A 60,948-nucleotide genomic window follows, 5' to 3' on the forward strand; every position below is an offset into this window, starting at 1 on the left:
GTTTGGACCGGGTCATCTTCTTAATACATGTTATGTTTTCATTTTTTTTTGACACATATAATTTTCTAAGATTTTTTGATTTATTTTTTTCCACTTGTCATTTTATGATTTTTTTTCTATTTTATTAAATTTCACATAATATTCAAATGTAATAATTATAATAAATGTATATCAATTTCATTAATGCAACTTTCCTTTTAATTTTTCTAAAGTATCTAAACTGAATCTAATTATTTTATTTGTTTATTTATTTTAACTATTTATTTAAATTTAAAAGAGAAATACTAAAGTTAAAATAGCAAATTAAACATTACATCTCAATAATTCAATATTTTTTTTTCTTTATAAACTCAAACTTCCTAAATTTTTAGATCATCATATTTAAATTTATTTTGTCACATGTCATTTTGTGGTTATTTTAAATTTATTTTTATTTTACATGTCATTTTATTGTTTATCCATTTATTAAATTCCATATATTATTTAAATATAATAATAAATGCATTTCAATTTTATTAATAGACTTTCCTTCTAATTTCAAAATTAATAAATTAAAGTCTTATTAGTTTCCTTTGTTTATTTATCTAAATTATTTGTTTAAATTTAAAAGAGAAAAAACATTTTAAATTTAATAATTCAATATTTTTCTCACTTTTCTTATAAATTAAAACTTCTCAAATACTTTGAATTTCATATTTAATTTTTCTTCTAAATAAACTCATGTAATACATGACTCTCACACCTAATACAGAAACAAACAAACATCGATTTCTTTCTAGTTTGAAATCTATTAATTTTTTTTCTTATTATTTTGATAATTATCTTGATCTTGTAATAGAAAGATGAATAATAAAAAAATTGATTTTTCATTAATCAATTTTAACTGACAAATGGTCCAACATAATTACATGCTATTAATAAAATATAAATCAAAGAAAAAGATTATATATTACGAAATAAAGTAAAGTTTAATAAAGATAAAAATCAAGGAACCAAGCAACTATTTTTATCCACACAATTATACTATTTACATTGGCCGTATAAGTATCTGATTACAAAAAAAATGTTTTTTTTTTTAAAAAAAATTACTGCTTATTTTTATCTTAAAAGTGAATGTATCAAAGTTCATAAATGTTTACTCTCTAGAAATAGATATTTATATCGATATGGAAAAAATATTTTTTTCATCCAAAGTTTCAATTGAAGTTCACATGAAAATCTAAACTGTAATATCCATCAAATTTTTAGTCTACATGATTGTTATTCAAATATAAATGATATATATAAATGATAAATATCTAGGTGAATTATCATTAATTTATACGTATCGAATTTACATGTAAATTTTGAATAAATATTCTTATTCGCATGAGAATCTGACTAAATCCGCACGTTAATCTAAGTAATTCGTTTGATTTCTTTTTCACTATTTCTAAGATTTTAACAATCTCTCTTTTCTAATAAATGAATAGGTTTATTCTCCTGTTGACAATTGTCATTATATTAGAACTCGTCATTAATATTATATGTCTCTTATCATGCCACTTGTCAACATATTAATTATCCATTTTAAATTTCAAATTTTAAATTTTAAAATTTTCATCCTAATTACATTAAATTTTAAATTTCAAAATTTTAAAATTTTCATTTTAATTATATTAAATTAATAACATTTGATTAAAAAATAAAATTAAATTAATACATATTATAAGACGTTATAACTTCACGTATTTATTTAAACCAACGATTGTAATTTTATATAATTAAAAAAAATATCTCTTAAATAGTAATTTATTTAAAATAATTGATTAATAATTTTGATTTTTTAATATGAAAGTTTAATTAATTTTACAACCATGGTTCTCACGGGTTATAAACTAGTACATACATAAATTTACTTAAATTTATAAGTAAATTCATTCAAACTAATATGTGAATGATACAGAATTATTGTAAGATCGGGTACAATGATTAATTTAGAATGAATTAATATATGTAAACTATATATAATTTTGATTCACAAAGTTCTTATTTACGTGTTAATCTGAATAAATAGATTTTTTTTAAAAAAATAAAATAAAAAGGTATAACAATATATCTTTACTATCTTATAAAAGAAATCTTACTATTTCTAAAAATAGATTCATTATAATAATATTATTTTTTTAAGACGTCCAAACTATAAAGCTAATAGTACAACAACCTACAAATATAATAATATTATAATTTCAATCAATCCATATCTTTGACTCGGCTCTTGTATCTTTCCCTATTTTCTCTGTTGTTTCTTATCTTGACCAGTGCTCTTCAAAACCAAATTGTCATTTAAGTTCCCAGTCAATTCGCCTAATTTAAAATTTAAAAAGCACACATCTTCAAATACAATCAAACTACATGGTCTCTCAAACCCTAAATTCAACTCTCTCAAACCTGACAACGAACTTCACCACCGCCTCACAGCCGTCAGGAACCATCTCCCATTCTCCACTCTCAGTGTTGTTGCATCTTTGATACAGAGAAATAGTAGTCAGTACTGTGGAGCTGAAAAAGCACGCTTCCACCATTTCCCACGTTAACTTGTATCCTACCATGTTTCCCTTTTCTGGCATTCCACCACACTTCCATAGTTCTACTATCGATGTCACCAATATTGCCTTACTCTTTCTCTTTCTACTAGAAACGCATAGTCTACCTCCTTCAATATCGTTGATGGTTCTCTAGCTCCGATACCGGAAGACGTCGAATCGCCTCCAGCAACGACGACTGCCTATGGTGGTGGTCCCCTCTTCCTTTTCATTCCCATTGGACCTCTGGTTCCATTCTCTTGATTTCTTCTCCATATATATCACTTCCCACTATAACTCTTATTTGATTTCAAAATCCAAACCCTATGAAATAGAAAACTCTACTACGATGATAACAGTAAGTTCAAGCTTTATTTTATTTTGATATTTGTGGGTTTCAAATTATGGTTCTTGCTCCGCTTCTAAGAACGCATGGCTTTACACTGATTTCTCCAATGTCGATCACCTACTTCACTTCTTTGCTTTTATTTTTTTTCTGAATTTGTGTTATTCACAAACAAGCTATAGACGATCAATCAAGATGAACAAGCAAGACTTCATGAAGTTAGAGGTACTAATTTTAACCTCCTCGCACAACTCCTTCATTTTCTGTTGATTACTCGCTGGTTTAACGGTTTTCCCCCTTTCACAGCTGATGCGAAAGCTATTTTGAAGGGCTGAGTCAAGGATGATTACGTGGATGATGGTTCACTCCCTGTGGATGAATTGTACATATAGATCTACCCATTTGTGCTTCTTTGAGGTTTGTGATTTTTCTTTTCGTATGTAGTGATGAGCGGTGTAACCTCGATTGGAGGAAAAAGGATGGGGCTGAGGGACTTGGCTGGACTTCAAAGCTTCTTCCCTATAAAGATCGTAGATCTGACGCTTCTTGGGGTCGCTTAACACATCATACGCTTTAGAAATCTGCTTGAATTTGGCTTCCGCTTCTCCTTTGTTACTGCTAGGGTTTCTGTCCGGGTGCCAAATCATGGTGAGACGACGGTAGGCTTTTTTTAGGTCTTCATCACTAGCATTTCTGTAATCCATTGTATGATTTTCACTCTAAGGATTTTGATTTCAAAAAGATTACATCTTCACCACCTCCGACGTTAAAATTTTTGAGAGATGCAGAGGAGAAATCATTGAGAAGATTGATGGAATTAGAATCTGAGAAAAGGTCGAGTTTAATCAAGATACCAAAGAGAACGAGACAGAGAAAGATGGTAAATATGTAATATTGGATGGTAATAAGGGCAAAAATGCAGAAGGGATTCATCGCCAAATGTCTAGGCGTTCACATGTACTTCCATTGACTTCTTCTCCTTCAAAAAGAGGATCTGATATTTGATATTATTTTATTTCTTCTTCTGTAATAGTTGAATTTACAGAAGATGTTCATATCCGGTTCAACAATTAGGGTTTACTTTTCAAATATATTTTTGTTATGATTTTTTCCAAATTTGAAATTGGAAATCTGATAATCAGAGTACCTGTAGGTAATTGGAACATTCTATCCGCTTGATTTTTCTTTCAATTCCACTTTCATGATCATTGATGAATCAATTACTTGCATACATAAAGTAGCTCCCTAGGTTCGCTTTCTATTTGTTGATTTCTTTGCTTGCTTTATAACGTTCTCTTCCTTTCTGGTCTCCATTTCTCTGTTTTGTTGGATTACAGAAAACCTCAAAAGGGGTGAAGGAGAAAGCTCCATCTTTACAAGAAAACAAGATTAGAGAATCTACAGAATGTTCTAAAATGGGAAACCGGTTACATGTTAGCAAACATCATGAAAGAAAAACAAGTGCCATAGCTTACAAGAACCAGAGGTCAGAAAATATGGCACATAAAGTTGGTGATATCGTTAAACACAATAGCAATCTGCCTGACTATCTCCAGTGTGGGGGCAAAACTGGAAATATCAATTTTAAAGAGACAACTTCATTAAATTGAAACTCAATTGAAGCTTCTTATGATATCGACATTTAAGCATCGTCCTTCCGGCGGCACATACAATACCGGAATCGACAATCGATGCTCCAAATTCGAATCGACCTTCTACTTCTTCTCTTATGTTTTCTACAGTTATTGTGTTGTTTAGAAGTCCACGTTCACGATTCCTTCTCAGGACTATCGTTGTGTTAAAGGTGATAATCAGTTCCTTGATTTTTCGTATCCTCTGTATTTGTATGATTCCTTTTTTTTGGTAAATTTAGGGCTTAATTCATTTTTTTTCTTTGTTATTTTCCCCTCCTTTAGATGTTGCCACCAATTTCTACTTAAACACAGAATAAAAGTGAGTCAATCCTTCGCTTACCTTAAAAACAACCAAACATAAATGAAACCTCAAAATCTAAATAATAGAAAATATATGGTCAAATCTAGCAAGAAACACTAACCAATAGCATTTATGATTGTTTTCAAATGTTATTTTTACCTTTTAAAAGAAAAAAGCTTCCTCCCATTTAAAATTTGTTACAAAGAAAAATATTCGAAATAAATGGATTTGTATCTTTACTTGTAAGCATGACTTAAGCCCTCAATCTATAGTTGTACAACACATTTCTACTATCGTCTATACAATTAGGCAAGAGACCATTTGGTGAAGAAAAGTGTTGGATCCATAATTATTAAATATGTGAACTTTATGTATATGTTGATAGATCAAGTTCCTTGAAAGTAAGATGTTTCCAAATAAAATCAATTGCCGTAAAAAACTATTTATCGCCGCCGCTTTGCGTGGGTACATAGCTAGTGTGTATATATATATATATATATATATATATATATATATATATATAGAGAGAGAGAGAGAGAGAGGAAAAAATTATAAATTTTGATATATTTAATTTATATTTTTGATGTAAAAATAAGTCCTAAAAACAAAATAAAAAATAATTTTATTGATGTAATCCGATATATAAACGTCCAACTAAGGGAGGAAGGAGTCCTTCCCTCCCAACCCACCGAACCCACTGTCACATCAATTTTTGTCTCTTCTTTTTCTTCATCTTTCTCAACCTACAACACACGAAAATCCTATCTTTTTGAACCCACTCAATTAAAAAAAATACAAAACAACTAAGGTATAAGTTTTAAAACACATGGTACAAGAGAAAATAAGAAAGAGAAAGTAGATAGAGATGATGAAGTGGGTTAGTGAAACCACTCAACTCACTCGTTGAAGCGGGAGTAGTACCGCCGATAACTCTATTGCTAATTAAGATTTTACATTTGATTGTTTTGTATTTTTTTTTAATTGAGTGGGTTGAGTGAGCTCAAAAAGATAGGATTTCCATGTATTGTGGGTTCGGAAAGATGAAGAAAAATAAAAGAGAAAAAATGATGTGACAGTGGGTTCAGTGGGTTGGGAGAGAATGACTCCCTCCTAACAGATATACAACCGCCCATTAATATTTTACGAGTGGACATTCACAAATTGTTATTTGATAGTATTTCTTTGAGGTGGCCTTGCCTATGTAATGGTCCCAAGACCATTAAGTCTGCCGGTCCAATGTGGTCGACTTTCAACAAATCATTTTGGACTGCTTTCTTAGTTATCCTTAAAACTTAACACACAATGCATATTATTACGTCCCAATAGTCCGACGTGATTAAATTGTCATCAATTGTATTTTAGTGATATTTTTTATTTGGTGATATTTTGTATTTAGATAAATTAGGAAGAACTCATCGTTGAACTTGAATATTTATAACGATTACAATAATATAATTAATTAATTAATTTCGAAATTACATGATATTTAGAGCATTAAGTTTAATAGAAAATGACATACCATTTATCAATAGTAAGTGGATTCGAATGTTTCTAGAACTTCATATTTCATCATTATGATTACGATGATGTACGAAGAACATACCTTATAACTATAGAATAACTACTTTATAATCATATAAAAAACAGTTTTTGAGTCCGAAAAATGTCATGTTTGATATACGTCGAATTAAGAAAATTTATATACAATTATCTACCGGATAGAAATGAGATGGTGTCAATGATATATTTAAATTTATATCAAGTATTGCATATTATGAACAATGTACTTTATAACAATATGAAGAAAAACATATTTTACAATTATATAAAATGTTACATCCGTTTTCAGGTATTATTCTTCTTGAAGTTATTTATCTTAAGTCTAGAATTTTAGGATTTTGACAGACCACGCCGCGATGACGCGGTGGTGGATATCCATCGCGGTGCGACCACGCCATTTAAATGACTACGATTTGGTTGCGACGCGGTGACAACGAGGCTCAAAACCTAGATCTTGGGTCGTGTGCCCTCTTTAAGCAACATTAGGGCTAGGGTTTTGTCTAATAATTAGCCTCCACCTTCCAGGGAGAAAACCTAATTGTATGTGTGTATGTGTTCTTGGTGCCTTAGTATGTGTTTCCTTTGTGTTTCAAGATCTTGAGTGTTTTTAGAAGAAGGAGGTGGTGGTCATTCTTTGTTGTTGGAGTTGGTTGTAATTGAGAGCTGATCTTCTAAGCATTTCCAGGCTTTTGAATGTATAAAGTTCTTACCTTTCTCCTTATTTGGTTGTTGAGCATGCTTAGATATCCCTTTTTGGCCTTTGGAGGAAGATTCTTAGAGTTTTGAGCAACTCCAAGACCTTGGTTTGAATTGATGATGGTTTTTGGACCTTATAGTCACATAAAGTCGAGTGATTGCACTCAACTCAAGCCATGCAAAGGTTTTAGGTCATTTTTGGTCAATTTTGATGTTAGGGTTCAAGATCTAGGTCATTATAGGTTAAGGGATGTATAAAGTTGGAAACTTTATCCATACATGGCTTGAGTCTATCCAGATCTAAACTTTGGAGCTTTAAATTTAAGGGTTAAGAGCTTAATAGATTAAGCTACTTTATACGTGATCTGTGGTGCGTTCAAGGACTGACCACGACGTGGTGGTCGAGGAGGTCCCAGACTACTTTCTCGTGACTAGGCCACAATACAACCAATGGTTTGCCATTACACGGTGGTGTCAGATTAAGGTATCTAAGATCATAACTAAATTGGTATATACTTGAAATGAAAGCAAAATCATTTTTGGGTTGCCCTCATAACTAGTAATTGTGTAGAATGGCATTTGGAGAGAGAGGTTGATTTATTGATTTATTATATGATTAATAAATTCTAATAAATGATTTTGTAACAACCTAAAAATAATGATAATTTTTTTTAAATCATCAAAACATACATCCTGTGTCTCAAATCATCATAACAATGTATCAAAAACATCAGAGAAGAATAATCATCAATGCGGAAATCAAAAGGGAATGTTGTGCAATCATGTCAGGCCCTTCCCAAAATACCACATATCATACAAATCAGTGGGTCCAACCCTGAGGTATATTCAAATCCAAACATACAATAGTGGGCCCAGCCCTAGGGTATATTTCAACCCAAACATATAATAATGGGCCCAGACCTGGGGTACACTTTTTATCCAAACATACGATAATGGGACCAACCCTGGGGTATATTTCAACCCAAACATATAATAGTGGGCCCAACCCTACGGTGTATTTCAACCCAAACATACATGCAAGAGTCACAAAGACAGCTAGCATCCTACATAACACAATCCAGTAGGCCGACATTGGTGCCTTCGACCCATAAGTACAATGAGAAGACTCACCTCTTAGATGATAATCACTGCTACTGCTCTCACTGTCGGAAATACACAAGTTATACATCACATATAAAGTCACACAAGGTAAACCCTTAGCCATCCTTCCAAAACTATGAGTTTAACCAAAAGTCAACTCAAGTCAAAGTCAACGGTCCAGGTCAACGGTCAAAATTGTCAATCAACAACCCTCAACATCGTGGTCTTCCTTAGTCACGTCATGGGAACTAAATTTCAAAACAGTCGATGATTCCCCATTCGCCACGTCATGGCAGCCTAAGGCCACATCGTAGGGACTGATCTAAACAACTCCAACGAGCTCTTCCTTTTCGAACCAGAAGTACCTGAAACATAAACTGAAAACCGTAATACAAAGCTTAGTGAGTTCCTCAAAATACCACATACCATACATATCAAACACATAATGGACCCCGCCCGACATCGGGCCCCACCAAGCATCGATCCCGGCCCGGTATACAGATCTGCCAATCAACGGGCCCTGCCCCAAGAGTGTAATGGGCATCGCCCTAACTCGTATAACGGGCCCCGCCCACTGAGTATAACGGGCCTTGCTCTAACTCTCACAATGGGCCCCGCCCAACATACAAACATGCAAGTATAACAAGTAATAGCATACAGAATGACCTTTAGGCCCTGCCCACTAAGCATACTGACACTGACACATGCAAGAGTCACGCGGACATCTAGCACCCTAAAATAATAACCCTGGGTCGGCATTGGTGCCTTCGGCCTGCTAAACATGGTGAGGAAGACTCACCTCGACTGCTGAACCGCTTAGATAAATCCTTGCCTGCTGGTCCAACAAATCCCCACACTATCAACATCAAATAATACCAAATAAATGATTGGTCCTCAACCCATAACTGAAAACTCATTTCGACTGTCCAATACTCGGGGTAAAAGTCCATTTTACCCTTTTCTCACTTGGCCCAAAATCCAAAGCCCAAACCAAAAGCAACAAAAGCCCAATATGGCCTAATATCCAAATTGGGCCCAAAACTCGTCATAGGCCTAATCCCAGAGGCCCAATATCCTAAAAGGCCCAAAATATCCATCGGTCAACCCTGGTCAAACTTTTGGTCAATGGTCAAATGTCCAAGAGTCAACAATTCAAGGAAGCATAATCTGACTGAGTACGCCCAGCGTACACCCGGTTGACTCAGTATGCGCTGTGTACCAAGATGTACGCCCCGCGTACGCTGCATGTTCCTAACCCATCGAGAAAAGGCCTTAAACCTTTAATCCAAAACGTCTAATGCTCAGAACTAGTTCCAAATCGTGTCTCAACCCATAAAGTCGTTAACTTTGAGCTTTTGCAAGGCTCAATGGGTCCCAAACCCAAGCCCTAGCTACATAATTTCACCAAAAGAGCTAAATACACATTCATGGGTAGATATCAACCATCAAGATTGCATTTTTATGCATTTGGGACCCCTAAAACGTCCAAATCTAGTTACCAAACTCACGGAGCAAACTCATTCTCATAAAGGCAATCCAAAGAGACCAAAATGTGCCATAAACCACCTTAAACTAGATCTACCCAAAGAGATGTCAAGATAAGAGCTTTTTACATTCAATAGGTTGCAAAAGATGAGTAGCTTATGGATCTCCAAGCTCCACTCCAAGTGATGATTCCTCCAACAACCTTCAATATCTTCAAAATGCTCAAGCACACACCAAGATTCCTCAAAAGAGCTTAAGAACTCAAAGATGGTGGATAGGGGTCTAGATTAGGGTTTAGGAGATATAGAGGCTGATAAGAGGCAAAACCCCTAGAATATAATGAACTTAAATAAGGGGTAGACCTTAAAAATTAGGGTTTCAAGCTGAAGGTAGTACGCCTGACGTACTTAGATGCCATCCGCGATCATTTCATCCTCTATGTGTTGCGTACTCAATGAGTACGTCCAGTGTACTCGACCAAGCTCCAAAACGCTTCAACTTCATTCGGACATAACTCCTTCGTTCTAAGTCCATTTTCGTCGTTCTTTATATCCACAAAAGGGAAAGAGAAGCTTCACCTTTCTATCAACTCTCCTTTGCATGAAAACTTCCCGAACTTAACCCAAAACTCATAAAGCCCCGAACTGCCAAATTACGGTTATACCCTTGGGCTCCGAAACACAATCGAACACTTGAATCACGTAATCTATGATACCCTCATCCAAAAAGGGCTAATTCTCTCTTCCCCCAGGGCCCGAAGCCTTATGATACTCGATCTTCGGTCACCATCCTGCATTAGGAAGCGATTTGGAATAGGGCGTTACAACTCTCCCCCACTTAAATTAGATTTCTTCCTCAAAATCATTCCTTACCATCCTTCTGAAAACCAAAGCTCCGATCAAAACCTTCTAGTGTTGAACAACACACTGATACCATAATTTGTCTGACCTACACACAGGTAGAACCAATCCAAAGCACAATCACAATGCCTTTTCTACCATCAGAACTGAGGACATCCTTTTGACCCTGAACCCTTCATCTGACGCCCTTGGCATACAGATTCCTTAATTACTAACTTGTTGAAATAAAGATCTAGCACACAAACACTAACGATTCCCCACGTAAAACTCGACAAAAAAGCCAACTCGGTACCTAACTCATAACCTGATATCCAAGGACTTATACTTTCAATTCCCCTTAATATCCTCCGATTCACGGTAACCGATCACTAAGTCGGGATATGAAAATCCCTAACCCACCGCTGAGACTGCCAGTCTCGCACCTGGTCCAGCCACCAGGTTTCTGAGAGCCCAACTGATAAGGCTACCCTATCCTATGTGTTAGGACGTGTCAAACCCAACAAATAAAGGGGTACGATATACTCAAAAATAATCCCACTATATTGCACTAAAAGGTAGTACAAGGCAAGTAGGGTCGATCCACAGAGACATGGGATAATCAGTCTATACCTCTTTACACAAGGTACTATGGTCACCAACAGTAAAAAGGGGGTTTAGAATGCAATGATTAAAACAAACAATTAAAAACACAAGTAATCAGCTAAATGAGTGAATTAAATTCAGAATTTGTAAGGACTCCAACTATATGTTCCGGACTACGGTCCGATGCAGTTTCCGGACTACGGTCTGATGCAGAGGCAAGGCCCTGGTTAGTTCCGGACTTCGGTCCGATGCAGTGGGCAAGGCCCAGTAGTTGCTTTATATGTTATTGTATGGTATGTGGTAGTTTGGGGGATCTCACTAAGCTTTGTGCTTACAGTTTCAGTTTTTGGTTTCAGGTACTTCCGCTAGTAAGGGGAAGAGCTCGGGATGATGGCATGGCACACACCACAGCTTCAGTTTATCCTGGGAGTTTTATTCGGATATTTTGATATGTTTTGACACTAGTTGATTTGATAAATTTATTATGACATTTTAAGACGCATGATCCGTGGATTTATCTTTTAATATTTGATATTATGGTTTAGTAAAGTTTTCAAACGAAAATTTTTGGGATGTTACAAGTTGGTATCAGAGCCTTGGTTTGAGGGATTCAGGCACACTTTCGGGTATGACTGGACTCAAACTAAGGAAATGGTAAAAGATTTTCAAAAAAAAAATGTTTTCGAAAGAATTTTTGAAAAAAGAAACTTAAAAAGAAAAGAGTTTTGAGAAAAGGAAAAGGGTGTGGTGCATGCGATCAGCCGAGCTCAAGTAAGTACTCCCAAATTACCCATACAAGTTTATATTATAATTATCAGTTCCAGTTTCAGTAGAACAGCATGCTAGAATAGGACTAAGGATCTAGGAGAATGCCTTATGTGCCTGTTATATGTGTTTCAGCTTATTGAGAATTGCATGCTAGTATTGAGTAGACAGCAGTAGGATAACCTGTTTAGGTTATGCCTGATAGTATGAGCTTAGCATTGTATGCTAGTACAGTTTCTCGTTATGAGGATAGATTTGCTTGAGTAGTTTCCTGTGTCCGAATGCTGCTTGCTTCGTGCTTTGTAGGACTCAGAGTGATGGGAGTTAGCCATTAGGTGAATACGTCACGTCACATGTGATCAGGGTTGAATAATCTCAGAGTGCTGGATTTGGCCCTATTACGCAGCTCTTGTTTGAGTCTAACCGTTGTAGGGACGAGTCTTTTACTCGAAGGATTATCTGAGCCTCGTCACATGTGATGGTATTCAGGTGATGGCTAATTGGCATTACAAGGAGGCCTTCAGCAGCTGAGGACTGGATTGGGTGGAGTCAGAAATTTCCCTAGGGCAAGCCTAGGATGAGAGTAGCAGAGATCAGTAGCAGTAGAAGTGACTTGGTGGAGTCAAGGCAGTTCTTGAAGAAAGTACGGATAGATGTGGAAGGTAGTATGGGCCCGTACTACTGAAAGCATAGGATCCGTACTTGAATCAAGGAAGGCTGAGATGAGACCAGGAAACTTGTAGTAGTAGCGATCCCTCGAGATATATCAGTGTTTCTGACGTTTGTCATGATGTGTTTTTAGAATGGTGGTTTTATGCCCTAGGCCAGCAGTCGGCAGTTCAGGAGCTGGCGAGGGATCAGGATCAGGCCCGGGGGCCGAGCATCTAGATGAGCAGACCAGGGAGTTCCTCTCTTTAGAGGTTACTCGCACCATACTTGAGCAGACTCCTGTGATCTTCGGTTCGATCAAGGAGGGTATTTTAGAGCTGATGGGCGAGAGGTTGAGCACCTTCCGTGCTGAGGTGGCGGCCATGATGGGGTCGCGCACACTCACCTTCAGGGAGTTCCAGGCTTGTGGAGCTCCAGACTACCATGGGGCGCGGGATCCCATTGCGAGTACCAGGTGGTTGGCGGATGTCGCCAATGCGTTCTGCACCAGCAGATGTCCCGAGGGGGACAAGGTCAGACTAGCATCTTGTCTTCTGAAGGACAGGGCACGAGATTGGTGGGAGGAGATCGGGCATGTCATCGGGGATGACGCAGCGCTTGATCTGATGACTTAGGCTGATTTTACTACCAGGTTCAGCGCCGAGTTTGCACAGGTTATTGAGGTACAGCAGTTAGCCAGGGAGTTTCAGGATCTCACCCAGACTACAGAGACAGTGGCGGAGATTACCGCCATGTTCAGGGAGAGGGCTCTTCTCGTTCCTCAATACGCAGCTGATGAGGAAATGAAGAAGGCCCGTTATCATGAGATGTTGCGGAGTGATATCCGCCAGTTTGTGAGCCGGTCCATCTGTAAAACGCTGGATGATATGATTACGAGGGCTCGTGAGAGAGAGATAGATTTGGAGATGGAGAAGAAGAGGAAGCCAGAGGCGACATCTGGCACAGGGAGTTCGGGCAAAAAGCCCAAGGTATCAGATCACAGATCTAAAGGACAGCAGAGCCACAGTCGGTGTGGCAAGTGTGGGAGATTGCACGATGGGGCGTGCAAGGCAGGTAGTGCCGGTTGCTATAAGTGCGGCCGGACCGGACATATGAGTAGATGATTGCACAACTACCACCACCACCACCACAGCAGCTGATCTGATTTGCTTCCATTGCAATCAGAGGGGACATAAAAAGTCCAGTGCCCGAGTTTAGCAGCAGCAGGGAAGGTGGCAGCACCTTCCCCTGCTACTTTGAGGATTACAGACGGCCGTCAGGGCCGAGGTGAGGCGCCAGTGGCGAAGAGTAGAGCTTTTCAGATGACAGCAGAGGAGGCGTGAGCGACTCCTGATGTGGTGACGGGTATGTATTTTCCTCTTATCTCTTTATTGATATTGATTGTTTCTCATGGTTATATGTTTTCGTATAGGGTCGTTCTTAGTGAACGACATTTCAGCTACAATATTGTTTGACTCGGGGGCTACTCGATCATTTGTTTCCCTTGCGCTTAGCAAGAGGTTTAGCAGAGCTTCGGGGGAGTTGGATTGCCCACTTGAGGTTGAGATAGCTGATGACAGGACCGTCAGGGTCGCGAGAGTACATAGGGCGTGTTCGCTGCAGTTATTTGATGAGCAGTTTTCAGTGGACTTGGTTCCCATTCCCCTGCGAGGGAATAAGGTTATAGTGGGTATGGATTGGTTGAGCCCCAATGGGACAGTGATTGATTGTGAACTACAGTTAGTGAGGGTTCGCACTCCTAGTGGGGAAAGTTAGTGATTCAGGGCGAGTGGCCACAGCGCGGACCGATTCTGTGTTCAGCAGCGAGAGCGAGGCGCTACGTTCAGCAGGGTTGCGCAGGGTACGTCGTCTATGTCATAGATGCCCGGGAGAAGGGTAAGGCGACAGTTGACGATGTGCCAGTAGTACTAGAGTACCCGGACGTATTCCCAGAGGATTTGCCTGGAATACCTCCGGAGAGACAGGTCGAGTTTCTGATTGATCTGGTTCCTGGTGCGGCTCCGATAGCCAAGGCACCGTATCGGTTGGCTCCTCCAGAGATGCAGGAGTTGTCTACACAACTGCAGGAGCTGCTAGACAAGGGTTTCATCAGGCCGAGTAGTTCACCATGGGGATCCCCGATCCTATTCGTAAGGAAGAAGGATGGTTCGCACCGTATGTGCATAGATTACCGGGAGCTGAATAAGGTAACGGTGAAGAACCATTACCCACTCCCGAGGATAGATAACTTGTTTGACCAGCTTCAGGGAGCATCTTGGTTCTCCAAGATTGATCTGTGGTCAGGGTATCACCAGATGCGGGTCAGGGATGAGGATGTGCAGAAGACCGCTTTTAGGACCCGCTATAGTCATTATGAGTTTGTGGTGATGCCGGTCGGGCTCACCAACGCTCCAGCCGCATTCATGGATCTCATGAATCGCGTATGCAGAGCGATGCTGGATCGGTCAGTGATAGTGTTCATTGATGACATCTTGGTTTATTCCAAGACTTAGGAGCAGCACGATGAGCACCTGAAGGAGGTGCTAGAGACACTGAGGAGGGAGAAACTTTTCGCAAAGTTCTCCAAGTGCGAGTTCTGGTTGCGAGAGTGTTGGGTTTTGAGCATTCTAACACTCCTATGGTGTACATGCAACCCTATAAACCTTGGATCTATGTTTTCTCTATTATACATGCAAATATTAACTATTCCAAGGTTTCATCCTAACTAGCATATTATGAAGCACCTATACTACAAAGTTCTAGTTAGATGACATACCTTTTGATGTAGCTTGATGTCTTCAAGCTTTAAGAGCTTAGCCCCAATAGTGTGGAAGCCTCAAATGGAATCACAAATCACCAAAACACCTTGGAAGAACTTGAGAGAATATGTATGCACACTAAAATCGGCTCACTCTTATTTTCACACACTTGTGCCAATTTTGTGAGCCAAGGACCCCTTTATATATTATGGAGGATTAGGGTTACATCCATGTAAACCCTAATACCCATGACCTTTCATTTACATAGGATCCATGGGTTAAAAGCTCCATGGACCATCCATGAAAGCTTAGCCCAACCTAAATGAACTTGGCCCATTCCATATATATAAGAGTCCATATTTAATTAGTTCTTTTTGATCACTTAATTAATTCTAAATTAATTCTTGATCAATACTAATTAAATAATATGATTCCATATTAATATATTAGAACTTATAATATATTAATATAAATCATAAATATACTATTCTCAAAAGACTATCCATATAAATTGTGCTGGTGAAGTGCAACCCAAATGGACCATGCCGGGTCGGGTCAAGTACATACCAAATATAGTTATGGACTTAGACATTAATCCAACAGTCTCCCACTTGGATAAGTCTAAAACTATTATTGAGTATGACTTCAAAACCTAACTGGCAATCGTAGCTCTTAAAGCCGCTGTCGAACTCTGACCTTGTCAATGACTTGTCCATTAGATAAGGGATCATATATTCCTCCATTCTAGATATCATATGGACTGAGACATGGATTATAATCATTCTCTCTGTCCATTTGTTGTTTCCCGATTTTCGATTTATGATGACTGACTGATTGAACAAATCAAATCAGTCTTGGCTTGGCCAAGCACTCACATGTGTCATCGCTAAATCATCGAGGGGCCCACATATATCGCTTTTATCCCGAAGGTAAAAGGAATGGATAAACTTCGACTCATATGGCTTGTTCTACTACTTGTTGAATCATACACAAAGGCACATTTTATAACATCGAGTTACCAATGCGTTTTCGTGCAATCAATGTATAACCAACTCATAGTAACAACTCATATCTCTAGGTTTTAAGAATATAAGATATTATCATCTCATGATCACTCGTGATAAAATCCATGAAGTGATTCAAATGAGCGCGGGTTGAATCCAATACTTAGAACTTATGAGCACTCATGAGCGTTGTAGCACCACTTTGTCCACCAACTTGGACCTCTACAAACCAACCCATGACAGTCTTGATTCATATCTACTTCCAACATATGACCGACTGTGGATGGTTTGAATAACTTAATCATTCAGGAAGAGCGACTTAGTTATTCTGGAAGTCAAAACATGCAAAGTGAAACACAAGAATAAATGAATCAAATATGGTATCAAACCCTATGAATATAAATAAACACTTTTATTTATCACCATACTGATTACTCATTATTCATTGTTTCGGTTTTATCAACTTTATACTTGAATTAAAAACACTAGTTGTCCCATGCTCCAAGCATGTACACTATGTTTTTCTTAAACAATAGCTTTGCCATACACCAAGTATGCACTCTATGTTTGTCTATGATCCTTACTTTGTGAAATAAACCAATTGAACATAATTTCAATGATTCTAATTTCACACTCCCAAATCCTTATCGAAAAATGTGAGAATTTCAAATTCCTATCATTTATCGAAATCTGTTTAGATTTTAAACTTATATGCACTGACCCTCCTGTAATGAATATGTACAAAGTCACAAAGACTTGTCAACGGTCATTATAAGGTATTCCAATGGAGATCAACTCCATGGAAACTAAGTCTCATATTCAAAGTACATTGCTTTGGACATGCTTCTTGCATTAAGTTTTCTAATCTTACACAGATAACTTCCACCTATGGAGACAACTCCATATTCTCATTTTGACTATCACTTCTGAATAAGAGATGCCTCTTTTCAGAATATGTCAATATGGTCCTTCCAAAATTAGCACTATACTTCCAACTGTCCCTGAGCAACCAATCTTTGGTAAACCTCAGATTGTCCTCGACAATTGCTTAATCATTTTAGTCATATCCAATTCTAGACCTTTTCCCTTCTTAATGCCTCTGGGCATTTGGAAAAATTTAGAAATGACAAATATTATAACACATGCAATCGATCCTGTACCCAAAGCAAATGGTACACGATTCATGATGTCTCACATAAAGACATGATTCTAGACCAGTCTTTTGCTACAATATTTTTATTTGCCATGTTTTCAAAATTTGACTATGAAGAGGGATGTCGTAATCATAATCGAATTTTGAGAACGCAATATATAGAATTTCCTTAAGTTGAACTAATCCAACATGAAATTCATATATATATTCTTGACTAAAGATGATTAAGGTCTCAATCTAAGCCTTTAGAACTGAAATGAAGTATATCCTCTCCCTTAATTATAGCAAAACAACTTTTTCAATCCCTGCAGCCTCACGAATTGAAACTTTTGTTTTCTATAATTAACATTGCTAACTTGCAACACTAACAATAATTATCATGCTCCCACTAACATGATGATTATTAGCATAACACTTATGCTCCCACTAGCTTTGACATATACTCAGAAATCAGCTGGACTTCTAGAAATCAATACTTTATTGACTTTCTTACCAAAGTTCAGATTTCTGATACAAGATGCTTTGATAAAACTTTATCAAAATCATACACCTTTCCTTAGATAGCATGCATGTGTGTCTAAACAATTTCAGAACTATGAAAAGGGATGTCGTAATCATAGTCTCAATTGTTTAGACCTTTTGCCATCTGCTTCAAATCTACTTGGTGGAAGTGTTTCCTCACCATCATTTTCATGAATCGGAGAGAAACCTTATGACCCTTAGATTTTATGGTGTATGTGTTCTTATCCATGTGAATCGTCAAAACCATAGTCACAAGACAAGGATAATGACAAATCCAAACTCATATGGACTGAACTTATGCAATCTTAACTTCTTGCCACCTGGCAGTACAGGGCCTGCCATTGCTTCCAAGTTGTTATGCAACCAATTGAGAACTTTCAGAACTCCTATGCAAAGCCAACTTTAACTGGAATGGGCACAGAATATGTCAACACGATAGGTTATAAACCTCAAGTCGTGTGCTAGTGAAGAACCTCAGGTTTTATTCTTGATTAGTTCTTGAAATTCTTTTTAGGATCTTTAAGACTCCCACTATCCTCTTGACATATAAGACTATCTTGCCAAATATTCAAGAGATAGTGCGGATTCTTTATCAAGACAAACACTTCACACAATTGGCCTTAGTTGGTCTTTGTTTTATCCAAAACATCACAACTTACCAATTTCAAATGTACAAGAGTAGGACACTTTTACTCTTACATTTGATAAGTGTTTTAAACCTTTCTTTAAGATATGTCACTCAAGTTACAATCTTGGAGTATGACTCTAAGAATTGTTTTGGAACGAAGTATGACTCATCTTCCTGATCTAACCATTTCAACAATTCATGACTCCTCTTCTTAGTCATAATAATGCACTAAGATGACCTTTAGAGGACTAATTATGATATGATTTCTAAATCATTAAGATGATCACAAACATGATACTAAAGTACTCTCCCATCTTTTCAGATTTGAGAAACTTTTATCTTTCTGCCTAATTTGATTCTTCCCATTCGTTCTGCCATACATTGAGACTTTTCCAATGTTTCACAATTATACTTAAACTTGTAAGTATAACCATATCTACTAAACTTTAGTAAATCAAATAGTCTTAACGAGCTTTGTGGTGGACATGACCAGTGCACAAGAATGTGTACTCGATCCCTTTAGTCCTTCACTTGACTCACACATCCACGTGAACAAGCAATTAGTCTTGATTTTCCAATGCTTGAAAGTTCTCATTCATCATACTATTCAACTTGCATGATTCCAAGTTTCGGTCCAATTGAAACTTGGGCGATGAGGAACTTTCCTGATTTGGTAAATTTAGACACTACCACAAATGAAAGAATCAAATCCATTTTCCAATATTGCTGTCAGTGGAATCATATAAGCAACAATTTTCCACAAATGCCATTGTAAGGATACTTCAAATAAATAAAATTAAACAATTTTCTTTTATTTTAAAACTTTGCGGAAAAACTTATCCTTACAATCCACATGGAAAATTGTTGTTATCTATTCCTTAGCAATATATCATAACTTCTTAAGCAACCGCTCAAAATTCTGATGCGATCGAAATCCACCTTCGCGATCAGAATCAGCATATACTTTTTTTTAAGATTTCTCTCTATTCTTTGATTCTTAAAACATCAACATGTGACCCAGTCACATCATGTAATGAGGATCTCAGAATAGAACTTAGCAGAGTTAGATAATGGGCTCTACCTGATGTAGAGTCAAACTGATTGACTTTAACATCCTTAGGTAAATTTGGCAGCTTTGCAATCAACGCCCCTTCCTTTGGCAAAATAAACATATGGACCCTTTGGTAATGGAACTATCTCAGACTTAGCCTTTCTCTTTACCATTTGGTCAACCGGGTTGACTATGGCCAATCCATTTCCATTGGGAAGAGAATGCTTTTTCTGGATTTCCAGTGTCACCATTGTCACTGTCCATAAAGTTTTTGGGAAGTTGATCTTCTAATCAAATTTGCTTTACTATCGTTCCAAATCATTGCTGATTCAGCAGCACCAAGCAAATAGATATGATCATTAAGGTTCATGTCATAGTCTGTTTCATAGTAGTCCCAAAGGAACTCACTATGTGACTTAGAAAGTGATTGAACATCCAACTTTCACAAGACTTTGACACCCAACTCTCCCGGCTTGTCAATATGTGACTTCATCTCTAAGATGTGATCACACATAGACCTTGCTTGCCATTAGGGCTTGAGTGAACTTGAACTTGTGGGTTAGGGAGAATAATTGGAGGAGGTGGAGGAAGAGAAGTATGACTTCCATGAGCCAAACTCGGGAAGTCATATTCATTAGGAAAGCTTGGTTTGGGAAGATCATTGTTGTCTAAACCAGACATCAACAATGGGAGAAATTCACGTAAAGTTGATTTAAGTCCTTAATATAACACCCAATATGATATATTAAGGCTAGGACCCAACAAACTATTTTATAACTTGGAAGAGGGATGCCGTAATCCAAGCTATAAAATATTTGAAGGTAGGTGAATGATGATTCACCAATTTCCACCAAGATAAACGAAATGTATTATTAGGTTTTAATTGGTTTTGAAACTCCTAGATTCTTTTGAGATTCATTGAACTTTTCAATGGCACGTTTCAATCTCGAGTGTGCCCTTCAGGTTTTGTGACTGGGATGCCGAGGATCACAAAACAAGGTGTGAAGTAACCATGCAAATATACTTGGTACCCTTAATATTTACCCCTCAATCGATGTGCCGGTTAACCACACACGCTCCAACGATACTATGATAAACATTAAATTACCCTTTGCCTACCTTGTTAAGTCCAGGTTAGTGTGCCGGTTAACCACACACGCTCCACTAACAGCTTAAACAAAGTGCAAAGTATAATTTCATGGATTAGCACCTTATTCACATTTTCCTAAGTAACTAAAATTGGGAATTAATAAAAGGTTTAGTTACTTAGTATTTATCATTAATACTTTTAATGAAGGGAGAATTATAGTCCTTGTCCTACCTGTTCGGCTAACGACCCTCCACTAGTCAAGGAAGCGGTGGGTGAGAGTGGACACCCATTAAGCTGCCATTTTATAGGCAACAACCTTATACCCCCCTTATAGACCGGCTTCGTGAATGAGGCCTACTAATGGTAAGACGACTTGCTCTTATACATATAATATATTAAACTTTTAATATTATAATAGTATAAGGGTGTATTTTAGACATTTAAAATACTTGGTGGTTTAATCTATTAATTAAACTAGACTTTTAATTTAATTAAACTCAAACCATATATTTATGGATTAATAATACTCTTTTAATTAAACGCTTTAATTAACTATTAATAAAGTCCACAAGAGTTAATTTGAACTATTCAACAAAACATCATAATTCCAATTATTAAACTCAAAATTAAAACCATTTAATTAATTGTTTAAGTTATGAACCCAAAGGTTTTAGAATTCAATTCTTTTTTTCATAAAAAACTTTTCTCAAATTCCAAAACTTGAGGGCAAGTTTTGTAATTCTTGAAAACCTTTGGATTCCATAACTTATGGAATTAATGGTGTTTTATGATGAAACTTTCCATGTTCCATAACTTAAGAACAAGTTATGGAATTCTTTAAAACATTAACACCAAATTTTGTAACTCCATAAAAACTTTGAATCAATTTTTTTTTAAAAAAAAAACTTTCATATCCATAACTTATGGAAGTTTCAAAAACACTTAAGATCACAACTTTAAAAAAAAAAACTTTTGAGCTCCAAAATTTTATGACAAAATATGTAACTCCTTAAAACATTTAGATCAAACTTTTAAAACTAATAAAATAATCATATCATTTTATCTTTTACTCAATTTGACCTAATTCAACTCATATAACAAATGATTCAAATTTTACAAATAATTCGTTTTTCACAAAACAAGTAATTATCTTAAAATTTGACAAACGTCATGTTTTTTTTCCTTTTTTTTCCAACTTGAAAATAAAACATTTGCATCAATATAACAGAAAACAACCCATGGCTCTGATACCACTGTTGGGTTTTGAGCATTCAAACACTCCTATGGTGTACATGCAACCCTATAAACCTTGGATCTATGTTTTCTCTATTATACATGCAAATATTAACTATTCCAAGGTTTCATCCTAACTAGCATATTATGAAGCACTTATACTACAAAGTTCTAGTTAGATGACATACCTTTTGATGTAGCTTGATGTCTTCAAGCTTTAAGAGCTTAGCCCCAATAGTGTGGAAGCCTCAAATGGAATCACAAATCACCAAAACACCTTGGAAGAACTTGAGAGAATATGTATGCACACTAAAATCGGCCCACTCTTATTTTCACACACTTGTGCCAATTTTGTGAGCCAAGGACCCCTTTATATATTATGGAGGATTAGGGTTACATCCATGTAAACCCTAATACCCATGACCTTTCATTTACATAGGATCCATGGGTTAAAAGCTCCATGGACCATCCATGAAAGCTTAGCCCAACCTAAATGAACTTGGCCCATTCCATATATATAAGAGTCCATATTTAATTAGTTCTTTTTGATCACTTAATTAATTCTAAATTAATTCTTGATCAATACTAATTAAATAATATGATTACATATTAATATATTAGAACTTATAATATATTAATATAAATCATAAATATACTATTCTCAAAAGACTATCCATATAAATTGTGCCGGTGAAGTGCAACCCAAATGGACCATGCCGGGTCGGGTCAAGTACATACCAAATATAGTTATGGACTTAGACATTAATCCAACAGAGAGGTACAGTTCCTTGGACACCTCGTCAACCAGAAGGGTATACTAGTAGATCCGGCCAAGATAGAGGCCGTGATGCAGTGGGAGGTCCTGAGGTCTCCATCTGAGATTCAGAGCTTCTTAGGATTGGCAGGGTACTATAGGAGATTCATCCAGGATTTCTCCAAGATAGCAGTTCCACTCACCCGACTGACCAAGAAGTCGGTGGTGTTCCGCTGGGGGCCTGAGCAGCAGGCAGCATTTGAGACCCTCAGACAGAGATTGTGCGAGGCGCCGATTCTTACCCTCCCAGAGGGAGTAGAGGATTTTGTAGTTTACTGTGATGCTTCGATCACAGGTATGGGAGCAGTGTTGATGCAGCGAGGGCATGTGATAGCTTATGCTTCTAGACAGTTGAAGCCTCACGAGGCTAACTATCCGACGTACGATTTAGAGCTGGGGGCAGTGGTGTTCGCCCTCAAGATTTGGAGACATTACCTCTATGGGGTCTGCTGTATCTTTTACACGGATCACAAGAGTTTGGGGTACCTCATGGATCTGCCGAATCTGAACATGAGGCAGCGTCGATGGTTAGACGTGGTAAAGGATTATGACTGTGAGATCCTTTATCATCCGGGCAAGGCCAACGTAGTGGCCGACGCCCTGAGCCGCAAGGCGGTAGCAGCCCCGATCAGGGATGTATGTCTGAGGATGACAGTGATTACTCCATTGTTGGAGCAGATCAAAGAGGCACAGGTTGAGGGCCTGAAGGAGGAGAGGCAGAAGTGTGAGAGGATTGTGGGCCGAGTAGCTTCCTTTGACTATGACAGTCGAGGATTGTTGACCCTTCATGGGAGAATATGGGTACCGTACTGGGGCGGAGTACGTCAGGTGTTGATGGACGAGGCTCACAAGTCTCGGTTCTCCATTCACCCAGGGGCGACGAAGATGTACAGAGATCTTCGACCCGACTATTGGTGGCCCTACATGAAGCGGGACGTAGCTTGGTACGTCGAGAGATGCCTGACCTGCAAGAAGGTCAAGGCGGAGCATCAGAGACCCCACGACAAGATGCAGCTGTTAGACATTCCCGTGTGGAAATAGGAGGATATCACTATGGATTTCATCACTAAGCTTCCCAGGACCGCACGTGGAGTTGATTCGATTTGGGTCATAGTGGATCGGCTGACCAAGAGCGCGTATTTCATACCGATACAGGAGAGCATATCGACTGAGAAGCTAGCCGATATTTATGTGCGCGAGGTAGTGGCACGACATGAAGTGCCTGTATCAGTAGTATCAGATCGAGATGTCCGGTTCACTTCCAGGTTTTGGAAACGGTTTCATGACGAGATGGGGACTCGTCTTCACTTCAGCACTGCTTTCCACCCTCAGACGGACGGGCAGAGCGAGAGGACGATTCAGACTCTCGAGGACATGCTGCGGGCATGTGTTCTAGATTTTGGTGGCAGTTGGGATACGTATCTTCCATTAGCGGAATTTTCGTATAACAACAGTTACCACGCTAGTATTGACCGCCCTCCTTTCGAGATGCTTTACGGGAGGAAGTGTAGGACCTCGATTTGTTGGGTCGAGGTCGGTCAGAGGGTCATCGGGAGCACTGAGGTGGTGCTCAAGACCACAGAGTTAATCCAGCAGGTCTGTAGCAGACTGCAGACTGCACAGAGTCGGCAGAATAGTTACGCCGACAGGAGGCGTTCGGACTTGGAGTTTCAGGTGGGCGATATGGTCCTCTTGAAAGTGTCACCCTGGAAGGGTGTTATCAGATTTCGGAAGAGGGGCAAGCTGGGCCCCAGATTCATTAGTCTGTTTAGGGTTTTGGCCCGGGTGGGTCGGGTTGCTTATCGGTTAGATCTTCCAGCAGAGCTCAACCAAATCCACAGCATGTTCCATGTTTCTCAGTTGTGAAAGTGCTTAGTGGATGATTCAGTAGTGGTACCCCTGGAGGACATTCAGGTTGACGATAGCCTGAACTATATCAAGAGACCAGTGGCGATTCTAGATCGCAAGGTGAAAGAGCTGAGGAACAAGGCAGTAGAGTTAGTTAAGGTGCAGTGGCAGCACCGCAAGGGTTTGGAGTGGACGTGGGAGCCCGAGGAAGAGATGAGAGAGCACTACTCAGAGTTGTTTCCAAAGACAGCAGACTTCAAGGACGAAGTCTAAGATAAGTGGGGGAGAATTGTAACGCCCCGTTCTTGGTACGTATTAAATGTCTTTTATAAAGAGCTACTCGGCGAGTAGTAGCCCTAACTCGTCGAGTAGATGCCAGATTGGAAGCGGGTTTTAAGTGATCTACTCGGCGAGTCCGCGCCTGGACTCGACGAGTAGGCCAGTCTGGATGAAACCCTAATCCTAGGGTTTGTACCCTATTTAAACGTCCTTATAGCCCCCATCCCAGCCTCGAGCACCCTTAGAGCGTTTCCCCCTCAAAACCCTAGCCTCCATTGGTGAGTTTGAGTGATTCCTTCTTGATTTTGAGTGTTTTGGTGTATTCTTGGAAGTGTATAAGAGAAGGAAAGAGAGAAGGTGCAAAGGAGAAGAAGGAGATCCAGAAGCTAGCTTCCATTTGCTACTTCATCAGGTAATAAAGCCTCTACCTTGTTCATTTTCCTAGTAGATCTTCGTATATGCTTGTTTTGCCATTTTTGGGACATTTCAAGGTCCAAACTCGAGATTGGAGCTCCCTTAGGGTAGTGAGCTATAGATCTGGACATCATTGAGCCCCAGGAGCTCAAAGTAGCTACCTTTATGCAAAGCAAGGCCTTGTTCCAAACCCTAGGTTCCCATTTCTAGCTTATTTTGGTGTTTTAGCTTCATACCTCTATGCATGTAGGTAAAGTTGGCAACTTTACGTGTTATATCCGCCCTAAAACTCAGATCTATGAATTGGATGCACTGGAATCGATTAGAATCAACTGTTTAGTGAGGACATGCATAGGACTCGACGAGTTGTTCTTGGACTCGGCGAGTCGGAGCGCAAACTCCTAATTTCTCCGATTTTAGAGTTGTGAGTTGAATCAACGAGTGGAAGAGGACTCAGTGAGTTAGAACAAGGATCTGGAAGTAGAGGGACTCGGCGAGTCTACGTCCCGACTCGGCAAGTCGAGTCGCGAGTTAGAGAAGTTTGAGTCCGGGAACTCGGCGAGTTCATAGTAGGACTCGGCGAGTAGAGTCAACCAGGAAGTTGACTTTGACCAGGAAGTTGACTTTGACCAGGGGTAAATAGTCATTTTACCCTGAAAACAGTTATCAGTATCTGATTTAGTGTTTATGGGATTGTAGCCGGGGAGTTCCGGAGCAGCAGTCAACCAGTTTCAGATTTAGCATCTCAGCAGCTAGCGTTACGCGGTGAGTTTCCTTCCAGTAGGAACGGGTCTACGGCCATAATGCTGGCCCGTTTAAGTTAGCAGTAGTTCCGGACTTCGGTCCGATGCAGTAGTTCAGTGTGCTTGATGTCTTTGTGATTCAAGCATGTCTTTGTGTTATGTGTTCCGGATTTCGGTCTGATGCAGTATGCAGTATATGTGTTTATGCTAGTAGTTATGATTATGCTATGCTATGTTCAGTCAGTTCCGGACTTCGGTCCGATGCAGAGGGCAAGGCCCTGGTTAGTTCCGGACTACGGTCCGATGCAGTTTCCGGACTACGGTCTGATGCAGAGGGCAAGGCCCTGGTTAGTTTCGGACTACGGTCCGATGCAGTTTCCGGACTACGGTCTGATGCAGAGGGCAAGGCCCTGGTTAGTTCCGGACTTCGGTCCGATGCAGTTTCCGGACTTCGGTCCGATGCAGTGGGCAAGGCCCAATAGTTGCTTTATATGTTATTGTATGGTATGTGGTAGTTTGGGGGAGCTCACTAAGCTTTGTGCTTACAGTTTCAGTTTTTGGTTTCAGGTACTTCCGCTAGTAAGGGGAAGAGCGCGGGATGATGGCATTGCACATACCACAGCTTCAGTTTATCTTGGGAGTTTTATTCAGATATTTTGATACGTTTTGACACCAGTTGATTTGATAAATTTATTATGACATTTTGAGACGCATGATCCATGGATTTATCTTTTAATATTTGATATTATGGTTTAGTAAAGTTTTCAAACGAAAATTTTTGGGTTGTATTTTTGGGATGTTACACCTTGTACCATGCTCTTTGATTGCAACAACTTTAACCCTTTATATCCTAGATGTCTATACCTTTGATGCCATAAGTGTGTGAGGTATGAGCTTGTATAGAGGCAATCATCATTGTTTTGTGGTGCTGGACTTAGTTGTTCATTCATGAGTATAAACATTCTGTTTTGATTCATCTTTGACCGAACTATCACTCCTCTTTTTGGATGATAGATGTTGCATATCCCATTGCTGATGAGTAAGCTGGCTCCCTTCTCTTTTATTTGTCCCATACTTAGCAGGCTGTGTCTTAAGTCTGGTACCAAGTACACGTCTTGTACATTGAAAACTACCCCATTAAAGACAAGTTTCATGCTTCCTTTTCCAGCCACCTTCATCTTTGAGTTGTTTCCACACTTTATGTACCCTTTGCTGCAATCCTCTATTCTTTTGAACATGCTTCTATCTCCATACATGTGGTTTGAGCACCCTAAATCGAGAAACCACATGTTGTTTTGTAGGTTTTGCACTTAAACCTTTTCATTTTCTACTTGAGCCTTGTGGAGGAGTTCTTCATCCACTTGAGCCATTAAGAGAAGCTCCTCTGTAACGCCCGTGTTTCTAGGCTAGGCATTAATGATGATGTAACAGTCTAGGTTAACCTTTGTAACCCGTTTTGAAATAATAAAAATGTATTATTTGAGTATTATGTGTTTATTGCTTAATTGTGTGATAAAAATAAGCGATAAAATAAAATATTAGATAAGTCCGATATCTATACATGAAGAGGTAGTGGTCGTTACGAGGATTCCGAAAATATAAAGAATGTCGAAATCCGAGTTATCACGAAGAAGTTATGACCTGTCGAAGTTTTGCGACAGATGCGGTACGACACTGTGTGATGTAAATAGTGAATTTACGATAGAGCGATATTTAGCCTTAGTGATCTAAACGAAAGTCGTAGAATACGTTAAACCGAGAGCGTGCATAAAAAGAACGTCTAAATCTGACTTCGTATGAGAAGTTATGATTTTTCGAAGTTTTGACTTAGCGGTATGCAGCCCAAAGTTCGAATATGAGATCGAGTGGTTTCTAGCCGAAACAAACTAAACGATAATCGAAGATCTCGTCGATAGTAGTCCAACGGTAAAAAGACAGACAAAAACGGACGTCAGATGAAGGAGTTATGAATTTCTAACGGAGTTTTCCCGTCCCGGCCTACTAAAAATAATATACTAAAAATTAAGTCAAAATTAGTCGACGAAGTCTAAACGAGAGTTGTAGAGCTTAATCTCACCTACGCGTGGATATAAAGAACGTCGAAAACAGAGCTCGTATGCGAAAGATATGAATTTCTGAAGTTCGGGGCACGAACCCCGACACTGTGTCAGAGCTCACGACGTGAACATAGGGTTCACGACGTGAAATCAGAGATGACGTCTCCTGGATCCTGACAGACCCAAGTTGCGATGACGCACCTGATGACGACTGAAGTCACGACGTGAACTTGTTGATCACGACGTGAATCCAGAAAATCGGCCCTATAAATAGAAATCGAAGGGCAGCCGGCCATGGTTGCTAATTCCTTCATTCTCTCACTCCCGATACCCTCTCTAGCTGTCTTGAAGCACCCCCGAAGCCCCGGTATCATCCCGACACCCGAAGCGAGTCCCGAAGCACCGAAGATCCCGAAAAGAAAAGAGTTTTCGAGCCGAAGCTCTGCCCGCGAGAAGCCCGGTGTGTGAAGATATCCCAGTTCATCGAAGAATACTACTTGAAGAGCCGTAGTGTTGTCCGATAATCGTCTTATCAAGTGAGTGTGTAGTTGCTTTCTTCTAACACATAGATATGAATTATTATCTATAAAATACGTGCTATGTGTTTATATATTATCTGCTATCTGGAATGAGTATTGAATGGATATATTATACATGTTTTAAAGTTGTATAAGTATACATGTTATCTACAAAACTGTTGGGTATAACATGGGTAGATAGTTGATGTGTGATGAAATAAAATGATGAGAGGCCTCGATGTTGTAGTTGATCTAGTCATCTAGCGGAGTATGGATGACGACCACAGACTCTTTCTAGACTGTCCAGTGGAACGCTGGCAGGTTCATAACCTGTAGGTGTTGTGAACGATGTGTTCTCCGGTGTACTCTATCCCCCTCATAGTTGCCTTTAGGACATCTATTGTTGAGGAAACCCCTTTGCAGTAATGTCCATCCCGATGAAAAATCCTAGACTAGGTCCCTTGTGATAGTTGTTATTTTAGGGACGTAAAGTGAGGATAACGGGAATGGGTAATCGGGTTATTGTTGGTTGGTGAAATTAAATATAATTATTTATTGTGGATTGAAAACTCTATATGCTCACCAGGCTCCCAAGCCTGACCCACTCAGTTTTATTTGTATTACAGTTAGTGGCGCGAGAGCATAAGTTGGATGAATCATCAAGTTATTTTGTTTATAGGCCTGTAGTTGTATATAACTGTTGTAAGGCTTATAATGTGCCGTTTATGCTTTTGGTCTGTATCGGAACATGACATCCCGAGTTTTGTTATATATGAAAATACATTTCTTTAAGAAATGCTTTGATAAATTTTATTTTATCATATTTTGTTTTGGGAACAAATTCCACAACTCTTTTAATAAAAGGATTACTCTGAAATTATTTTAAAAGCATAAATTAAATCGGTCTTTTCTGGACGTGATTTTGGGGATGTCACAGTTGGTATCAGAGCATTAGTTTAAGCGAACTAGGAATTTGTAGGATTTCTAGACTTAAACTTAGAATGCTAAGTGAAGATTGTGAAATAAGTGTCTGTTATATTTAGACACGAGCACTAGTATATTTTAGGAAAGATGCCTAAAATGCTTTTATGTGCTAAATGCAATATGTTTGCCATATGTGATATTATTTGTTCAGATCAGCGGTTTGTTGCCAACCGGATTTGAAAACCTTGTGTGTTTAGGATTCTAAGCGTAGGACTACGGTATTAGAACTAACATGTAAACGTTTCAGAGTGATATGGACGATTTAATTATCTACCGTGAATGAGGATCTAAATTCACCTTATTCGGTGTATAGATCAACAATGGCAAGAACAAGAAGCGGAGTTGGAAACGCGAACGAAAACAGGAATCAACCACCTGTAAATGAGCAAATACCTGTTGTACCAGCAACACCTGAGCCAATGACAATGGATGGTGTACAATTGATGATTCAGACGATATTGGATCGTCAGATGGAAGAAACTAGACGTCTGCTTCAGCAGAATCGTGAAGAACTTACACTATCAATTGAACAGCCCGAATTGAATGAAGGGCAGTCGGATGAAGGAAACTTCAGTGGGATTGTTGGTCAAGCCAACCCACCGTTAGTTAGACGTAACAACTAGGATGGAAGAATCGACGGTCGTGGATGCAAGTACAAAGATTTCATGGCATCCAAACCACCACGTCTATCCGGAAGCTCGACGCCAGTAGAAGTTATAAACTGGATCTCCGAAATGGAGACAATGTTTGAAAGTTGCGAATACAGCAACAGGCAGAAGACCGCTCTTGCGATCCCTTTGCTAAAATCTGGAGTATTGAGTTGGTGGAAGTTATTAGCCGACTCGATGCCCAAGGGAGAAGCTAGCAATATGTCTTGGGAAGACTTTGTAGAACAACTGAAACTGTAATACTGCTCAGAGCAGGACCTTCTGGAAATCAATAATGAGTTTCAGAATTTGAAGAAGGGAAAAATGAGCGTTACTGAATACGCTGCAAGTTTCACAGAAAAGATGAAGCTTATCCCACACCTAGTTCCAACAGAACTCTCAAAGGTCAACAAGTTTGCCCATGGATTACCAGCGGACTTTGGTCCAATGGTTAAGCAAGCAACCACATTGAAAGCCGCCATCTGGGCTGCTAAGAATGTTGAGACTCAGATTAGGGAGAAGGGTCTGGAGAGGTCAGAGGTTGGTGAGAAGAGGAAGTTCAATGGACCTTCAGGGTCCAACAAGAAAAATAAATTCTCGAAATCCGGTTCGAGAGGAGGTGGAGGAGGCGAACCGAAATGGTGCGACAAATGCAAGAAGAAGCATCATGGGAAATGTGACGGGGAAGCCACATGCTTCAAATGTGGAAAGCCAGGGCATTATGCCAACGAATGCACCCTTACCAAGAAAGTCTGCTATGGGTGTGGTGAGGAGGGGCACATCTCGAGGGATTGTCCGAAAAAGAAGGAGGCAGCAAAACCCAACATTCCACCAAAGCCGAAGGCGAGAGCCTTTCAGATGACACTGGAAGTTGCTAAAGAAGAAGTTGATGTCGCTTCAGGTACCTTTCTCGTAAACGAATTGCCTGCCCAAATTTTGTTTGACTCAGGAGCCAACTACTCCTTTATTTCACATAAATTTGGTAGAAAACTAGCTTTGCCTATTGATAGACTAGATAATGCTTTATTAGTCGAAGTTGCTAGTGGCAAGTTTATACCTGTTAGCCATCGTATGAAAAATGTCTTAATTGATTTGGATGGGAATAAGTTCCAGGAGGAATTATTGCCTATTGAGTTAAATGGTTTCGACATCGTTCTGGGAATGGATTGGCTTAGCGCCAATGATGCCGAAATACTGTGCAAGAAGAAGATTGTAATAGTAAACCCGCCGGGGAAAGAGTCATTTATGGTGTATGGGGACAAACGCATAGTGAATTCTGGGATTATTTCTCTAATGAAAGCCAGAAAGTGTTTGGCCAAAGGATGTACATCATATTTGGCATTCGTGATTGATGCAAAAAATGAGAAAAAGGAGATGCAGAGCATTCCTGTGGTGTGTGATTATCCAAAAGTATTTCCCGAAGATCTTCCTGGATTACCGCCTGATCGACAAGTAGAATTCCGCATCGACTTGTTTCCAGGAACTACGCCAATAGCAAAAGCACCGTACCGATTAGCACCAATAGAGATGAAGGAGCTAATGATGCAACTTCAGGAATTATTGGACAAAGGTTTCGTTAGACCTAGTCCATCACCCTGGGGAGCTCCGGTGTTATTCGTAAAGAAAAAGGACGGGAGTATGAGGATGTGCATTGATTACAGAGAGCTGAATAAGGAAACTATAAAGAATAGATATCCATTGCCAAGGATTGATGACCTGTTCGATCTACTGCAAGGTTCAAGCTATTTCTCGAAGATCGATCTTAGGTCAAGATATCATCAGCTGAAGGTGAGAGAGCTGGATATCGAGAAGACTGCATTCAGAACACGATATGGACACTACGAGTTCTTGGTTATGTCGTTTGGACTAACCAATGCACCAGCAGCATTCATGGATTTAATGAACAGGGTTTGTAAACCGTTCATTGATAAATATGTGATAGTGTTCATAGATGACATTCTGATTTACTCGAAAAGCCAAGAGGAGCATGGCAGACACTTGCGAGAAGTGTTAGAAGTCTTAAAGAAGGAGAAGCTGTATGCAAAGTTCTCCAAATGTGATTTTTGGATTCGAGAAGTCCAATTCTTGGGACATGTGGTCAACCAAGAAGGGATAATGGTTGATCCAGCAAAGATTGAAGCTGTGATGAAGTGGGAACAACCGAAAAGTCCCACGGAGATCCGAAGCTTTTTGGGATTAGCTGGGTATTACCGAAGGTTTATCCAAGGCTTTTCTTCGATCGCTACTCCATTAACAGCTTTGACTCACAAAGGAGCTACTTATGCTTGGAGTGATAAGCACAAAGAAGCATTCGAGTTGCTAAAGAAGAAGCTATGTGAAGCACCGATTCTTTCTCTACCCGATGGAGTTGAAGATTTCGCTGTCTATAGCGATGCGTCTGGTGTTGGGTTGGGTTGTGTTTTGACCCAAAGAGAAAAGGTGATAGCATATGCGTCTCGACAGCTGAAAGAGCATGAAAGGAACTACCCCACTCATGATCTGGAGTTGGCAGCAGTAGTTTTCGCTCTAAAAATATGGAGGCATTACCTCTATGGTACGAAGTGCAAACTTTTCACTGATCATAAGAGTCTTCAATATCTCTTTAATCATAAAGAATTGAATATGAGGCAAAGACGCTGGCTAGAGTTACTTAAGGACTACGACTATGAGATACTTTACCACCCCGGTAAAGCCAATGTTGTTATTGGTGCTCTCAGTCGGAAAGTCAATCTTGAAAGAAAAAGGCCAAGAGCGTTGAGAATAGAAGTTGTCTCGACAATTGTGGAGAGTATAAAGAAAGCGCAAGAAGAAGCTTTTGAGAAGAATAACCGAAAGGAAGAACGTTTGGGCAAAACGATAGTGTTCGGTATAAACAGTCACGGACTGAAGGTATTCCAAGATCGGATTTGGGTACCTAAGTCAGGAGGAATAAGAGATCTTCTGATGGAAGAACCTCACAAAACCATGTACTCAATTCATCCTGGCAGCACTAAAATGTATAGGGACCTAAAACCCTACTACTGGTGGCCGACGATGAAGCTTGATATCGCAAAGTATGTGGCCGAGTGAGTGACATGTGCTCGAGTTAAGGCACAACATCAGAAACCATATGGGAGTTTAGAACCTTTACCTGTACCTATGGGTAAGTGGGAAGACATCGCTATGGATTTTGTCACTAAACTGCCCAGAACAAAGAACGGTCACTACATGATTTGGGTGGTCGTGGATCGCTTCACTAAGAGTGCACACTTCATAGCAGCCAATGAGAAATGACGTATGGATAAGCTTGCGCATTCTTACGTGAAGGAAATTATGAGGCTTCAAGGTGTTCCCTTAACGATTGTATCGGATTGTGACAGCCGTTTCACCTTAAGGTTTTGGAAAAGTCTACAAGAGGAATTGGGTACCAAGTTGTGTTTAAGTACAGCTTACCATCCACAGACTGATGGTCAGAGCGAACGAACGATACAAACGCTTGAAGATATGCTGAGAGCATGTACCCTGGAATTCCAAGGTAACTGGGATGAACATTTACCTTTGGTAGAATTTTCCTACAATAATAGTTTCCACTCAAGCATTAAGATGGCACCTTATCAAGCTTTGTACGGATAGAAGTGTCGTACGCCGTCTTGTTGGCTTGAGGCTGGGGAAAAGCAGTTTATGGGACCCGAGATAGTCCATCAAACTGCTGAGAAGCTGAAAATAATTAGGGAGAGAATGTTAGCGGCTCAGGATCGTCAAAAGAGCTATGTTGACAAAAAGTGAAGACCGATGACATTTGAAGTTGGGGATTCGGTTTTGCTTAAAGTCTCACCGTGGAAGGGACTTATAAGATTTGGTAAAAGGGGAAAGTTAAGTCCAAGATTTATTGGACCGTTTAAAGTTCTTCAGAGGATTGGGAACCAAGCTTACAAGCTCGAATTACCCGAAGAACTGAATGGAATTAATGATGATGTAACAGTCTAGGTTAACCTTTGTAGCCCGTTTTGAAATAATAAAAATGTATTATTTGAGTATTATGTGTTTATTGCTTAATTGTGTGATTTAAATGAATTAAGGATAAAAATAAGCGATAAAATAAAATATTAGATAAGCCCGATATCTATACATGAAGCGGTAGTGGTCGTTAGGAGGATTCCGAAAATATAAAGAATGCCGAAATCCAAGTTATAACGAAGAAGTTATGACCTGTCGAAGTTTTGCAATAAACGCGGTACGACACTGTGTGACGTAAATAGTGAATTTACGATAGTGCGATATTTAGCCTTAGTGATCCAAACGAAAGTCATAGAATACGTTAAACCGAGAGCGTGCATAAAAAGAACGTCTAAATCTGACTTCGTATGAGGAAGTTATGATTTTTCGAAGTTTCGACTTAGCGGTATGCAACCCAAAGTTCGAATATGAGATCGAGTGGTTTCTAGCTGAAACAAACTAAACGATAATCGAAGATCTCGTCGATAGTAGTCCAACGGTAAAAAGACAGACGAAAACGGACGTCAAATGAAGGAGTTATGAATTTCTAACGGAGTTTTCCCGTCCCGGCCTACTAAAAATAATATAATAAAAATTAAGTCAAAATTAGCCGACGGAGTCTAAACGAGAGTTGTAGAGCTTAATCTCACCTACGCGTGGATATAAAGAACGTAGAAAACAGAGCTCGTATGCGAAAGATATGAATTTCTGAAGTTCGGGGCACGAACCCCGACACTGTGTCAGAGCTCACGACGTGAACATAGGGTTCACAACGTGAACTCAGAGATGACGTCTCCTGGAGCCTGACAGACCAAAGTTGCGATGACGCACCTGATGACGATTGAAGTCACGACGTGAACTTGTTGATCACGACGTGAATCCAAAAAATCGGCCCTATAAATAGAAATCGAAGGGCATTCGGCCATGGTTGCTAATTCCTTCATTCTCTCACTCCCGATACCCTCTCTAGCTGTCTTGAAGCACCCCCGAAGCCCCGGTATCATCCCGACACCCGAAGCGAGTCCTGAAGCACCGAAGATCCCGAGAAGAAAAGAGTTTTCGAGCCGAAGCTTTGCCCGCGAGAAGCCCGATGTGTGAAGATATCCCAGTTCATCGAAGAATACTACTTGAAGAGCCGTAGTGCTGTCTGATAATCGTCTTATCAAGTGAGTGTGTAGTTGCTTTCTTCTAACACATAGATATGAATTATTATCTATAAAATACGTGTTATGTGTTTATATATTATCTGTTATCTGGAATGAGTATTGAATGGATATATTATACAGGTTTTAAAGTTGTATAAGTATATATGTTATCTACAAAACTGTTGGGTATAACATGGGTAGATAGTTGATGTGTGATGAAATAAAATGATGAGAGGCCTCGATGTTGTAGTTGATCTAGTCATCTAGCGGAGTATGGATGACGACCACAGACTCTTTCTAGACTGTCCAGTGGAACGCTGGCAGGTTCATAACCTGTAGGTGTTGTGAACGATGTGTTCACCGGTGTACTCTATCCCCCTCATGGTTGCCTTTAGGACATCTATTGTTGAGGAAACCCCTTTGCAGTAATGTCCATCCCGATGAAAAATCCTAGACTAGGTCTCTTGTGATAGTTGTTGTTTTAGGGACGTAAAGTGAGGATAACGGGAATGGGTAATCGGGTTATTGTTGGTTGGTGAAATTAAATATAATTATTTATTATGGGTTGAAAACTCTATATGCTCACCAGGCTCCCAAGCCTGACCCACTCAGTTTTATTTGTATTACAGGTAGTGGCGCGAGAGCATAAGTTGGATGAATCATCAAGTTATTTTGTTTATAGGCCTGTAGTTGTATATAACTGTTGTAAGGCTTATAATGTGCCGTTTATGCTTTTGGTCTGTATCGGAACATGACATCCCGAGTTTTGTTATATATGAAAATACATTTCTTTAAGAAATGCTTTGATAAATTTTATTTTATCATATTTTGTTTTGGGAACAAATTCCGCAACTCTTTTAATAAAAGGATTACTCTGAAATTATTTTAAAAGCATAAATTAAATCGGTCTTTTCTGGCCGTGATTTTGGGGATGTCACATCCTTTTCTTCTTCTTCTGGACCGGCATAGTTTACTTCGTTTTCCCATGTTGGACATTCCCATTGAAAATGTCCAAGGTGATGGCATTTGTCACATTCTATGTGTGCCTTTGAGAAATCTTGTTGTCTTCCTCGACCTCTTCCTCCGTTATTTTCCACTTTGTAAGCTTGCCCCTTTTCATTTGTGATTTTCCAACTGTTGCCACCTCGTCCTCTGTTTCTGCTAGCTTCTGCTCTGAGGGCTTGACCATCATCTTCCAGTGTAACCCTTTTGAATTTTTGCTCATGAATCAAAAGGGAACTCTGGAGCTCATCTACAGACATTGTGTTCGTATCCTTTGATTCTTCAATGAAGACGACAATGTAAGTGAATTTATCTGTCAGGGTGCGCACGATTTTATGAACAATTTTGTAATCCCTCATGGTTTCACCGTTGCTGCGCATCTTGTTTCCCACACTCATGACTCTACCAAAGTATTCTGCAATACTTTCTCCTTCTTTCATCTGTAGCACTTCGAAGTCGCGTCCGAGGGCATTTAACAGTACTCTTTTCACACGTTCGTTTCCTCCATACTTAGTCTTCAATGAGTCCCAAACAATTTTGGAGTTTTTTCGATGCAGGATCTGCTCAAACACTGTTCTGTCGATGGCTCGAATGAGGTAATGCTTGACCTTGTGGTCCTTCTGCCGTTTCTCTTCCACTTGACTCATCTGAGCGTCGGTTAGGGCTGTCAGTGCCCGTGTTGTCGGCTCGTCAAAACCTTCTTCAATCAGATTAAAGAGGCCCTTTGCACGTAACAGGTTCTCCATTAACTCACTCCAATGATCGTAGTGAGTGCCATCAAATTGGGGAATCTTAGCAAATAATTTTTCCTCACCCATCGCACGTGTTTGCTCACACCTCGCTTCTACTCGTGTTTACTCTCTTCGTTCAATCAACCTGGCTCTGATACCACTTTATTGAGTAATTAAAGAGGAGAAATTGATGCCCCAAAGGCACATATTATTCAGAGCTCAAAAGCTTTATAAAGCCATACATCAAAGTAAAATAAACCGTGCTCCTAAAATCTCTGGAGACTTATTCAGAACGAAAGAATAGGGTCCATCTGCGACCACCTGTGATTTGGACTTTTCAGAATATAAATTCCTATTTTTTTTAGAATCCTTATTTTTGTTGATTTTTCTTTAAGAAAACTCTCTCAAGCCTTTCAAATGAAGCTATGGACGAGTAACTATTACATTGATAATTTTTTGCAAAACTTTATATATATTATGATTGTTTCATAGTCAAACATATCATTTTCATAGTAAAAAAATAAATAAATAAAAAATAAAAAAATTACCACCGCAAAATCGCAGATGAAGTGAGAGAAAATCACAGATGAACTCACTTCATCTGCGAACGTGTGTGGAAGGGAGAGATATTTATACCCGAAAAACCGGAAAAAAAAAATAACTGCGAACGTACAAGTCAACAATGCACGACCATGATTTACAATGTTGTACCTTCGCAGATCAACATTCTAAATCACAGATGACTCTAATCCATCTGCGATTTTGATGGCTATTTTTTTAATGTTGAGTTTTTTTGGCTATTTTTTGCAAAGATATTAATGAAAATTGTTAAATTTGTAATTTTCTCTTTATTATATATACTAATTGCAAAGTGTAAACAAACAATGTATTTTTGCATTTCAGATTTTTATCATAAAGATTTTGGTTATTGAAAGACTTAGGTGCTGTTTGTTTTTTCGAAGCGAAAATTCATGAAGTCTGCGGACCACCTCTGCAATCCTCTGTAGCAGAAGAGGTGGAACAAACGGCTGCAGCCCATAATAAGAAGCATGTTTGTTTTTTAACATCTGCAAACTGCTGCAGTAAACTGAAATTTAAATAAACTAATTTTATAAACTGAAAATAGTTCTCAACACCGAAATTTTAATAATTGTAGTCTTAAAACATTGAAAGAGTACTAAAAATATCATGTAAAAAAACAAAAATATAAAACTTTTAAAAAAAAAACTTACAAAAATATAAAAGAAGCTAACAACTTTATTCTAGAAAAAAACTAATTTTAAAAACATAAAAAAGAAAATAATAAAAAAAATTAAGAAAGTATTGCAAATGATGTCTACAATGTTCGTAAAAAAGTACACACGTTAAAAAAGATGAAACTGAAACTGAAAATATTATTAACAGAAACGGTAAAAAAATTAAAAAAATCAAAGTTTTTTTTAAAAAAAAAAAAAAAATCAAGTTAAAAAAATTTGTGGAAACTATAATAAGAAATTGAATCAAATCCGTAAATAAAAGTTAAAAAAAAGTTTAAAAAAATAAGTTATACCAAAATTCTAAAAAATAACACTTCAAAAAAATGAAACCTGAAGAGGTTTGAAGAGGCAAGTCAAGTGCTGCGTCACGCAACACATGCGCAGAGGTTTTGCAGTCTGAAGTCTTCCGAAAAACAAACTGCTGCGAGAGGGAAAGTGTTGTGCGTGTGTTGCGCCGCGCAGCAGAAAATGGTTTGAAGAGGTTTTAAAAAAAAACAAACAACATCTTAGTCACTATAATTTTGTAATTTACAGAAAAAATCTTTGTAATTGTTTTATAGAAACAATCTATATGTTTAAAATTTTTGTATGTTTACATGTTTGATCTCTCTATAGAAAATAAATTAAAAAATTTATCTTCCTAATTTACACAAAAGTTTTTGTGCAATTTTATTTTATAGAAATTGTCCATGTATTTACAAAAATTACAAAAATAGTCCCTACCTAATATAAAATTTGCAGATTACTCCCTCCGTGCCCCCTTCAGTATATTGTCATGTTTCGTCGCTACAATTTTTTGGTTTCACATTTTAGCCACAAAGACTTTTATATATTTAAAGGTTTGCTCCGATACTTTTATAGTTACAGAAGTTTGGTCCCCGTGAAAGGATGTAGTAATTAACTAATAACTAACTAGTACAATCTATTTATTAAATGGGTTGAGAATATTAACTCAACCCAATCCTTTTAATTAAATAAAACAACCAGGTCCTTGCTTTGCTTTTCTAGTGAGTGTGTGTGTGTTCTGGTTGAAACAAAGAACCAAGATTGCTACCTGATCATCTTTCAATGGCTGCGTGCAGGTCTGATCGCACATGCCCATCACCCTCTTTTTTCTAAAATTCAGGCGGGAAAGAATTACTGATGAACAGCTCCCCTTTTTCTTACTATGGAATTCTGACATGTAGGTATAATCTAGGTGGAAGAAATCGAGAGCAGGTGTGGATATGATGGGTTGTGATGGTGGTAGGAGCAGCGATGGTAATGCTAGTTGAGATCATCGTGAAGATGATGGTGAAACCGATAGGGGTGTCAAGATGAAGGTATATACAAACCCCAAAGACCAGAAAAAGTAAAAAAAAAAAACGGGTAAATGTCATTCTAACCCAACCAACTATCAGGTTTTGTTTTAAAATACCCCTCATCTTTTTTTCTTGCATTGTAGGTGTATAAACTTCACTTTTAAATTTTAAAAGGTCACTATTTTTGAAATCCTTGACTTACTACCGGCTAACAGTCTAGTCAGCACAAGTTAGAAGCATAGTCAGCACAAACTAAAAGCCATGTCATCAAATCACAAATCCACCTCATCAAGTAAGATGCCACATCCCCTTCATCAGTTAAGATGTCGCTCTTTTCCTCCGGTTAAATTGTTGCTCTAGAAGTGCAGTTCCAGAAGTGCAAGAGCCAAAACCTCCTTCGTTGCCCCTTACTCCCTCGCTGGTACGTTGACCATCATCGATGGTCACCTAGTCAGCGCTGATGAAAAGCCCTAATTCACAACCATTTTCCGCCAATGACCACCACTGAAGGACTTACCATCAGCCTCCAATGTCATCACTCTCTCTCGATCTCTCATCATCTCTACCAACTCCCTTTGTTCGTGAATATGAACTGAACACAACGATCTGTCATGGGCAATCCCAAAATAAATCAAACTTTTCGCAACCACCTGTGTATCCTATGTGTAGGCCCCAAAAGAAATTGGAAATTGAAATACATGGGTTTAGGTGGTCTCTTCCCCTTCGAGTCAAGAACAGGGCTATTTCTTGTTGTTGTGTGTGTCTCTCACCTCCTTCTTCAATTGATGGTAAGGAATTAAGAACACGAACATCTGGAACAAAAACAATTCTAGGTTTAGGCAAGACGATTCCAGATGGTTTCCAAGCAAGATTATCAACGAACAAAAACAAAAACAAGTGAAATATGCACTTGTATTCATCTTCGATGCAGGTTAACTATTTTGCCCCTTCCACGAACAAGCGCCAAGTCGATGCAGGTTTTGATTTTTGATTTTAGTTGGTGACACTACACTTTTGTTCATCTTCCTCCCAACTCCCACAACAATCACATGTAGCTCAAACTCACGCCTCCAACTTGTAGAACCATGGAACTCGAAATGAAGAAGAGATTCAAACCAAGGAAATCGAAATGAAGAAGAAACCGAATAAACATCCTTGTTGGGCTGTTGTGCTTCTTCACCGACTTGTATATCCATGGAAATCGAAATGAAGAAGAAATTCTAACCAAAGATACCGAGCAGAAAGTGAAACTTGATCGGAAAGGTCTATGATTGAGAATAGGGAAGGTGGGTGTTCTTGAAGATGAACATAAGTTTGTGGTGGGTGAGGACGTGAGTGACAGAATGAGGTGTATTTTAATTTAATTTTTCTTTTTAGTGAAAAAAATCAAAACATGAAGGAAACCGGCAATTACAAGTCAAGGTCCATTTTTAGTAGGTAAAAATTGACTTTATGCCTCTAAACTACAAAAAAATAATATTAGGGACCTTTTAAAATAAAACCCGATAGTTGGTTGGGTTATAGTGACATTACCCAAAGAAATCCCATATATTTCTCCAATTCAATTTTCCTTTTATCTCAACCTCTTCTCACTTTTGCTGTTTGCTACGTTTCTTTTGGTACAACATGGGCTGAATATTTAGATTCAGAAGGCCAATAAATAGTTTGGGCCTATGTATCTTGCAACCTGATGGGCTGCTCATTCCTCGTTTTCTTTACATGCGTTGTTGAAACTTGAAAGGCTTCAAATCATATTCCATCCCAACCTTTGCCAAAAAAAAAACCAAACAAAGCAATTATGGTTAAATCGACATAAGCGTTTACATAAGCACCAAAAATCGTATTTTTAGATTGTTTTATGTCCAAAACATTATTGTTTACAAATACGTTCAATTTATGTTTAATTTGATTTAAAACTTAAAATTCCAGGATAAAAATTAGCATTTTGGAACATGTAAGGGCGTGTGCAGCAGATTTTCATGTACTTTTAGCTTTCAATTTTTCACAAAATGCTTCATTTAAACAAAAACTTCCTTTGAGAGTATGCACTTTTAATTTTTAGTTTAAAAGTTATTTCATGTAACCTTTAAGTAAAAATTATTATGCTTTCTTAGTCAATTTTTATAATCGCCTTTAATTTTAATTGTTATTGTGATTCTTATTCTGGACAGGTTCTTTTTTATGTAATTTTACACATTTCAAAAACTTTCATCTACTTTTACCATACACTCATATAATAATTAAAAGCTACAACTTCCGTTTACCAACCACCAGTTTCTGACTGTCCAGGTAGTTTTGTCAAACAAATATATTAGGGATCAAATTTGAGCATTAAACACATGCCCAATTTTTAAACATTGTTTTTGTACCGAACAATGAAAAGAAAATTAAGCGATAAATGGAAAAAAAATATTTGATCCATATGATATATCCGCATCTTTAACAATCCTTACAAATACAAACAGTATATGCAAAGCACTAAAACAACCCACACTATACGTTTAGGAAAATAAGGACTCCAAGTCATATGCTGGTACTTACAAAAATTAATATGTTCTTGTGCCGAGAAAAAAAACTTAACAAAATCATGAACTTCAAACGTTATCCTCAAAATAATAAGGGCGAGCATCCAATAATACCAACAATATCTTGCACTTCATTAACATCAACTCCAACCCCATCAAGTTACTTTTATACAAATTTAGTTTCAACGCCGATACAAGAAAGAAACAATGAAGGATTCTCGTGATATTTCTAGTATTTGCTTTTGACCATTTAGCAAGAAAAATCATATTTTATGCATTGAAAAGTGTGATACTAGCATAAGACCAATGTAACTTGGGACCCATAATAAATCATCTCTTTTATAATCACACGCAAACCTTCCACGTCTAAAATAAATAAAATAAAAATAAAATAGGTCACCTTGATGAGGTCTTTGTTTGATTTGAAACACCGGGGTTGGAGAGTCGTTGAATAAAATAGATGTTATTAAGGCGGGTAGGAGTGGGAAGAAGAAGGACTCGGCAAATCTGAGGTGGATGGTGACATGGAGCTCGACAACTCGGGGAACACCGCCCCGTCACCTCAGCATGCCGAGGTTTTCGGTGGAACTCAACAAAACTTCACCGAGTTCTTCTCTTCAGCAACTGAAGAAGATGACATTGAGGGGGTGGTGGCCTCGGTGGTAGGGATGAAAGTGAGTCCAAACCCGAACCGGATGGACCCGGACCCGGTTAACGTGATTTTGTAGAACCGGAAACTAGACCAGTATATAGGAACCGGTTCTGGTTCGGTTCGGGTACGATACCGGGTAAAATGGATCTAGAACCGGAAAGTCTGAAAACATCAAAGTGGGTAGGTTGGAACCGGATAAAGTGAGTTTAGAACCGGAAAACCCGAAAGAACCGAATTTTTTTGGTAATTAATTACTACTTAGTGGGTTGAACTTTAAAAATTTTCATATTGATGTCCCGACTTCGGGGACTGTAAGTCATTGAATATGAAACCAAAATTGACAAAATTATAGTTTAAAATCATGTACAACTCTAAAGTACACTCTGCAAAAAAACTGTATATCAATCCGACTTTAAACGAATGAGATATGCTTGTGTTAACATTTTCACAGAATTCAAAGTACAAAAACAAATAGCTGAAAAGTTGAGAATTTTCAGTTTTGATATCCCGACTTCAGGGGACTGTAATTCATTGAATATTAAACCAAAAATGAGAAAATTATAGTTTAAAATCATGTACAAACTCTAAACTACAAGTTAGAGAAAACCGCATGTCAATCCGACTTCAAACGAATTAGATATGCATGTTTTAAAACTTTCACAGAATACAAAAAAGGTGAAAAACAAAAAACTTTCAGTTTTGATATCTCGACTTTGGGGGACTATAAGTCAAAGAATATAAAACTAAAAATGACAAATTTATAGTCTAAAATCATGTACAAACTCTAAACTACACTTTGGGAAAAACGTATGTCAATTCGACTTGAAACAAATGAGATTGCATGTTTTAAACGTTTCACAGAAATCGGTTCCGACCCCTAAAAGTGGTTCTAGTTCCTAACACCGGTTCCGGTTCTTAGACCCGGTTTGCCTGGACCTGATGGACCCAAACCCGGATTACCCGAAACCCGGATAAAGCCAATTTTTAAACATTGAACCAGAACCGGTTCTATATATTCTAGTTCTAACGGTTTCGGTTCTGGTCCGATTTTCCGATTTTAAATCTCATCCTACTCGGCGGTCTCGGCACCACTCCGAGAAGCCTAAAGATATGTTTCCTAAAGCCAAATCCAACCTAGATTTGTTGAAGGTCCAATCAGATGTATTGTCGTCTTTAGCATGTGTGTCTGTGTCGTTCGAGTTCTCCAAGGTGATTTGCTTTCACCGAGGCTTCATAGATCATCTCTACCATCGATGCTTTATGGGTTGATTGCAGCGGTTGAGGTTTTATAAGAGGTTTCTGGTGAATGTAAGAATATGGGAGGGATTTGGCGGATTTTGGCATCTACGAGGCCATTAACATCGGTTTTTGTTTAGTTGAAAGCTTTGAGCTCCAATGGCCGATCGTAGCCTGAGACGAATGAAGCAAAAGGGTCTCGATTTAGTCGATTTATTTGAAGATGATTTGCGTGGGTCTTGATTTATCTCTCTTCTTTGCTACTAGATTACCCAAACAAGGAGACTCCCAAAAAGCCTGGTTCCTTCATCTGATTTTGAATGTTTTGTGTGCTTTACAATTGATGAACATTCATAGATAGATTGGTGCTTTTGAATCAGATTTTGGTTATAAATGCTAAATATTTGATGATTTAGATCGAATCAACTTTTCTTTTGCAGGAATTTGAAACAAGAAACAAAAACGACTTCTGATTTCTGATTCTTTTATAGCGGTGGCATCCGGTGGAGGTGGTGGCAGCGGGAGGTGGTGACGGTAGCTATAGGTGGTGGTTAAAAATAGAAGCAGTGGACGGTGGTGATTTAGATGGTCAGAGCAGATGAAGACAGACACATCTGTCGGTTCCAACGGAGATAGAAGGGGGGGGGGGGGGGAGGGGAGGGAGGGGGGTGGGGGTGGGGCCCATTCTTTTATTTTTATTTTTAATTAATAAATTATCAAAAGGAAATATAAAAAATACAAAAAAGAAATTAAAAAGACAAAACCGTCAATTCAAGGTTTTCCAAGGACTAAAACCACGAGAATTTCTTAATTATGGGATCAAAACCACGGAAAATTCTTGATTTTGAACATTTAATGCAAGTCGAAAACTTTTTGGACTCTATCCATAGTTTTTTTGCAAACTAAAGCCATGAGTTTTTGTTGTATTGGGTGTGTTTTGTATTATTGTTATTTTGCAGGGACTGGGGCTCGTTTTCGTTAAATGTAGAAAGCACGTGGATCTGTCTAGACGGGTTTGAGTTGGGTAAAGTTCGACTTTGATCCATGATTCTTGAACCGACGTATATATTGTTTGATTCTAGTCCTGAGAGCTTATTATTCAGATCAACTCACACTCACACGCTCTCTATTCTCACATGTTCTCTCGTCTTCTCCATTTTTAGGGTTTCAGTTCAGATTAGGGTTTCTCTATCTGTTCTGTAAATCTTGTTCATAGTTTTGTACTTATTTTTGTTTCTATTTTCTGTTTGAGTGAGAATGATTTTTTATAGGTGAGGTTTCAATTATAAATACCTAAAAACCAACTGGATCTTGTTGTTCGTAATAAAAGATGTGTTGCTATTGTCATTTTGATATGTTCTTTACAATTTTAACAAGTTATCTTGTTACTTAGGTCAAATAATATAATTTCATAACAAATGTAACAATTTTTCTTTTAAAAAAAAGGATATAACAATACCCATACATATTGATGCAGTCGTCTTTGCGACACCAATCCTTGACCTATGATTCATTATGCGAAAATCACATTTGCGGATATTGGAACCGAAACACCAAAACAATACTAGAACCAATATATTCACGACAGTTCGGTCATCAGTTCATCCTTTGGAGCGACTTTGTTTTCGGTCCATTTTGTGCTGGAATTGAAACCAAGGTCATCCGTAATCGTTGAAATAGTTAAAACAAATTTCAAAACAAATCGTTTATTTCATGAGCCAACAGATATTTGCAGGTCATCTCTATTCTCTACGAATTTAGTGCTTATTTTTTGAAACAGTTTACTTTTTATATGAGTTATCAAAAAACTTATTTTTTTTTTCTTCTAATACATGACAAACTAATTATAATATGGGAGCTTTTTGTCGTAAATAATAACATATTTTCGACATCACTTTTGTGTCAAAAGTTTTTTCTTTTCTCCCCCGTTTCCACTTCTTGTCCGTTTCTCCCACTAAATAAATATATCTTCATATTCATATATGAAACATTATTTTAGAGAGGGAAACATATAGATACATATATACGTATAGAGCGAGAAAGAGAGATTTTGCTGTATGTCAGTGGAGTACTACCACAGTAGTGACCAAGAATACGGCACTTACAGTGAGCTTCATAATCCTCAACAATGGCCTCAACGTCGGAAAAAGCGACGCCTCTTCTCCTCCGAGACGTTACTTCATCCTCTGCCGCCGATGTCGTCCAGGGTTGGACATCTGATCCCTCTGTCGGCGATCAGATTCGCCACCGCGGCACAGCTACTTCTGTCGGTGACTTGATTGGTCCTGTGGTTACTCAAACCTCCGCTGCTGCTGCTGCTGCTGCTAAAGGTAGTCACGGAATTTAAATGATCTGTGTGGAAATTTTAATTTGAGTACTCCAGCTTGTTAATGTCAATCACGATCTCTGATTTGTTCGTAAGAGTTAGGTGAAAGTGGAACCGGTTTAATATGTGATCGTAGTTGTTAGAATTTCTGCTAAAACGTGTTCCTTACAGGTGTACAAATTATTTTTCAATTCATATTTGATGTTCTTGTTAGCTATAGTTATAGATCTACAGATTGCGATTGTGGAATTGACTTAACAGACTCAAACATTTTTTTTTACTATATATACTCTAATTTGGGGTAAATATACTTATCCTAGAGACAAAACGGGTCATATGCAGCCCTAATCATTTTCCTTGAGATATGACGTCGACAAAACGTGACATACAGTAAATTTGACTATGATATGGTTTATTTGATCGTTTTGTATCATCAGCTATTATGCGTCACACGTTTTAATACATAAAAATGCAATTACATTGTGTTTGAGATACTGGAATTTGATGTTTTGAATTGGAATTCATGATCAATCCATTCAAATTTAAAGAGATGGTTTCTCTCCTTTACCAATTTCAATTCCAAGCTATGAAGATGGAAATCAATGATTTCCTTAGTTTTAGCAAGTATTATTTAATGCATTCATTAACTGAAACTTGTCTATTCAGGAACTGGACCAACAAGTATGGTGAGGATGCAGACTCGACATCCACTTGATCCTCTAGCTGCTGCTGAAATCTCCATAGCTGTGGCAACTGTTAGGGCTGCTGGAGCAACTCCAGAGGTTAATAATTCCCACACATTCATATAAAAATCCTCAACATGTGTAAACCTAACATGAAATCTAAATTGTAAACACAGGTGAGAGATAGCATGAGGTTTATAGAAGTAGTTCTTGTTGAACCATCAAAAAGTGTAGTTGCATTAGCAGATGCATATTTTTTCCCACCTTTTCAACCATCATTGTTACCCAGAACAAAAGGAGGACCTATAATCCCAACAAAACTCCCCCCTCGACAAGCTAGACTCATTGTTTACAACAAGAAATCAAACGAAACCAGCATATGGATTGTTGAGTTATCAGAAGTTCATGCTTTAACTCGAGGTGGCCACCATAGAGGGAAAGTCATTTCATCTAAAGTAGTCCCTGATGTCCAACCTCCAATGGTATAAAACCTAAACTCAATACTCAATACTCAATACCTTGTTTTGTTTCTCTTCTTGAATCCTTACCATTACCAATTATCATCTGTTTCAAACAGGATGCTGTTGAATATGCTGAATGTGAAGCCATTGTGAAGGAGTTTCCACCATTTCGTGAGGCCATGAAGAGAAGGGGGATTGAAGATATGGATCTTGTGATGGTGGATCCATGGTGTGTTGGGTACCACAGTGAAGCTGATGCACCAAACCGTAGGCTAGCAAAACCACTTATATTTTGTAGGACAGAAAGTGATTGTCCCATGGAAAATGGATACGCACGTCCAGTTGAAGGAATTGATGTTTTAGTTGATATGCAAAACATGGTGGTGATTGAGTTTAAAGACAGAAAACTTGTTCCTTTACCCCCTGCTGATCCTTTGAGAAATTACACAGCTGGTGAAACAAGAGGAGGTGTTGACCGAAGTGATGTCAAACCACTCAACATTGTTCAGCCTGATGGTCCGAGTTTTCGTGTTAATGGCCATTTTGTTCAATGGCAAAAGGTATGTATGTCTTCTTTCTCCATCTTTTTCAATTATGTTAAAATAATGAAGTTGAGCTTAAGTTTTTGAATTATATATGACAGTGGAATTTTCGAATTGGGTTTACTCCAAGGGAGGGTTTGATCATATATTCTGTTGCATATGTTGATGGAAGCCGGGGTCGTAGGCCTGTGGCCCACAGATTAAGCTTTGTAGAAATGGTGGTTCCTTATGGCGATCCAAATGATCCACATTACAGAAAAAATGCGTTTGATGCAGGGGAAGATGGATTAGGTAAAAACGCTCATTCTCTTAAAAAGGTAATCAATCTAGTTTTTTTTTTTTTTTTTTTGAATTTCAATAATGTATTCCTTTTTCTAAATTCTAATATATGATGTGTGGATATGCCAGGGTTCGGATTGTTTGGGGTATGTGAAGTATTTTGATGCACACCTGACAAATTTCACGGGTGGTGTTGAAACAATTGAAGATTGTGTTTGCTTACATGAAGAAGATCATGGAATCTTATGGAAGCATCAGGATTGGAGAACAGGTTTAGCTGAAGTACGAAGGTCAAGAAGGCTAGTTGTGTCTTTTATATGTACTGTTGCCAATTACGAGTATGGATTTTACTGGTATTTTTATCAGGCAAGTTATAGCATAACCCATTGTCCCATTATTATTTACTTATTTAGTAAAATAGTAACATCTTTTTGAGTTGTAGGAATACAATAATTTTATATTTTGTTGTTACATTACAGGATGGAAAAATAGAAGCTGAGATAAAGTTAACTGGGATTTTAAGCTTAGGAGCTTTACAACCTGGTGAAGTTAGGAAATATGGGACAATGATAGCTCCTGGACTTTATGCACCAGTTCATCAACACTTTTTTGTTGCTCGAATGGATATGTCTGTTGACTGTAAGCCCGGTGAATCCCACAATCAGGTCAACATTCTCAAATACTTGCAATTGCTTACTTAAAATGTGGTTAGGATTTTTTTTAATATATTAATAAATAGAATGCTTTAAAATTTGAATAATTAAAACAGGTGGTTGAGTTGGATGTGAAAGTTGAAGGGCCAGGAGATGCGAATGTACACAACAATGCTTTCTATGCTGAAGAGAAGCTTTTGAAGTCGGAATTAGAAGCAATGCGCGATTGTAATCCTTCATCTGCACGACATTGGGTTGTAAGTTTTTTTTTTCTTCTTTTTTTCGTTTGATTTTCTGAAATAACTTAAATATATATATATTATATTTATTGTAATTTATAAACAACCATTCGATTCGATTCAGATCAGGAACACGAGAACAGTGAACCGAACGGGTCAGTTAACCGGGTACAAACTAGTACCTGGATCAAATTGTTTACCGTTAGGTGGGGCCCAGGCTAAGTTTTTAAGGAGAGCGGCTTTTTTGATGCATAATTTGTGGGTGACGCCGTATGAACCGGAAGAAATGTTCCCGGGTGGGGAGTTTCCTAATCAGAATCCACGTGTTGGCGAGGGATTGGCTACTTGGGTTAAACAGAATCGCTCTCTAGAAGAAACCGATCTTGTTCTGTGGTATGTAAATTACATTTTTGCCCCCCAAAGCATAGCTGATTTTTAATTTTTCACTTACAGTTTTGGTCCTTTTTTGAAATGTATTAATAACTATATTTTTTGGACCAAATTTGCAAAAATCAGCTATACTTAAGGACCACAAATAGTTTCAATTGTTTGCAACAAATCAACAATTTTGGCGTCAATTTTGTGTCTATAGACGCCAAAATTGCAAGAGAAAACTATTTGGTGAGCAAAACTGTAATTATTGAGCAAACTCATGGACCAAAAATGTAATTTTGACAGGTACGTATTTGGAATTACACACGTACCTCGACTGGAAGATTGGCCTGTTATGCCGGTGGAACATATTGGATTTGTTCTCATGGTAATCGATATTTATATTGCAGATTATGGGCCTTTTTTCATTTATGTTTGAGAAATAATTAAGAAAATGGTTATCTGAAGATAAATAATAATAATAATATGATTGTCAGCCGCATGGATTTTTTAACTGCTCGCCGGCGGTGGATGTTCCTCCAAGCTCATTGGCTGATTTGGAAATGAAGGAAACGCCATCATGTCATAATCATAATGCTCTTGTTTCAAAGATGTAAATGAACTATTAAAACAACGCAAGTGTCCTCCATATAATAATAAAAATATGTTTGTATAATATCTTTATCTTTATGTTGCAATAAACTAAAACAATTTTATTCACGGGTATGTAACGTAGGTATGTACACTCTTCAATGCCTCCATAAACTAAATCGATGTCTGTGACGTTAAGGAAACTCCAGTCGACCACAATTAGACTGTCATAACGTTTTTTTCTTTTTTCTTTCTTTTTTTTTTTTTTTAAAATGGGAAAAGCGGAATTTAAACTCTATTTTTCGTTTTATGATAATTATTTGTTTTAAATCTTTAAATATATTAGTAATCTATTTAAATTAAATTATTGTGTAAATAACTAATTTTGTGTAACATTTTGATTTGACCTTTAAGAAAAAAATATATGGTAGGAGATGAAGAAACCTGGAAGAAGAATGTGTCTAAAACATGTTCTCTTTTTATCTATGTTTTGAGATGGTTAAAGATGGAACAATATATCAATATTATAGTTCAATACATTTGATTTTAGTCAAATGTATGAACGTTGTTACGGATGATGTCATTTTTTTTATAAAGCTAGGATTTTTCTCAATTCCATTCTTTCAAGAACGGAATGGAATAAAAGAAAAAACAAATAGACCGACAATATCGTCTTTTCCAGGAATTTCAAATCCAAAGAGGTCTTAGGCAAGGAGATCTTCTTTCCCTTGTTTATTCTGGTTATGGAAAGACTACATGTTGCTATTTAAGATGCTATTGGAGAGGGGCTGTTTCAAGGAGCTCATATTGATGGTCGTTCACTTAAATTTGTCTCATTTTCTTATGTTGAGTGTTCTTCAATGTTTCTATCTCGTGTCTGGTTTGAAAATTAGTTTAGAAAAATCCTATCTCTTTGGCATTGGAGTTGGGATGAAGTGGTGGAATATTTGAAAATTAGGAGGTGTAAACTAGGGATGAGCATAGGTAGGTACCCAGCTAAAATTGACAGACCGGACCCGGCGGTACTTAAGTTATTGGAACCAGAACTGGAACCGGTTGTAACGGTTCTCAATATTTTAGAGCCGGAACCGGAACCGCCGGTTCCAGTATCGGTTCCGGGTACCCGCTCACCTTATTGAAAAAAATAAACGTGGAGTTAGCCAGGAAGCCGATTATGGATAAAATCAAAAGAAAAATGACACCTTGGAAAGTCTCTACTCTTTCTATCGGTTTCTATCGGTGGTGATAGTTCGTATCTAAGGTCTCGTTTGATACGCATCTTTCCAGGTCCAAACAGATCTTTCTGGCTGAATGGACCGGAAAGACTGTTTGATTTGCACAACAAAAAGGGTCTTTCCCGGTAAGATATGTCTTTCCCAGAAAGCCCCAAAATTATATCTTTCTGGCTGAATGGGCTGGAAAGACAATTATGCACCAAACCCCGCCTCTTTCTTTCTTTATTGGATTATTAATTTTTTTTAAATAACTTTTTTTTAATTTATTTTTTATTGAATTATTCATCATTCAGCACAGTCAATCAGATGCACAATCAAACAACATGGTTTTTTTCCCAGTCAGAAAACTTTCCCAGACAGCACTTTCCCAAACAGAAACTATCAAACGGGACCTAATCTATTTTAGGTTCGTTGGGAATTTATTTTATGTCTATTTTTCTCATGTCAATGTCTGTTGCTAAAAATCTAGAAGGCTTTCGTTCAAAATTTTTTTTGTGGAGATTCGGATCATAGAAAAATGACTTGGGTTAAATGAGATTTAGTGTTATCAGATTTTGATCAAGGCGGGTTAAATATTGGGAGTTTGATAGGTCTCAATTTCGCTCTTTTACTAAAACGGAGATGGCGTTTTTTTAACAAAAAAGCATATGTTTTCTGTGAAAGTTATTAAAGCTATATATGGTCCTAACGGAGGATTCAACTCTTATAGAGGTTTAGTCCGTGGGTTTGGACCTTGGGTGAGGATTATAGCTTCTTGCAAGTGTTTGGAGGATAAAATATTATTTCAAGATCGACGTTCAAAAGAGCTATTGGAATGGGGCCAATATTCAATTTTGGCATGATGTATGGATCGGCGATCAAAAACTAAGTTCTCGGTTTCCTTGTCTTTTTTGTTTGGAGAAGGAGAAAAATTGCTTCATTTAGGATAGAATCTTGAATAATGATTGGAGTTGGTGTTGGCGTCGGCCTATTAGAGGAGGTGAGGAAACCTTTCGGGAGTTTTAGGAGTTGCTGAATGTTATCTCGTTGGTTCATTTGACAGATAAAGAAGAAAGTTGGACTTGGAGTATGGGAAGTAATGGTATTTATATTGTAGTTGAGATGAGAATGATATTGTTCGTCGGAAAGTGAATATTTTAATGTGGAGATTTAGATTGGATAGATTACCTATGAGAAAAAACCTTGATCAGCGGGGTATTGATATTCCGACTACCTTATGCCCTTTTTGTAATTTGGAAAAGGAGCAATTGAATCACTTGTTTATTAGATGTGAGGTGGCTGCCAGAACTTGGAATGCAATTTTCAAATGTTTAGAAATTAATGTCAATTCTTTTGATGGTGTTAACGAGTTATTTGATTAAGTGGAAACGTTCAAAGGTAGTGCCATTAAAAGAAGGGTTATAGATGCGGTAGTCGACACTACTCTTTGGTACTTTTGGAAGATAAAGAAATATATTACATTTAACTCAATTAGAGAATTTTCTTTTATTTGGATTAATAATAGATTTAGAAATTTTTTTGTTAATTCAACAACTTGTAATCTCTTTTTGTATTTCTCTAGTGTTTTGCTAGAGTTTTTTTCTTTATAATATATGTGGCTGACTCTTTCTAAAAAAAATAGACATACATACTTAACAACTTATATAAGAAATTTTAATAAACAAGGGGTGAGGTTCAGAAGGATTTTGAGGAATTGAAAGGTAAATTCCAGTAAAAATTATGTTTGGTACTTTTTTTGAAGGAATCTGCATTTTTATTTTGTAGGATAAAAACACTTACGTATGTTGATACAAACCTATTTTGAAACATTGTGTTGTTTCGAGGAGATTTGATGATTTAATGCCAATAGGCAGCTATCAATTAGCCGATAGTCAATGTTTGTGGCTATGAGAGTCGGATCTAAATTGGTATATATGATTAATTCATGATCTTAGAATGTAGCAACAAAAAAACCGCGACATGTTTTCATAGCATGTATTATGATGAGATCGTTAGAATAGGCAACTATTCTACAGTTTGTTGAATTAGACTATTGTGATGAGAAAGAGAAGGTTTACTTCAAGTTATGAAAAGAGAAAAGCGGCGCTACGGGTTATCGAGCGTGATGCTAAGGGTCGAAGTCAACTTGGTTAACTAAAGTCAACATGGTCATGACGAAAGCTACTTAGAAGTGTGACGTGTCGATAAATGTCATCAAACAACGACGAAAGTGTAGGACATGTGGTGTGAGACGGTGACACGAAGCGAATTTGGAGCATGTCATGTGGGACGTGATGTGTCCTGCGGTTTGACGTGACGCGGACCCAGATATTCAACATTATATATATATATATATATATATATATATATATATATATATATATATATATATATATATATATATATTACTATTTCTAAAAATAGATTTAAGACGTCCAAGTGTTTAAGTTAGAGTACAACAAACCTATAATATAATAATATTATATTTTAGATTGTACAAATATTTAAGCTAAAAATACAATAATGCATCCATATCTATATTACATCCCACCGTAACTTTGACTTGGTTATAATTGATTTTCTTTTTTACTCTATTTGTTCTTATCTTTACATTTGACTTCCCAATTAATTCGCTTAATTTGAAATGTAAAAGACAGATCTTCAACCGATCAAAGGTATTAATCACTCAAACCCTAATATAGTAATATCACCTCTCTCAAACCAAAGAACGAACTTCACCCCATCTCACAACCACCGTGGAACCAATCCCTCCCTCCCCGTCAAATACACAAATACGCCCCCCTATAGTCTTTCTCATCCTCATTTCTCTGATTCAAAAGGTGAAATAATCCTTTGATCCATCACTTATCGCCACCATCTACGATAGCCACCACTAGCGCACCATCCACCATTCTCTCTTTCTTTATATATAAAAGGTTAGATTTTTCTGTTTCATCATCGTACTCCATCGTCATGTCTCTCTAATTTAAAATACATGTTTACAAAATGTAGCTTAACCCTTTGGCTTCCAATGGAATTGGTCGATGCCTCCTACGGTCCTACGCAAACCCAATGCCACCCTCTGTACACCAACACCGTAAATCCATTACTACTACCATCGCCTCACCAACTCACCTGTAGAAAGTTTATCCTTTACTACCGTCGCACCTCCGAAAACCCTAACAACGAACAACCAAATGTATCGTCTCTATGTCTCCATGTTTGGATTCCGATCAGAGACGCATCACTCCTTCACTCCCTCATCACCAATCTCTCTCTCTCTCTCTCTCTCTCTCTCTCTCTCTCTCTCTCTCCATGTGGTGAACTTTAAATCATGAACTTTAAATCTCAGGAAAATGAACTGTAATTTTTTCTATGTATAATCTAAATCACGTGGTTAACAATTTTACATGTGTCCCATTTTCTTGTAGACAAGATTCAATACACGTTTGTAAGAGAAAGGGCTTTCCCTAAATGGAGATCAGAAGCGGTCATTGACAGGTTTAAAGTTTCTTGAGACTTTATTACAGTTCCTTGAAGAGGTTTAAATATTCTTTTGAGATCTAGATTTTTATATGTATGTTTCACCAACTATATTTTATAATTTTGAGTAAATTAGTCCCTATGGTTTAGGGTAATTTACACGTTTGGTCCCTAACTTATTTTTTTAACTCGGAAGGTCCCTACTGTTTGTTTTTGTTACGCGCATGGTCCCTGTCTTACCTAAAAAGACTATTTTTCCATTTATTTTTTAATTTATTCAAATAAACACACCCCTAACCTAATCCCCTCACATTATCTTACCTACCCACCATTTTTCTCTATTTGAATAATAGTCTTTTTAGGTAAGACAGGGACCAAACGCGTAACAAAAAAAACCAGTAGGGACCAAGCGCGTAACAAAAACAAACAATATAGACCTTCCGAGTTGACAAAATAAGTTAGGGACCAAGCGTGCAAATTACCCCAAACCATAGGGACCATTCGTGTAATTTACTCTATAATTTTCTTTGTTGATGTTGTATTCGTTTATTGATTCTATACAGATGGTTTAAACGGTTATATCAATTGGATATTCTTTGTAATCCACCATACAAGGTTATTTAAAGGAAGATATAACATTAATAAATGTTTTGGAATGTAGATAAAATGTTTGATGAAATGTCTGGATAAAAGAAATTCAATTAAACCTAATTACATTCAAAGTTTTGTTATGTGCCTGTCTATTAATGTTCTCTTATACCCTTGACATATAAGGGTTGAAGCTTCTCTATAGGGCCTTGATGGTGGTCTGTGTTCTAGGTGATATCATTACAATAAAATTCCTGGAATCCAAAGTAATTGTAAGTACATAGGTGTGTTATGCTAATCAAAACGCCATCATGTTCCTTAGACTAAAATACAAGTTCAATTCTTAAGAAACCTGATGATTAAATTGTAATGACTCATTTAGCTTCTTTATGTTTCTTCTGATGATTAAACGAATGGTGACTGTCACATTCTTTAGTTGTCATTTTTGGAGGTGAGGTTGTAGAAAGAAGCAGCCATGACAAAATGAGAGAAGAAAAAGACTATATCAAGGTAAAGATTAAGTACATGAAGGACTACTTGTTGGATCCATCCTTTGGTGTTAGAGCTAATGAAGTCAATATTGTTGACACGTTAATCTAGGTGATGAAGCCAACATAAGGTAACATTATGAGGTCACTTGTATTTTGATGTTGTAGATCTTAGTTTTGAAAGGGATTTTATTGCTCCTCCATGATTTCCATGATTTATCTGGTAACCATAACCAACTCGTGACACATGTTGATGCAGAAAAAAAAACCTTAATGGAAGGTATTCATCATATATCCATTGTTAAAACTTATTGTGATTTTGGCCACGGGAATGTATTAATCTATATCCAAGTTAATTCAGGTAGTTGCAGATTCTCTCTCTACCTCGTCTTTAACAAAAGATCAATCAGAACCAATTAGTCTTTTACCTTCACCAATTACGAAATTAGCAAGAGTAGAACCTGTATGTTATCAAAGAGATGTGAAATAGACTAGTCTATGATTGACTTTATTAGTTTCCAAAAGGTTTTTTTGCAGAGATTTGTACAACTCTTATATGAAGGATATGTATAATAGGTGGTTACATTTATGATTTTTTCTTTGTCGGTCTCAATATAACGTAAGCCAACCTAAACTCTATATGACAAACTTGAATATATAGACTCTAAACTCAAAACCTTAAATTATAAATTATAAACACTAAAAGAAAATATTTGGTCAAATAATATACGTTTTAGGGTGATGTAGAATTTTGATGTCACTTAAAAGATTTTTTTTAAATATCTTTTAAAGGTAGTACTTTTATTATATGGTTTAAATTATAAACCGTAAAAGAACATTAAAAATAATTTTTCGTTTTATAAAGATCTATTAAGCTATTGTTTTAAGTAATAATAATAAGTTATCATTCTAGATAATTTTGTCAAATAAATTAAAACATAAAATTTAAACAAACAATTGAGGAAGTCAAAGACGGTTACATTGGTTTAGGCATCCTAAATTTTCAAAATTTAAAATTTAAAATTTTCAAAATTTAAAATTTAAAATTTTCAAATGCTATACCAAGATTTTCAAAAAAAATTGACTTTCATATATTTATTTTTCTAAAGATATATAAAATTTTCAAAATTTTTGATAAATTATTTATATTCTAAATAACACTAAAAAACTATCATATTTATTAATTTTGTTAGATTAGAATATATTTATGTAATATTTAACTTTTAAAAAATAATATTTCTAATAAAATTAAGTCTCCACCTAGACGTTAAATAGTCGTTTGACATGACTTGATTGCCTAGACCGGATAAGGGTCTCCTCATAGGTGCCGACTTATTAGTTACATTTTTTGTTGTTAGAAAAAAAAAACATAAACTGTAATTATACTGAAAAAACGAGGATTTAATCGGGTTTTTAATCAACAATGTATATTTATATAAAAGACAAAAATATACATTTATTTTTAGTTCAGAACAACACTTTCTTTTTTAACAAAAAATAGGGGTGTGTATGGGGCGGTTGGTTCGGTTATTGGTTAAAACCGAACCATAACCATTATGATTGGTTAATGCATTTTGGTAGCCATTGGGTATGGTTAATAATGGTTATGGTTAATGGTTTTTATCGGTTAACGGTTTTGGTTAATGGTTAATATTGGTTAACGATAATGTTCAAAATAATATAAATAACGAAAGTATATTGGCATAAAAAATGAAAATAGAATACCAAAAAGTCATCGACGCCAATGTCTGTAACCTAGCTTATAGTAATAGAATAAATTTTTACCTTTAATATTTAGAGTGAGATAACACATAGTCACATTCAAAATCAAAAACATTCAATAAAAATATAAAACATTAAAAAAATGACATTAATAATCTCATATATTGATAATTGATATTAATATTAAAATAAAGCCAAACACTCATACACGTTCAATACAGTTAAATCAAAAAAACTATAAAATAAAAGAGCCAAACATTCATATTATGTGTAATTAGATAAAAAAAAGACAATCACTCATATACATTCAATGTGATTAAGTCAAACACAGTAAATAAAAAAAAGCCAAAAAAATTCAAAAAAAGTGCATTCTTAATATATCACAGACTCAAGAAGAACCAAAAACTTAACTTACCTAGAAGTCTTGATTATAAAGTCAAAAAATCATTCGAATAGGACTATAAAGTCAAAACAATATTTGATTAGGATTAACGGTGTGAGAACCCTTCGATTACGATTATTAATGTAAAGATTAAACTAATTGTGAATAATGTTTACTGTCACACCCCGAAACCAGAATCGCGGAATCGTTCCGGGAAGGAGGACGTCATGTTTAGCATCACAACCAATGAATAATAGGAAACATAGCAACACAACCAATACAGTGGATATATATATATATATATATATATATATATATATATATATATATATATATATATATATATATATATATATATATATATATATATATATATATAAGTAAAAAGTTTACATCAGTTTGAAACTTGTTTTAAGTACATCAAAAGTATGTAAAAAAATATATAAAAACATGAATCTCATTGCTCCGGCTTCTCTAAATCCAAGAAGTACCTGTTTACTGATTTCCTGAGAATACAAGCAGTTTAAAAGAATATCAACATAAAGCTGGTTAGTTCATAAGCATTTAGTTTTGGTGGAAAAAGTTCTTTGATTCTTTTGAAAAGTGTTCCTCAAGAAAATCCCATATTTTCTTATGAAAAGTAGTGTTGAAAGAGTATCTATTAGTAGAAGATAAACCATCAGTTTTAGAAATGTCAGTGTTATCCTGGGAAAATCCCATATTTTCCCTAAAAACAAGTTATCCGTTCTAGAGGTAAAGATGTAAGTTTAGAAATCCCTGATTACTATCGGTGTGTATATGAAGGTAGTTTTATTACTAAAAATAAAACAAATGACGAGTAGAGTCCGTAAACCAAAGTTAGTTTATACTTATTTGCGAGTCGTATAACCATACTTGATATGACCTAGAGACCTTTATAACGTTCTTCAGGCGTTAAGCTAAATGCCATTTGTTCACCCCAGGCGTGCCCGCCTAACTGTAGCTAGCAGTTCAGGTGTGGGATTGTCAGTCCCGAATAGATCTATTCACAAATCTCACGCTCTCCCTCCAGGAGACTCTGGTTATACTGATATAGGATTTAACCCTGTACACCTAAGGGTACAGTATTGAAGTAGAGCCTCACAATTCTGTATAATCTAGTTTACTAGCGAGAAACAATATAAAACAATAATTATCCTTGAATAACAGTACTTTATACTCCTGAGAAAAATATATAACATAAACTAAATCTGCCATAGTTTATATATATTCATCCCTGAAATCTGATTTGGTAGAAACTGCCTAGAGGGTTATCCCAAACTATACCCATTATAGTTTATTAGAGTTGATATGGAAAGTGCTTTGTAAAACCTTTCAGAAAGCTATGAAGTTAGATTTCCAAAATTAAAGTTTCCCTTATGCTCAACATATTACAAAAGGGATAAAGTATCCGAATATGTTATTAAACGTGGAAATCATTGGGTTGTATTAATAAGTTTAAAACTTAATAAAATACTTTGAGTTTGGCTTGTATTCCCCCCTGAAAACATTAAAAACACGGAAAATGTAGGGGTATGAACTCAATGTTGTTGTGTGAAAGCGTCGACTGAAATGAAGATCCTCGAGTTGTCGCACGTGACACTTAACGAAATCCTATTATCAAATAAATACATATATGTATCTAAATTAGCGATTTCGTTAGATAAAGTGTTAGAAGAACACTTGTGCTCGGTTGAGGGATGTTACCGGGACTTGATTGAATCAAGGGATCGAATTTTCACCACTTAGGAGGCGCGTACGGCCGTGAACAAGGGTTTATGGTCGTGAAGGGTGGTTTACGGTCGACAGACAGTTTACGACCGTGAACTGGGGTTTACGGCCTTTGAAGACTCGGTGAGTTTACGGTCGTAAACTCAAGAACAGGGTTTACGGTCTTTGAAGGTGGGCCGTAAACTCAAGAACAAGGGTGCTGATTTCGAAGAGAAAAGTGCTCCAGACGTCCCGAAATGATTCCAAATGGTGTTTCTCGATGTTTTCCCGAAGATTGAAGGTGTTTTTAGGTGTTTACGGTCAGGGTTTTTAGAGAAAGAAAGAGAAAGTTTTCGGCCAGCAGTGTTCAAATGAGGGTGGGGGTCTCATATTTATAGGGGTTTTGTGGTCGGTGGATGGGGGTCCACCTGACACTGGCCGTAAATGGGTGTACGGCCGTAAACTCGTTTACGGCCGTAAACTCACTTAGGCCGAATATTGTTTTGATTTTCGAGGAGACTTCGGGTCTTTTGCGCGATTTGGTTCCGACTCGCATATATAAATTTAATTATATAAAACTAGATGATTTTCTAAACCAAGAAGTTTGACGGAAAATTAATAAAATTCAAATTTTATTAACGGAAACCGCATAACGGAACGGAAAAAGTTTCGGGTTGTCACATTTACAAATTGTAGAATTAGCCGATTAGGAATTACAACATTAATCAATAATCTAACTCAATGCATGATTGGAAGATTGTGTGTGTCTGCATGATCAGCCTTTGACGGTTTGATTGCTCGTTCGTCTCCTGATAAGTGAGGATTAAAGGATTATATTTTCAATATTTTAATGGATCTTAAATAAGTTTGACTATATTATTTTATATATAATCTATAATTTTTATATATTAAAATATAAAGTTGGCGGTTTGGTTAATAATGGTTTGGTTAACCTATAAAACCATAACCGAACCGTTAGTTATCGGTTAACAAAAATTAGAAACCGAACCAACGGTTTTTAAAATGGGTCGGTTATATCGGTTAATCCGGTTGTGGTTCGGTTTATTGGTTATTATGCTCACCCCTAC

General features: G+C 37.3%; 2 protein-coding genes across 2 annotated transcripts; one reads left to right on the top strand and one right to left on the bottom strand.

Moving 5' to 3' along the window:
* Positions 1-35,496: 35,496 nt before the first annotated feature.
* On the bottom strand, positions 35,497-37,226 carry LOC145104091 (uncharacterized). Its single transcript, XM_079041374.1, has 2 exons — positions 36,381-37,226; positions 35,497-35,514 (listed from the first exon to the last, which is right to left on the bottom strand). The coding sequence occupies exons 1-2, from the start codon at positions 37,224-37,226 to the stop codon at positions 35,497-35,499; spliced, it is 864 nt and encodes a 287-aa protein (XP_078897500.1).
* Positions 37,227-46,087: 8,861 nt separating this feature from the next.
* Positions 46,088-50,340, top strand: LOC145169292 (diamine oxidase [copper-containing] 1, peroxisomal-like). Its single transcript, XM_079087863.1, has 11 exons — positions 46,088-46,439; positions 47,102-47,217; positions 47,295-47,600; positions 47,696-48,139; positions 48,223-48,438; positions 48,530-48,766; positions 48,880-49,065; positions 49,170-49,310; positions 49,417-49,685; positions 49,971-50,052; positions 50,162-50,340. The coding sequence occupies exons 1-11, from the start codon at positions 46,238-46,240 to the stop codon at positions 50,279-50,281; spliced, it is 2,319 nt and encodes a 772-aa protein (XP_078943989.1). The 5' UTR covers positions 46,088-46,237; the 3' UTR covers positions 50,282-50,340.
* Positions 50,341-60,948: the final 10,608 nt, after the last annotated feature.

This window comes from Lactuca virosa, chromosome 4 (assembly GCF_052849685.1).
Source record: "Lactuca virosa cultivar CGN04683 chromosome 4, Lactuca_virosa_CGN04683_v6, whole genome shotgun sequence".
NCBI classification, from domain to species: domain Eukaryota; kingdom Viridiplantae; phylum Streptophyta; class Magnoliopsida; order Asterales; family Asteraceae; genus Lactuca; species Lactuca virosa.

Excerpts from the sequence above, each read along its gene's own strand:
- LOC145104091 (XM_079041374.1), bottom strand. The coding sequence starts at position 37,226 with ATGGGTGAGGAAAAATTATTTGCTAAGATTCCCCAATTTGATGGCACT.
- LOC145169292 (XM_079087863.1), top strand. The coding sequence starts at position 46,238 with ATGGCCTCAACGTCGGAAAAAGCGACGCCTCTTCTCCTCCGAGACGTT. Across the intron at positions 47,218-47,294 it reads CTGCTGGAGCAACTCCAGAG|GTGAGAGATAGCATGAGGTT; the intron begins GTTAATAATTCC and ends TTGTAAACACAG. Across the intron at positions 49,311-49,416 it reads CATCTGCACGACATTGGGTT|ATCAGGAACACGAGAACAGT; the intron begins GTAAGTTTTTTT and ends GATTCGATTCAG.